General features: G+C 47.5%; 2 protein-coding genes across 3 annotated transcripts; both read right to left on the bottom strand.

Moving 5' to 3' along the window:
• Nucleotides 1–21,950: 21,950 nt before the first annotated feature.
• NSG2 (neuronal vesicle trafficking associated 2) lies at nucleotides 21,951–62,671 on the bottom strand. Of its 2 annotated transcripts, none has more exons than XM_069029152.1 (5): nucleotides 62,579–62,671; nucleotides 53,786–53,936; nucleotides 41,178–41,297; nucleotides 25,778–25,888; nucleotides 21,951–23,793 (listed from the first exon to the last, which is right to left on the bottom strand). In XM_069029152.1, the coding sequence occupies exons 2-5, from the start codon at nucleotides 53,912–53,914 to the stop codon at nucleotides 23,602–23,604; spliced, it is 552 nt and encodes a 183-aa protein (XP_068885253.1). In that variant the 5' UTR covers nucleotides 53,915–53,936; nucleotides 62,579–62,671; the 3' UTR covers nucleotides 21,951–23,601. The 2 variants fall into 2 exon arrangements, with proteins under 2 accessions (XP_068885253.1, XP_068885252.1); XM_069029151.1 differs by lacking the exon at nucleotides 62,579–62,671 and adding an exon at nucleotides 54,519–54,653.
• Nucleotides 62,672–64,631: 1,960 nt separating this feature from the next.
• Nucleotides 64,632–70,361, bottom strand: C13H5orf47 (chromosome 13 C5orf47 homolog). The gene is made up of 5 exons (XM_069029162.1): nucleotides 70,091–70,361; nucleotides 69,384–69,472; nucleotides 67,832–67,934; nucleotides 65,653–65,699; nucleotides 64,632–65,268 (listed from the first exon to the last, which is right to left on the bottom strand). The coding sequence occupies exons 1-5, from the start codon at nucleotides 70,359–70,361 to the stop codon at nucleotides 65,242–65,244; spliced, it is 537 nt and encodes a 178-aa protein (XP_068885263.1). The 3' UTR covers nucleotides 64,632–65,241.
• Nucleotides 70,362–70,656: the final 295 nt, after the last annotated feature.

The following is a 70,656-nucleotide window of genomic DNA, read 5'->3' as shown; positions in this document are numbered from 1 at the left end:
CAGGGTAATCCTTGAATTTACAGGGCTGGAAAGTGCCATCTTTCTGACAGAATGGTTCAATTTCTGTGTGATACTCATCAAACCTCCCTGGCAGTGCCCCCAGGTACCTCCGAGTGGTCTGAGCCTGGATTCAGGTCCCACCTTTCCAAGAGACAGCCTGGGATAGTGAAAGGTGCCTCTGCCCATGGCAGGGGGTGGAACAGGATGATTTTTGGGGTCCCTCCAAACCCAAACTGTTCCATGATTCCATGACCTACAGTCAGCACCCACGTCATCACTTCCTGACCCTAAACCTGAGCAGCTCTGGGCATACAGCACATCAGTTCACCTCATCCTGATATAAAGCCAGGATTTCCTGACTATCTCGACCACTTGTCACAACGGTAAAGTGCCCTGGTTAAAAAAAAAAATTAATAATTTTATTTCTAATTTAGTCCTTGCTAAATTCAACAGGTAACTTAATACCTTTGCCTGTTAAAAGATCCTCTTGTATCAAATGTTCTCCCTGTGTAAGTACTCACAAACTGTGATTAAATTGTCTCTTAATCTTCTCTCAATGAGCTTAATTGAACATTGTAATATCAGTTGAATCTCCCAAAAAAAGGCTACCTCTTGACTACTGATTTGCCAAAGAACCTTAAAGCCACAGGAGCAAGGGAAGTGTCCCAATTCCTCCTTCTTCTTTTTTATCTCTGGCCTCTACTAAATAAAACCAAAACACATGGCAAGGAATCTGTCTCGTTTCCAAGGCAGGTTGATGATCTGAGGAGTCAAAACATTGGAAGTCTCCCATGGTGCCAAGGTTGGCACTGAATTCAGAATGAACCGGAGTAATGAAAGAAATGGAATAAATTCTGGGAATTGTGGATAGGAAATATCCTCCAAGATCTCTGGGAAGAGCCATTAAACACTGACTGGTTCTCTGTTAGCACTTTCACACATTGTAATGGCTTTTCCCTCTTTAGGGCTGGTTTAAGGGGTCTCTGTCTCCCCTTCCCAGTGGCAGGAGAGCTCCTGCCAGGCTCCCTCTCCTCTCTGAGTGGAAGAATCTTTCCTGAGTGCCTCTGGAACCCGAGCAGGAATCCCTCCCCTGGGATTCCCTGGGCCAGGGACGCTGCCCTGGCTGTGTCAGAGCGGGGCTGTGAGCCTGCAGCAAACAGAGCTGGAATTGCAGTTAAATCCTGAGTTTTGTGATGTGGCAGGAGCTCACGCCTGGTATTTTATGTTCCATTTCCTCAAGGACTCACAGGTGCTTTTTCTCTCTTTTATTTTTCTTCTTTTTCCCTCTGAGGTCTTTGCAGAAGTCTCTCTTTTTCTGTTTGCACTTGTGACTACAAGGCATCAAATGCTGGGTGTTGCTGCCTCTGTAATTCCAGGATAAACACACGCTGGGATCGAATGCAAACATCAGGAGAGGTTTTATTCCCCAGAGAGCCACCAAAGCTCAGCAGAACACAGCTCCCTGACAGTTTTGTCAGGTGTTTTATTGACACCTTACAAAGAGGAGCTCCAGCCCAGCAGCCTGCTGACCTCTTCCACTGATAATCAATCCCACATCCCACTGCTCAAAGCACAGAATCCCAGGATTGGTGAGGTTGGAAAAGAGCTCTGAGGTCAGCAAGTCCAATCTGTGACTGACCCCCACCTTGTTCCCAGCCCAGAGCTCTGAGTGCCACCTCCAGCCCTTCCTTGGGCACCTCCAGGGATGGGCACTCCAAACCTGCCTGGGCAGCCCCTTCCAAACCTTTCCATGAAAAAATTCTTCCCGAAGAAGAATCAACACTTCAGGAAAGGCCCCAGCCTGGCTGCAGGGCTGGGAGCTCACTGTGCATGAGCACAGCTGCTGCAGACATCTTCCTGCCCTCTTAAAAGAGTTTTTTTTATTCTAAATTTTAATTTTTTTCAAATTTTCTATTTCAAATTTCACAGCAATGCTGTGGGATGCTACCAGTACCAAATAAATCAGGAACCTGGGAGCAATGCTGAGCTGGAACTTGACTTTCAGCTTTGCTTTGCTGTCTCTTCCTGTTTTTTCACTCACTTTGCTGAGGTGTCAAAAGTGAAAACGTCAGCGCATGTGTGAAATCACACCCGTCCTTACATGGGTGTGTCTGACTGGGAATTGACAGTTCACTGGGAATCTGTTTCCCTGTGAATCCCTGCACTTCCACCCTGCTCCTTCCCTGTGAATCCCTGCATTTCCATCCCACTGCTTCCCTGTGAATCCCTGCACTTCCATCCTGCTCCTTCCCTGTGAATCCCTGCACTTCCATCCTCCTGCTTCCCTGTGAGTCCCTGCACTTCCATCCCACTGTTTCCCTGTGAATCCCTGCACTTCCATCCCACTGTTTCCCTGTGAATCCCTGCATTTCCACCCTGCTCCTTCCCTGTGAATCCCTGCACTTCCATCCCACTGCTTCCCTGTGAATCCCTGTACTTCCACCCTCCTGCTTCCCTGTGAATCCCTGCACTTCCACTCTGCTCCTTCCCTGTGAGTCCCTGCACTTCCATCCCCCTGCTTCCCTGTGAATCCCTGCACTTCCATCCTGCTCCTTCCCTGTGAATCCCTGCACTTCCATCCTGCTCCTTCCCTGTGAATCCCTGCACTTCCATCCTCCTGCTTCCCTGTGAGTCCCTGCACTTCCATCCCACTGTTTCCCTGTGAATCCCTGCACTTCCATCCCACTGTTTCCCTGTGAATCCCTGCATTTCCACCCTGCTCCTTCCCTGTGAATCCCTGCATTTCCACCCTCCTGCTTCCCTGTGAATCCCTGCACTTCCACTCTGCTCCTTCCCTGTGAGTCCCTGCACTTCCATCCCCCTGCTTCCCTGTGAATCCCTGCACTTCCATCCCACTGCTTCCCTGTGAATCCCTGCACTTCCACCCTCCTGCTTCCCTGTGAATCCCTGCACTTCCATCCCGCTGCTTCCCTGTGAATCCCTGCACTTCCATCCCACTGCTTCAGCCACGGGAAGGATTGGAAATAGGATCATAAACAGTGTCTGTGTGACAGCAGACAGAAAACACTCCTGTCCCTGTCACTGAGCCTCTGTGTGTTCCCAGGGATTGCTGCCATGAGGATGTTTTCCTAATCCTCCAGGTGTGCTGGGTTTGGAGTTCTCAGTTCCACAGAGCATTACCTGGAGTAGCCAACCCATGGAATTATCGGTGTTTTCCCACCTTCACTCCTCCCTAAACCTCTCACACAAATCCATCCCCAAAAACAGCCTCTTGCTCTTCCACTCAGCTTCCCTGTACTACCAGGGGCCTTGCTGTGGGCCAGCAGCAAAATAAAGATTCCATTCCGTTTCATTGGGAAGTTCTGAATGGAAAAGCCTTGATGGAAAGAGGGCAGCAGCCCGTGGAATTGCAGGTCTCTAGGTCCTACACCTGTGCAGCCCCAGGTGGCTTCGAGGGCAGCCTGGGCCTTACAGCTGGAAAAAAAACCAGCTGTAGACGTTGAAAAGGCAGAGATGTGCTGGTCTGAAAAGCTCAAGAATATTTAGGATAAATTCAGGAACCTGTCACTGCACACTGGTGTCTTTTTTTTCTTGCTGACACATTTCTCATTGCCTGTTTATCTTCTAATGAGCAAACTGGGTGGAATGAGCCATTGTTTCCAGCAGCCTGGTGTACAGTTCTTGGGACAATGGCCTGGAAACTCGGTACAATGCTGTTTATCTGCTATTTCCCATTCTCTGGCAGACAAAGAAAGATTCCTGGAAAGGATTGCCGGTGTAGTTCAGTAAATTTTTGCCCATTTTGGGGGGTATTTTAAACTCTGAATCAGCCCTGCTGTACCTTGCTAGGCTGTTGAGGCTCCACTACTCACCCTTACCTCTGGAAATATTAATTATTTATATCCCAGCCGCCTTAACATTACAGCAGTTGAGAAAGTGAGGGGGGGAAAGCAGGATTCCCAAGGGAAGGGCTGAGGAGGTTCCTTTACACTGCGAGTGTCCTTCAGGAAATGAGGATTTGATTCTGTTGCTCTTGAGGGAAACACTTCATCACGAGCTTAAATGGTTTCCTGGATTTTCTGACTGAGGGGGAGAAACAGGTGGGAGGAAAGAAAACAGCGCCGAGGAGTCCAAAATAACAAAGGAAAAAGAAAAAGAAAAAGAAAAAGAAAAAGAAAAAGAAAAAGAAAAAGAAAAAGAAAAAGAAAAAGAAAAAGAAAAAGAAAAAGAAAAATAAAAAGAAAAAGAAAAAGAAAAAGAAAAAGAAAAAAGAAAAAAGAAAAAAAAAACCAACCAAAAAAGGATGACACACAGAAGAAATACCGAGCTGCAAGGAGAAATAAAACATTAGGGATTAAGTTGGGAGGGGGAAAGGGAGAATGCAGATGTAGTTGAAGGAAAATAAGAGCAGCACAGGCCAAAAACCACTAGGAATCAAAGACAATATATCCCTGTCTTAAACATGAATTAATATTCTGGTGAGTGAGGAGAAGTTATTTGTACTCCACGGCCCATTTCATGTTTTCCTGATGCGCACCCGGAATGCTTCTGATTGTTATTGTTATTATTTTTGTTGTTACGAGGAGTCGCTGCTTTCTGGGGGAGGACTGACACAGCAGAGCTGTCCTGTCCCTTTCTCCTCCGTGCTGTGCCTCTGCAGGATGAAGGGGAATGAAACCAGAGCCTGGATTTCAGCCCCAGGGCTCTCACCCCAGCCCTGGGAGGTGCGGGGTCACCCAGGTGTGCTCCGAGAGGTGCCAGGGCTCTGGTGCCTTTGCCATGCTGCTCCTGCCAGTGCCACTGTTGTCACCTGACCCGAGGTGGATGTCACAGCCCTGTCTGAGAGCTGCAGGATGTGCTGCAGTTTGCTGCTCTGTTCTGCAGGGCAGCAGCACTGAACGTCACCTGTGCAAGCCCCACGAGCAGGAGCAGCAAACGCAGGAGCAGAGCTCTGGTGCCTTCTGTTCCCACACATTCCCAGTGATGCCATGAAGATTTTTGCCTTTTCTTTTATACCCCTGTTATACCTTTTTACAACTTCTGTGTTCCTAGAGCTTTTTGCCTCCATTCTTAGACTTGTTTGTCAAGCTGAGAGACTCAACATTTCAGAAGCTTCGTAGCCAGGGATCAGTGTGGCCCAGAGCCCAAGGTCCTCTCCAGAACACATTCTGTAAACCAAGATAGAGCCATCCAGGGGGAGGTTCCTTGGGGAGGGGGGCTCACTTGAGCCTCTCATTGGGGAATCTTTGATAGATCTGCTAATTAGTAACACCTAGAATGTTATACCCGATGTTGGGGAGGGGGAGGCAGACAGGGAGAGACAGAGACAGACTTGGCGGGGTGCATCTCGATGCATCTGACCTGGACGTGTACACCTAGGGATCCTTAAAATAAATACCAAGGTAAAATCCCTTTTCCCCTTCTAACCGTGTTTGACTCTTGATTTTAAGACCAGGAAAAGGCATCACCACGGCAGCACATGCTGTGGGGTGGTGGGAGTGGCACAGATGGGGTGTCCAGGGCTGTAGCAAGGGAGGAGGAGAGAAAACACCTGGTGAGGGAGTCATTATACGAGTGCAGAGTGGTTTGGGCTGGAAGGGACCTTAAAGGTCTTCTCATTCCACCTCCTGCCATGGGCAGGGACACCTTCCACCATCCCAGGTGGCTCAGAGCTCCATCCAGCCTGGCCTTGGACACTGCCAGGGATGGGGCAGCCAGAGCTTCTCTGGGCATCCTGTGCCAGGGCCTGCCCACCCTCACAGGGAAGGATTTCTTCCCGAAATCCCATCTAACCCTGCCCTCTGGCAGTGTGAATCCGTTCCCCCTTGTCCTGTTGCTCCAGGCCCTTGTAAAGTCTCTCTCCATGTTTCCTGTAGCTCCCTCAGGCCCTGCAAGGCCACAATGAGGTCACCCCAAAGCTTCTCCTCTCCAGGCTGAACAATCCCAGCTCTCCCAGCCTTTCCTCCCAGCAGAGCTGCTCCATCCCTCGGATCATCCTGCTGCCTCCTCTGGCCTCTCTCCAGCAGCTCCAGCTCCTTCCTGTGCTGGGGACAGCAGGTCCCTGCTCCCAGAGCAAGGACAAGGGGCTGTGCGAGCTGCTGAGGAGCAGAGGGGATGTGCAAGCTCCAGATGGGAGAGCAGAGCTCATTTTGGGAGCTGAGAAGCGGAGCAGGGCCCGGGGCAGCGGCACAGGGGGGTGAGTGGGGGCAGTGCCCTGTGGAAGGAGGCGTTTTGTGATTGTCCCATTCCCAAGCTGGAAGCTGGGGGATCCAGGTGGTGGAACAGTGAGGGAGCCCAGCCCATCCAGCCCCTCCTCCAGCACTCCTGCAGCTCCCAGGCTGCAGAGCCACGGGCAAAGGCAGGGAAGGGCACAGGGACACGGGGCAGTGCAGGGCCAGGGACCTGCATTCCAGCATCAGCCTGGACCTCCTGAACATCAAAACCCAGCTGGGAGAGCAGCAAATCCAAAGGATAAGGAGCAGATCCAAAAGTCTGAAGCAGCTCTCCCATCTCAGAACACCATTCAGGGCACACAAACTCGCACAGGGCTCTTTGCCCCGGGGAAGGAGCAGAGAAGGACGAAGGAAAATGTTCCTCTCAGCCTTGCACACGGCCAAGAATTTAATTACTTGCCATCTTTTGAGTCTGTCCCATGCACTGCACCCTCAGGGGCTTGCTGATTTCTTTCCTTATTGAAACGAGTCCCAATCACTTTGTTTGGATGGTTTAACTCCTTGGCTGGCCCAGATGCCTCACTGCTCCTGCCAAGAGGCTGCTGCATCCTAAAATTCATGTTCATGACAGAAGATTCCTGGTGATACAGATGATTTGACTCAAAGAACCAGAGCAGCTGGGAAATAAGGAGGACCCAGCAACAGAAAAGAGCAGTGCTGGATGGATTGCAGAGCTGGAGGGCGGCCTGTCCATGGATGTCTCTCCTGCTGTAAAACAGAAAGTCACGTCCAGGGCTGTTTCCCTTCCATTCCTGAAGATTTGTGCTCATCCTTGCACAGCTGAGCACTGCCAGCAGTGACTACCTGCCCCTGGCAGCACGAGGGGTGGCTCTGGAATGCCAGGGACGTGGGTAAAGGGGCCCAGATAATCTTTGGTACGAGAGCAGATCCGGGAGATATTTGGTGGTGCAGAATCTGGGGCTGTGCCCAAAGGAAGGACGTGGAATTCCAGCTCCTTTGCTGCTGCCTGTTGGAATTCAGGTGATCCCGTGTGGCTCAGAGACCCTCAGTCCTCACAGGGACATTGCTTGGCTCCAGGCATTGAGCAGTTCATGGCCAGCAGTCCCCACTGCAAACTCTGCACGACTGCAGAGTTGTCCTGGCTTTGGGTTAAAAAGCAGAAGCTTCAGCTCTGCCCAAAGAAAGGAACCACCTGGCGAATTTTTCTTTGGGACTCATTAGTGAGCTCTTTCCAAGTGATGTTTTGGGTGGATTAGTTCCCAGCTAATGTCCTAATTAGTGTGAAATTGTCTTTCTCTGGCCCTCCCAGCTTGGTCCTGGCTGTCCTTACATTCATCCTCAGCTCACTCAGTGCAGAGTTTTCATTACAGTTCTGGCTTGGGCTCCAGGTTTTGCTGGAATATGAGAAGGGAGACAACAAAACTGATATCCATGGGCCAGGGAACATATGTGACCCCTGCATTTGTCACAGCTGCTTGGAGAAGAGGCTGCTCTTTGCTTTGTAACAGTGGCAATCTCCTGCACACGTGGCCAAAGCATTCCACCAGCACAGGGAAGAATAATTGGATAGCCCCTTTTTTAAACTGTATGTAACCAACCATGTCAAATTTATCACTAAATGTCACATTTTATCATAATCTAATCACCAGAGAGCAAGAAAAACGAGCAGACTTGTCTCCATCAATAAACAAGTGATTACTCAGACAATAACCAGGCTTATTTTCTTTATTTCTGTAAATGTTTGAAGTCTTATGAAGACGTTCTGGAGAAAGGATTATTATTTATTTTGGCATCCAGACAGTTCAGCAATGGGAGGTTTAGAAAAGCTGAGGATGTTGATTTAGAAAGGATCCTGAAAGTCTTACTCATTTCCATTCTGCAGGAGGAATCTGGGACATCAGATTATTTATCAGATTAAAAATGCTCTGCCTGTTCCATCTTGTAGCACGCAAGTCCTGTGCAGAATGGCATCCCTGGAAAGCCAGGGACGAGGAAAGAGCCAAAATCTCCACTTCAGCTTTTAGTTTAAGATCACACAGCTGCCAACTGGCCCTTCTTCCACAAACCATTTTTGGAAGTTACGTGGCACCAAATGCTGACGCTGCCAAAGGCAACCCCTCCACTGACAAGGGGAAAAATTGATTTGATCAGCATCAGAAAGAAAAATTAAATTTAAAACTATAGCCCCAACTCTCCAGGATGTTTAAACACGAGGAAAGTCCTGGCTTGTCCCCAGGGGGGTGACAAAGTGCAGCTCTGGTGGCTGAGCAAATCTAAGGCCACGTGGCACCTCCGCTCTGGTGTTTCACACCAACACCTGTCCCCAGCCAAGGCACTGAGCTGTCTGAGCCTCTTATGGGAAAACAGAGATGTCAGGGAAGGAAAAGCATGTTCCCCATGATCTGTGTGCCCTCAGAGCTGTTCCTCACACCCCCAGCCTCCAGGGAACCTCTGGCGGGCATCAGGCGGCTCCAGGGGCGGGAGGAGGAAGCGTTTGAGGAAGGGTTTTTGTGGCAATAAGAGTAATCCATCAGCTGGGGTGAGTGGTGGGAGAGAAGGACTCCTTTTTCTGGCTCCAGTGGGAATACCAATGGCAGCAGTCCAGGGAAAATTGGCCAAATTTGGCTAGCAGAGTGCTGGCAGGGCACTCCTGGGTTAATCAGAGAAGCGGGGAATAGCTGGGGTTGGAAGGGATCTTAAAGATTATTTCTCTCTTCAGCCACAGAGAGTTACCAGTCTGAGAGCATTTCCCCTCCATTTCCTTGGAAACATACAGGGGAATCCCAGGAGACAGGAATTCCTCCAGTGTGTGTTCAGGGTGCCAGACTGAAATCCCTGAGCAGGAACGGCTTCAGTGCTTCCTCCTCTCTTCACAAGTTCTCTCTTTCCTGCCCTGAATTTTGAAGCCTCTCTAGACACAAGGTCCCAGCCTTTGTGATGGGGAAGAGCCCAAACGACTCCTCCCTGTCCCTGCTCTGTTTTTTCCTGTTTCAAATCTAAGAAGTCCTCAGCAACAAAAAATTTTGCTCTTTTCAGTGCTGCTCTGACATAACAAGAAAACTGCTCCGTGTATCTCCTCCCAAGGTTTTCTGTCCTTTTCTGTGACTCTGGTTTTCCTGGAAGCACTTGAGCTGGAAAATAGAGCCATTAGTCCTTAAAAAAAAGGTTAAATAAGAATGGAGGGAAATTGGAATCTGGGTCTAGAACAGGGTCTAGATCCATGGCTTGGCTCTGTAGCTGCTGGAGGTCCTTGAAAATGACCTTTAACCCATTTAAAACATTCATTTTAAGGCTTCTGGTACCTGACATTTCTGTGATAGCATCGCTGCAGAATATCTTCTAAACAGCTGCTGGCAGCTCAAGGGGTCTTGGTGATCTAAATGCTTCTTTTGTGCAACAGATCTGCAAACAGCAAATGCTCTGGATAATTTTGCACCTCCTAAAACCCAGCTGGTGGGAAGAGGGGAGGGGGAAGTGATGACAGAAGAGGGGACAGGAGAGAAGAACCTCTCTGTGCCTGTCCCAAGAAGCAGAGCCTGCACCTCACCTGGGCCAGCAGAACCAAGACCAAGAGGGTTTCTGCTCTCTTTTTAATTCCTTCATGCAAAATGAGCTGAATGTGCATTTGATCTTGCCAGGGAACAATGCTTTCTTAAAAGGCAGACAGTGCTTTCTTCTTGCCTTTTTCAATTAAGTTTACAACTATTTTCTGCTGCATTTACAAACTACTTCAAAAGCTCTCTCAGAATTCATTCACCCCAGAGTCGTTTGGCTGTAGTACAAACCAAGAAATCAAGAAAAAACAGTGCAGTGAAAAAATAATTTAAAAAAACCCCAACAACTTGCAGGTTAATAAGATTTCAGATGGCAGAAAAAAGCAATAGCTCAGAGCTGCTGTGTGAGAGACTTTGGGCCTATTTATTTCTGTTCTCTCCCTTCTTTTTTTAATGCATCAGAGCTGAATTAGCCCTGGCAGAATTTAGAGCCCTTTTGGTTTGCTGAGTCTTTAATGCCCCGAGTGGTCCTGTGATCTGTTAATTACCTCATGGCATGCACAGCTCTCTAGGGCTGCTTCCCTACAAGAATTCTTTGTCAGGATCAGATTGGATCTGGTGTCCCCTTCTCTGTGTGGTTTGAAGAGTCCTCAGCTCCACGCAGGGAGTGCAAAATCCTCCACCCCTGCCAGGATTCACTCAGCCCTTTGCAGGGTGGGGCACTGGGTGAAGGAAATGATCAAACGGGAACTCCACACTCCCATCCTCAACCACCCTGAGAGGTGCAGGAGGATGGTTCCCACTTGGCATCCCGCTTTTGACATTCCCTCTCTTTGTGAGGGCAGTTCTGGTGCTGGGCTCTGCAGGGCTGAGCAGCCTGGAACAGCTGAGCTGAGGCAGGAAAACATCTCAGCCTGTTCCTGCCTGACTCAGAGGGACTGTCAGGAGCAAAGGGAGGTTTGGGATGAGGGGTTTTTCCATAATGGACAGAGGCAGACAGTGAAAATGTGAGGGGCTGGAGCGTGTCCAGGGCAGGGAACGGAGCTGGGAAGGGGCTGGAGCCCCAGGAGGGGCTGAGGGAGCTGGGAAAGGGGCTCAGCCTGGAGCAAAGGAGGCTCAGGGGGGACCTTGTGGCTCTGCACAAGTCCCTGACAGGAGGGGGCAGCCGGGGGGGTCGGGCTCTGCTGCCAGGGAACAGGGACAGGAGGAGAGGGAACGGCCTCAGGCTGGGCCAGGGGAGGCTCAGGGTGGACAGCAGCAGGAATTTCCCCATGGAAAGGGTGCTCAGGCCTTGGCAGGGGCTGCCCAGGGAGGTTTGGAGTGCCCATCCCTGGAGGTGTCCAAGGAAGGGCTGGAGGTGGCACTCTCTCACCCCAGCCCAAGCCCAGGCTGTGTCCTGCCCATCCCTCTCCATCAGTGGGATTACCTGGGATAGACAGAGGATATTTGGGGCATCTCCCACTTAAGTGAAGCACAAATCCTTTTAAATATCCTGGTTCTCATCCTGATAATTATCAGGGCTCACCCAAACTCTGCAAGGCAGAACAGGCTGGAACAAAAGGCCCATATTAAAATTTAACCACATTAAAAAACCCTCTCTCTTTTTCCTAACCCCCTTCCCCCCCCGCTGGGAGTGGGTGGAAGCGCGAAACTTTCCGGCACTTGGAAGAAAGGGAGAACGGTGATGTGAAAAGGAGAGTGTCAAAGAAACATCCTCCATCCCCAGCTCCTCCCCCGACTTTGTACCCCCTTCCACCGCCTCCTTCCCGCAGTGGAATCGCTGACAACTTTCAGACTTAAAAAAAAAAAAAAGAAAAAGAAAAGAAAAAAGAAAAGAAAAGAAAAGGAAAAAAAAGGTAGTAGGAGGTTTTCCTGCAGAATTTCCCACAAATGCTGGGGCTGCACATCCTGGTTTGCCTTGGTAAAGAGGAGGAAGAGGAGGCTCCATAAACTGGGAATTGTCACAACTCAGCTTGAGAGTCCCTGCAGCAAACAGAGCAAGGTCAGAGGAATTGTGTCATTTCAGGCCTCATCAACGATCCTTTAAGTGCATTTCCCCTCTGGAGTGCCAGAGGTTTAACCTTGAACAGCAATGCAATTAATATGGGATCCAAGCGTTTGTTCTGCTACCTTGTGTTGGTATTTTCACAAAATGCAGGTGCTGAGAGCAGAGAATAAAAGACTTTAATGAACGGGAGGAATGATTGCTCTTTATTCTAAACCTCTCTAAGTTAAATCATTTCCTTTCAGTTTTCTTAGCTCCCGAGAAGGAAAATTGCTGAAAATGGACAAAAGTATTAAAGAGAGTTATAGCTGGCACAAAGGGACCTTGGAGGGCAGGAGTGATGGGGCTGTGTTAGGAAAACAGATCTGAGTGCAGCCTGCTTTGGGTTTACATGATGATTTGCAAAAGCTGCAGGTGACTGTGGGAATGCAGACAGGGGAAAAAATCAATGGTGTGAATTATTAAAAACCAGAGGGCCAGTTCCTCCATTAATATGCATTCACTTGGTCCTCAGCATTGCTGGGATACACAGAGAGCTACAAGGGGCTTTAGCAAGACAGTTCTGAAGGGAGAGACAAAGAATGAGAGCAAAAAAAAACCTCATTATAATTTGGGATGAGCAAGGAATTCGTTAGCTGGGAGTAAATCATCCTTACTCTTACAACAAGCTGAAAATTTCCTTCAGCCACTCTGCTTCATCACATACTTTGTGTGTGGCACCAAAACCAATCTGAAAAATGTTTTAGGAAACTAAAAATAAATCCTTTGTGCTATTTGCCACTAAACCCTGCAGCAAGTCAAAGAAAAGCATCTGAAACACCTGAAATTACTTAAAAACTGTTGTTCTATAGGTGAAAATCAGCCAGGAAGAAATCTGGGGGGTTTCAGTCAATGGAGGATTTTCTGCTGATCTCAACACATCCAAGAGGTGGAATGTCCCCGGGTGGGGACCTGGCAGGGTGGCAGGGGAAGGGGAGCTCCTCAGGAAGCTGAGACTGTCCCCTTCCCACCGGTGTGGAGACACTGGGATGCTCTGTGCAAAGAGTTCAGCTCCCCCTTGGCATCAGCGCTGATTGTGGCTGCTCAGGACCTGAAAACTGTGTCCTTCCAGGACCTGAAGGGAGCCCACAGGAAAGATGGAGAGAGACTTTACAAGGGCCTGGAGTGCCAGGAGAAGGGGGAATGGCTTCAGACTGGCAGAAGGTAGGATTAGATTGGATATTAGGAGGAAGTTTTTTGGTGTGAGGGAGATGAGACCCTGGCACAGGGTGCCCAGAGAAGCTGTGCCTGCCCCTGGATTCCTGGAAGTGCCCAAGGCCAGGTTGGATGGGGTTTGGAGCAGCCTGGGACAGTGGAAGGTGTCCCTGGACGGTGGCACTGGATGGGCTTTAAGGTCCCTTCCAGCCCAAACCATCCCGGGAGTCTCTGAAATGACGGCATTTGCAGAAAGGGGCACTCCTGCCCCACAGGCACCCAAAGGGGAGGGACTGGTCCCTGTTTGCCATAAAACTCTTGATGGGCTTCACCTCCAAACACAGGGAACTCCCCAGGAGCTGCCAGGTTGGGCTCAGATCAGAAAACAGCACTGAGCACTGCTGGAGGGTGCAAGGACTGTCCCCAAAAACCCCTGGGCAGCAGCACTGCCCTGCCCTCCCCGTGCCTCAGCCACCCCCACCCTTGGGCTGCAGAGGGGTTTGGAGCTGGGATTAGTTTGGGATGAGCTGGGATTAGTTTGGGACGCGTTTGGCACCCTCTGCATGCAGGGGGATCAGACAGGAACATCCTCCTTTTCCTCCTCAGAGCCATTTGTCACCAGGTGCCCCCAGCCAGGCCAGGAGCTGCTCCTGTTTATAGGACAGGCTCATTACATTGGTAATTAATTCGACAGTGCCTCCGTGTCTGCTCTTATCTGCGAGGAGCACACAGGCCGAGCAGGGAGCCATTAACACATCTCTGTCTTAGGGCAGCAACAAAAGCTCCCCTTTGAGGTGAGGTTCCCTCACCTCCTGCCAGCCAGACTTCACAGGCAGTGTGAAATTATGGGGGTTAAATGGGATTTTTTTTTCAATTCTGGAGCCAAGCCTTGTTCTTGTAGCTGGTGCTGGCGTTCCCAGTGCAAGTGGGTGAGATCCTGGGATGAAAGATAAGTGAGGAATCCCTCTCCTTCAGCTTCTTGCTGTGAGCAGCCCTCAGAACTAAAGGGATGCACCTGGCAGCCTGGGGTTAAATGGGGATGGAAATGGTCATTTCATGTCTCACAAATATTAAAAAAATAAGTGAAAACTAAGAAAATCCAGCCTCAGGTGAGAGCATTCAGCAGGATACCCCTGGTCTTCTCCAGGGAAAGGACAGCAAGGCTGGGCCTGGTTTTAGGAAAACCCCTGGTGGGACACCCAACCTCCCTCCAGGGCAGTTAACCCTGAGGGCAGGAGGGTTTGGATTAGGCACAGACGCTGAGTTTGTGTTTTCTCATTCCCACAGGTCTGAAGTGGCCAGAAGGGACTGAGACTGAAATTCCTTCTATTCCTTCTATTCCTTGGGCTGTTTTAAACTCCTGATCCCGGGAGAGGAGAAGGAACAGACTTACAAAACAAGGGGAAGGCAGAAGTGATTTCTGTCGGAGCAAATGGAACCGTGCAGCAGCAGGGGAGGAAAATAAACTGGAAAGGAAAAAAAAAAGGAAGAAAATAAGCCAAAACAGACGGAACATTTATTCTCAATTCCAGCGTTCTTCTTTCCAGCAGAAGCTGAATTGAGTGGTCTTCCAACAGCCCAAAGAAATAGAATTCAAAATGAAATTTTCTATCCCCTGCTGGCACCCTGTGGAGGCGACTGCTGTGGCTGGAGGGGCTGTGCCAGCCACCCTCTCCTGCTCCTGCTCCCACCAGCCCTTCCAAAGGCTCTTTCAGCCCCTGGGAGCCACAATCCCTCTGGAATCACGAGCCTCGACCTTTCCCTTTAACCTCGAGGTGTGTTTCTTTATCAGGAACGACGGTGGCATCAGGCTGCTTTCCTAAAACCGGGTTTATTTCTCTCAGCAGGCAATTCCCCAGCGAAATCTGCATCCCAGGCACTCAGGGATGCCAGACCAGCAGCCTTCCCACGCCACATCCCTCCCTCCCATCCCTGTGCCCAATTACAGGCCCTGACAGTAATTAGGTTGTCTCTTGTAGTCCCTGCTCAAGTGATTACAGCAAGATCCTCCCTCCTGTGAGCGGTGGAATGACCCTCGGCAGATGCAGATGGAAGCACCCTCTGCGTGCTTTGAGGGTTTATTGGCACTGTCCAGTTTTAAATGGGCACCAAAGCTCAAGCCCGTGTCACTCACTGTCCCCACGGCGGGACCCTCCTGGCCCTGCTCGGAGCAGCAGAGGGAAAGTGCCACTGAGGGGGAAAAAAAAAAAGAAGAAAAGGGGGAAAAAACCCACCAAAAATGAGCACATCATCATTTAAATGTCTGTAATCCCAGCGGAGCCAGCAAATCTGACTCAGAGCAAAAGCTGTGGGGTCACCAGCGTTCCGGGTGCCTCGCTCACAGATCGACACCTTTGGGTCCCATTTCAGGATTTGTGAACTCGTGCCGGGTTAAGGACAGGGAGAACCTCTTCCTAAAGGCAGAATCACAGCAGAGACGGCGCTGAATCCAAAGCTGGGGTTAAATGCCCACACAGGAGACCCAAATGTGTGACTGGGTCCGTGCCCTGATCCCTGTGCTGAGGTGACTCCGGGCTGTGCCAGCCTCGCTGCTGGGTGGAATTCCAGAGGCATTCATTCCATGGGCTGTGCTCCCGGGAGCCTCACACATCTCACCTGGAATTCCCGAACCCACCCATCCAGGTTGCCCAGTTTAACTTCTCAGCCTCAAGGGCACAGAAAGCAGAGCCCAGACAGCTCCCAAATAAAGGGAAGGGGGTGGGTGGGACAGAATTTCTTGCATTATGTCTTTAATAATCGTTAGATTTCTTCTTGACTGGGGATTTTCTGATCCTTCTCCTCCATGGGTAGCTCTGGGCACAGTGGCTGCTCCCAAATTCCACATCCAGGCAGGGCTGCCCTTCTCTGTAATCCCTGCTCAGGCTGTGCTGACCATTGCCCTGCGATGTGAAGCTGTGAACACCACCCTGGTTGTTCTCCAGTCCCATTCCTTCTTCTTCCATCCAATAAACCTCCCCCCTACCTCCACTCTCCTGCATTTTTCTGTCTCATATCAATTTCAAAGGGTTCCCCCAGGTACAATTTCATTACCTGTGGCAGAACTGAGGCAGATTTAACCACAGATTCCCAGGACAGCCTTTCCTCCCCCATGGAGCTGTGGGGTTTGTTCATGGATCTCCCTGAGGGGCTGGTTGTGGTGGGGTTGGAGATGGAGTTAGGAAATCCACGAGTCTGAGCATTCCAGAGCCTTTTCTCAAAGATGTGCACACTTCAAAGGGAGGGAGAAAGGGAAGGAGGGGAAATTATTGAATCAGGCTGTTAAACGCAGTGCTGCAGCTCAGCCCTGGTTGGTGATGCAGGAGGGACTGTCCAGCCCCACACGTTTCCACACAAGTCCCAGGATGGAATTTCAGCAATTCCAGACCCTTTCTGTACTGCAGAGACTGGCAATGAGGATTTCCCAATGCTCTGAGCAACCCATGGCTCATTCACTTGCCTTGGACAGAAAGGATTAAATAACCCAGGGAACAACTGGGAAGGGAACAGGGACTGGAAATGCAGAGGATGTGCTGAGTTGGGAGGTGAAAAGCTGCCATTCCCCTCAAATAATTGTGTTCTGTGCATTTTAATCAGGTGCAGTATTGGCTGTGCTGGCAGGGTGATGACCAAGGGAAATAGTCCTGGATATTCTGGCAGGTGGGTTAGGGCTGTTTGTCCCTTGAAGTGATAATAACGGGATAGAAAGAGATATATGAATATATTTATACAAAATATATGAATTTTCCCTTCTCAATCCCCTGCCCCATCCCTGGAAGTGTCCAAGGTCAGGGGCTTGGAGCACCCTGGGCTAGTGGAAGGTGTCCCTGCCCATGGCAGGGGGGTGGAATGAGATGATCTTTGGGGTCCCTCCCAACCCAAACCATGCTGGGATTTTGGGATTCTGTTCTTAATATGTGCCCACACAGAAATCAACAGCTTCTCCACCATGTACCTGCCAAAATATCACTGGAAATAAAAGGGCTGAAGAGCCAGGCATCCCTTTTCCACAGGCAGTCATGGCTGTGCTGTGCAGATTGGATGCAGCAGGGAAAAGCAATAAACCTGGAGCTGAGCAAGGCATGGAGTCGATTTTTCTCCCCTTCTTTGTTTATTTAGGTTGAGGAGGTTACAGCGGCATGTCTTAGTTGGGTTTTATTTTAAGGAAAAGCTTCATTGGTATTTTTTTAAGCATGGCCAAGGCACAGAAGGGAGCAGATCGTGGGGTGGGCTGCAGGGAAGGGTGAGAACGTGCCCAGATTAATGCAATTTGTGTGAGCCAGAGACTTTAACATCTTAATTACTCATCTGAAGGTCTCAGTGATTATGCCAATTGATCAAATCCACCAGAAAAATGCCTTCTCAAGGGATGACATGGAGCAAGGAGGGAATGCTGCATCTTTAAACATGAAGTGACTGCAGCCCCTCGGTGAACTGAGCCTGAGTCAGCTCAGCTGAGCTGGAGCCCCGCGGGACCCCTCTGCTGCTGACAGAGCCTTTTCCTCTGCAGAAATCCTAAACCCACTTCTCTCCCTCCGCTGGGCTCCGCCAGACCTTCAGCCCGAGGATGAGATGGGGGAAAATGGGTCCTCTGGAATTACTCAAGGCACCTAAAAATCTGCTCAAACGAGTTTGTGCCGCCTGAAGCCAGCTCGGAGCCTTCGGCACCAGACAGCCGAGGCTGCGTTTGAATCCTTGTCCCCAAATCACTGCTCAGATTCCCTACGGATCCACTCCCATGGCAGGGATAAGGAACAGCCCTGGCACCCCCAGGGCCGGGTCACCATCATCAGCTGGGGGGATGTGGCTCATTTACACCCCTGTGTGGGTGAGGCAGCTGGAATTTGCTCAAGGTCAAAGGGAAAAGTGTTGGAAATGTTGGTGCTTCAAATGTTCCTGGGAAAATAAAAGTTCAGCTTCCGCTTTGTGTATGAATTTATGAAAACATATCTGAAAGAGATGGTGGGGTTTTTTTCTCACTGTTTAGGTACTTTCATTCCTACTGCCATCATTTCAAAATCCCCTTCACCTTTATTCTCTTTCTTCCCTCAGCGTTTATTCTTGTAAATTCCCAAAGATTCTTCAGCTCTACCACAAAAATCCTATTTTTAGCTGGATAAATCTTATTCCTCCCCCCTGCAACAATTCCTTTTTTTTTTTTTTATTGATGGTAGGCAGAAGTTGTTTTTCCAGCGAGCCAAAACTCCATAATTCACCCAGTAATTCTGCTGGCTGCTGTAAAAGTAGCCCCACCTTCCCAGTGGATTGAGCTGTCTTGCACACCAGCCCAGCCACTCCGGACTGCTGCCAAATGCTATATTTACATTTCCAAACTAAAATCTGTTTCTAATACATTTTTATGGGGAGTTTTGACCCTTTATATTTATTGTTAATGAGCTTTCATCTCTATAATAGCCTTTCATCCCAAAGGATCCTGAAGAGTAATTGTAATAACCTGGCATACAAAATATACACAGAAATCAATTTACCCACCACTGAAATGTGGCCACGGCTGGAGGGGCTGGCAGGGAGGCATCAGCAGAGCCCCGAGCTGCTGCTGCCCCCCAAGTGACAGGGACAGCTCCTGGCCTGGGCTGGCTCTGCTCCAGGTGAGCTGGAGGCACCCCCAGCCCTGCAGAGCAGAGGGTGGAGAAGGAATCTGGTGACTGCAAGGCTTGGGAGCTTGGATTTTGGGGCTCCAAGGCCATGGGGAGGCACACAGTGGCCCAGCAGGGACATGGCACTGGTGGAACCCCAGCTCCAGCCCCAGCAGGGACTGGGATCTGCTGGAATTGCTGCTGGCATCGCCCCATTTGCCTCAGCAAATCCTCCCTCTGCACTGCGCTGCCCCTGGAGCAGCCCTGTGCCATGGGGCTGCGGGCTCCAGGGCTCGCTGTGACCTCACAGCCCCAGCAGGGTGGCTCTTGGTAGCCCCTGGCAGTGTGAGGGGCTGATTCTGGCCACTTGTGCTGGAGGATGCTGTCCTTCCAGAGTGTGAGGATGGAGGGACGGGGCAGTGAGGGATAATGCCACCATCTCTCACTGAGTGCACGGCAGCCCCCACGGGCGCTTTGTCCAAACCTGCTCGTGTGGGCTCAGTATTTTCTTAGGGGCTGTTGTTTGCAGGTTCCCACTCCTGCTCCCCCCAGGGGGGCCCACACTCTGTGTCAGAGCAGGGGAAGCCCCAGGGCTGCTGGGTCTGACCTGTGCAGAGCCCCGGGTGGAGGCAGATCCAGCACGTGGATCCTGCCTGGCAGTGGGATCAGGATCAGGAGAGCCCATCGGGGCAGGGCAGGGCACTGGCTGGTGGAACCTGCTGCTAAGAGGCTTTTCCATGTCCTCTCGCTCTGCTTTTCCCCATCACCATCTGCCCGCTGCAGCACAAATCCTGCACTAATCCTGCCCAGCCTCCCCCAGCGACAGCGGCTCAGCCAGAGCGGAGCTGCACTTCCCACCTTCCTGAGCTTCCCATGGATTATTTTCCATGAGGAAGCAACCCACAGCCTCTCAAATGGCTTGTCACCCACCCTCCCCAGTGAAGGAACATTTTAAATCAAAAGGATTTTAACCTCTTTTGCCCCTCAAAGGGCACCAGTGCAGGCGAGAAGGGGAACTGAGTGCCAGAGACCCCAACCCTGCTGGGCACTCCCCCAGTGGGATCCCTGCAGTGCCCCTGCCACTGCTGGCATTTTAAAAAACAAAGGCCAAAAGGGATGGAAGGAAGGAGCCTTTCCTTCCCCCATCTCCTCCCGTAAGTCATTTTCCCTGGCCTATTTTACAGGAACTGAAAATCTATTAGAGGAATGGCTTAATCCGGTTTGACTGTAATAATTAGGGTGCTTTAAAAACCCCTGACTAATCGTATAAAATGTGATTGTGGACAGCTCAGTGCACGACCCTTACACTTATCACTGGAGGTATTATTACAAACCAGAAACAGCTGGCAAGCACGGGGGAAGATGAAGGGAATAAAATATCACATGCAAAGGGACAGGGACTGTTCCTTCTCTGATCTCAGGGCAGCGCCTTGAGGTGTCTTTGGGATCCAAAGCACAAAGTCACCTCCCAGACCCCAGACAGACACAGCTGTTTTTGCCACTGTGCCCTGCCAGCCCTGTGGGCACCTCTTTTCCTTGCCCTGGTTTTGCAGGCAGTCCAAGAGGATTGGAGTCAGTGCTGGAGCGAGTCTCCTCAGGGCACTGCAGATGCTGGGAGAGGTTTTTCCAAAACAAGGCAGTGTGGATCAGGCAAGGAGGATGCAGCGGTTCAGGGTCATTGGGTTACAGCAGAAAAGCAACTCTGGTTCCACGCCTTGGCTGGTGCCAATCTCCTTTTCTCTCGCTCTCTGTATTTCTCAAGCTCCAGCAGCCAGAGTTTCTTCCTTCTCTTCCTGGGGCTGAGCACAGCTGAGTTCCTACCACGGCATCACCACACCTTTGGTGAATTTTTTTTCCCCACCTGTTCTGCCCAGGGTTGCTGCCTGTTCAGGATGCCCTGGTCCCTGCCAGCTGAGCTCGTTCCTGTGCTGGCACTTCTCCTTCCACCCTTCCCACCACCCCAGCAGGGCAGACAAACAGCCCAGGCACCCATCCCTGCAGGACTGACAACTCTGCCAGGCCCAGGGACCCACAAGGGAATTTTGGTGGGGAGTTCAAACTCTGCTATAAGGGAGAAGATCGCCCAAAGAGATTCCTGCTGCAGTAGGGTCAGGCACAGAGGAGGTTGGAGCTGATGGACTTGGCCACCACAGAAATGCTGGGAGTGGCACAGGGAAGGCTCTTGTTCCTCAGACCACCCAGGGCTGAGCCCTCACCCTCACCCAGACACAGCTCACAAAAACACCACTCTCCAGAGCCCCTTGAGAGCTTCAGGCTGCAGAGAGCTGACAGCCCTGATGAGCCTGGGCTATCACCACCACGCTCCTTAATCAGAGCTGAAAACTCATGATCAACCTTGAAGGAGGCTTCTGAAGACTGAAATAATAAGATGATGCACTACAATTCCAATTTTCTCCCTGTTCCTGTGATTAAAATACGTGGCTGAATCTTGGAAGCTCAACGGCAGAAGCTGTAATAACAATATTCACATGGAACTTGCAGCAAGAGTTGAGTTGTTTGATTTCTTTTGCTTTCCCCCTGAGTCTTTCTTGGGGTTGTTTTTCATTCTGCTCTATACAGATTTTGATCTTTTCCTTATTAAATAGGAATGGTTATCCCCACTGGTTCACTTATCTAGTAATAGCTAGAACCCTTTTAATTCAAGTGATTTGATTCCTGGGTTTTTCTGATTCAAATAAACATGCAGGCAGAGTATTACTGGGAAACTGGCAATAGAATTCCACGGTTAAATTATCCTGTGACTCAATCCTGCACAGCACCGGATCCTTTTTAATACATTTCACAAGTACTCAGTGCTGACCTCCGACACCAGAGTGGTTTCTCTCCTGTGGTAGCTCAATTTCACAACTCTGAATACACTTTTTAATTTTTTTTTTTTTTTTTCGGAAGGAAAGCTATCCAAAGGTTCTATAAAATGTTCTTTAGCCTTTGGGAATGAGTCAATTTAATGCTAGGCTATCATTCCATTTCAAAGAGCCGAAGGATTTGAGGCAACACAATCTGCTTTCTGAAGCATGTGAGATGCATACAGTTGTGGGTTTGTTACAATCCAAGGGGCAGAGTTTGGGTACAGAGCTCAACTTTCCCAAAGTTCATCTGTGGCCCTTGGTTTGTCAGCTGGATTTCCCTGCAGAGCTCCTTTGTTTAACCCCCCATTCCAAGGAATGCTTGCACCAGGGAAGGGAGACATTGCTGCCAGGAAAAGTTCCTGAAACCCATTGGTTTTAAAGTGGGAAGAAAGTGAGGTCCATTGTAAAGCCAATAAAAAATGAGCTTGGGTTTAATTACTATTTTCCTACTGGAAATGGGTGAGAACATTGGGAATAAAAGCTGGGCATTAAAAAGGGGGAAAAAAGAAGCTCTGAAAGTGCCTCTTGAAATCCAGAGTCACCTTGGGGCTGGTGCAGGGGTGCAGCACCACACACATCCATCCCTCCACCCCCCAGCCCAGGGCACGAGGCACAAGAAAATCCACAGGAGCCATGGAGACGCTCAGTCACATCGAACTTTATTTTAATCCCGTCAGAAAAGTTCAAGAATTACACCAAAAAATACTTCAGTCTCTGCTACCTACTGACAAAAAATACACCACAAAATTATAAACTGTTCAGTGGTTTTGCTGGAGTTCGGGTTGGTGGAGGGGGTGGTTTGTACATTTTGAGTGAGAAATGAATTTACAGGTGGAGAGGGAAGGGAGGAGAGGGAGTCAGACGATGGCATTTGGCACTACAGTTTTAGCTACACTATACAGTTATTTCTCATGATGCCTGCAGGACTGAGGAGTTCTGCCCTCACACACTGCCCACTGTCTCTGACATGGAGGACAAAACTGCCCAGTGCGAGGGAAGAAGGGGCCAGTTCCTAATTTCCATTCCAGTCTAGCCAAAAATCTGAAAAAGCAGCTCAGTCCAAGGTGAACCTTGCCCTGCCTGTGCACTCTGCTCCTGCTGCTCGGCTCTCCCTGCTCTTGCAGCTCTGAAAAAAGAGAATCCTTGGGGTTTTTCTAAATCCCACCAGCCTGCACTAATCTCAGGTGCCATTTGTGGGGAGAGGATGTGTTACACTGGGCAGGACTGGATTAAGCTTGGGGTCTGCTCTGGGTTTGCAAGCAGAGATTTGATTTGTACATCTCTCTAGAGACCTGGGATGACTGGAAATGCTGAAGGAGCTGAAGCTGAAGGAGGGAAGCAGGAGCATCCCATTTCATGGGAAAATTAGGGGCTGAAAAGTTAGAGGCTCAATACTGTCAGCACTTTGGAGAGGCTCCTCAGATCATAATGGCATTTCTTTGTGTTTTGGTGACCCTCAGGAGAGAGTTTTAAAGGATGAAGCCTCATGGAAACTGCCAAAGCTCATGCAGGGAGTCTGCCAGAAGCAGAAGTAGAGCCCTGAACTCCTGACTCTGAGTCCTGTGCTCAAAAGTTTATTCAAGATTTCACTACAGCAGCCTCTGTCTGCTCCCATCCTGCTCCATCCCCAAACAGGAGCCTGGATTTCAGCCTCAGAGCCTGACCCAGGATCAGCAACACTCTGGTGGCTCCTTAGGAATGCCAGGAACTTTCTGGATTTCCCTGGGGCACCGAGCAGGGTTTGCATTTGGCTGTGAGCATGTTTGGGGCAGGAGGGGATGCTTGTATTTCTCTGTCAGTGAATGGATGACACTGGATTCAATCTGACAGCAAAATATCCCCCCTCTGGCAAACCAAACACCACCACAATGTCTTTGTACTGGGTTCTCTCTACCCCCTCTTGAAAGGATTCCAGCTCTTCCTTCGCTGCGTGTGGAGCCTCTGACACAGCTTTCCAGCACTGACAAAACTTGGTGAGATTCTCTTTGCTGCTTATATCCTCTCTGGCTGTTTACCTAATTTGCTTTTTTTGTTTTTTAATTTATTTTTCTAACAAATAGTTAAGCAATGATTTAAAAATATTTTTACATCGTAAAGGTACAGTCAACATCAAACATGCCTTTGTACAAGAGCTCGACTCGGTTACAAATCAACGAGAACAACGCACGAAAAGAAATATCCATGAAGCTGATCCTGCACTCGGGTTGGATTTCCTCCTGCCCCGCTGGCAGCAGGGCACGCTCAGCAACGCCGTGTTGTCCCCCCGCCCTCCCGCTCCGCCCGTTCCCTTTAATGACCTTCTGTCTTGGCAGCCTTGTTGTCGTGGCTGGCCGAGCCCGAGGGCAGCCAGGGGGACACGGCCCGGGAGCTGGTCTGCTTGGCCATGCTGTAGTGGCTGATGACGGTGTAGAACCTGCCCCGGGAGTTGGAATCCTGTGCCGAGTAGTAGGCGTCCAGCGAGGCGGGGATGCAGCGCTTGTGCTGGGAGGGGAAAGCAAGAGAAGCAGAGTGATGCCATCGGGTTTCACAGGCTCCTGCTCGCCCTCAGATCGCCCCTCGGTGCCCTGGGAATGCACCAAGCCAGGCTTGGCCGTCCAAACCTGTTGCTATTGGCAACCCCGGTGGCAGCGGGTCTGGGGTGGGATGGGAGCAGGGTTGAGGAGCGAGGGTGGGACTGGTTCACTGAGGGTGGGACTGGTTCACTGAGGATGGGACTGGTTCACTGAGGGTGGGACTGGTTCACTGAGGATGGGACTGGTTCACTGAGCAGTGAGGATGGGACTGGTTCACTGAGGGTGGGACTGGTTCACTGAGAAGCGAGGGTGGGACTGGTTCACTGAGGGTGGGACTGGTTCACTGAGGACGGGACTGGTTCACTGAGGGTGGGACTGGTTCACTGAGGGTGGGACTGGTTCACCGAGGAGCGAGGGTGGGACTGGTTCACTGAGAGTGGGACTGGTTCACTGAGGAGTGAGGATGGGACTGGTTCACTGAGAGTGGGACTGGTTCACTGAGAGTGGGACTGGTTCACTGAGGAGTGAGGATGGGAGTGGTTCACTGAGAGTGGGACTGGTTCACTGAGGGTGGGACTGGTTCACTGAGAGTGGGACTGGTTCACTGAGGGTGGGACTGGTTCACTGTGGCACTGACACACGCAGGGAACGGGGCAGGGCTGGGGCCAGGGGCAGGGCTGGCTGAGCAGCTCTGCTCATGTGCTGGGCCAAGGCCAGAATTCATCCCCAGACAGGCAGAGGCAGAAGAAGCTGCTTTGTGCTGCTCTGTTCAGAGTGTTACCCTGACCTGTGGGATGAGCACCCGGCTGGGTATGGCAGCAGGCACAGCCCAATGGGTCAGCTCTTTTCACAAGATCATGTTTGGATTTGATTCTGAAATCCGTGATTCTATGAAGGGACCTCAAAGCCCATCTCATTCCAAGCCCCTGCCATGGGCAGGGACACCTTCCACTAGCCCAGGCTGCTCCAAGCCCCGTCCAACCTGGTGTTGGACAATTCCAGGCATGGGGCAGCCAAAACTTCTCCAGGAAACCTGTGCCAGGGCCTCACTCCCCTCACAGGGAAGAATTTCTTCCCAATATCCCATCTAAACCTGTTCTCTGTCACTTTGAAGCCATTTCCCCTTGTCCTGTCACTCCAGGCCCTTGTAAAGTCTCTCTGCATCTTTCTTGTAGCTCCTTCAGGCACTGGAAGGCCACATTTAAGTCATCCTAAAGCCTTTTCTTTTCCAGTCTGAGCAATCCCAATTCTCCCTCTTTATATAACCTAAGAGAATAATTCACAATGATTAATACACCAACATCTTACTCTATTTTCCAACTCACAGATTATCCCCAGTGAGGACAAGACTCCTGTGAGTTTATGACTTTATTCACAGTCAGAAGTCAGTGAATTATTTTGCAAATTTTTTTTTTTAATCTCAGCAGACCAGGCAAACAGCTCTGTGAATATTCAATATAAAATCACTGGGCAGTGGGGTTTTAGCAATTGTTACACGGTTTTGTTCTTGACAGAGGCTCAAGAGCACCTAGAAGTGAACTACTTGGGCAAATTTGGATTTCTTTCACAAAGGACACGAGTGCCAGCACTGCAGCAGTTTGCTTTGCATTACAATTACAATGTTTGCCAGTAAACCTCAGTTACTTGGGAGTGTGGGAAGCAAATGCGGGATCCCAGCTGCAATAAATCCATTCACAAATATGAGGGATTATTGCTGAACATCTGTCTGTAGTGTTCACCAAATGCTAATCCCAACAATTACACTGTAACAGTAGCTGATGGAGGCAGATGCACGTCCACATTTCCCATAACACTTTTTCTATTTCAACACATTCCTGCCAACTGTTCTGTTTGGCCTGGTCAAAAAAAAAAAAAGCAGCCTGGGCTGTAACCATGCAGGCAATTAGAGCCTGTCATTAGCTCAGGCAATTCATCCTTCTCAAGTTCCTTACCTTATAAACAAATCCATCTGGGCAACTGTGGTCATAAGTGAAGGCTTTGTACACCACAAGGAACACTATGCAGGCAAGGAATGCAAGAGCCAGGCTTATGAGGATAGTGACCTAGGGAAGAGGGATAATGTTACTGTACGTATGTTAAAATGGCATTATGAGCAACCTCATAATTAAATGACTTATAGGAACAGACATTCTAACAGACTGCAGCCTTCACTCCACCATGCAGTACTTAACTAAGCATGGTAATTGACTGAATGCTGGATCCAATATCCCACATCGTTCCCATCCCCCCAGGACTTTCAGCAGGGCACATTCCTCTGTTTAACCCCTTGCAAATGTATGGATTTTGCTGTAGTATTTGGTGTCCTCGGAGCATTTGTGTTCCCATGCTCTCAGCTCTGGCCCAGCAGCGGCCAGAACGCACATTTGGGGTCTGGTGTGTGTGGATAAAGGGCTCTGTGAGCACGGCAGATCCCACTTTTCTGGGAGCAGAGGCAGGTGAGCAGGGGAGGGAGTGAGGCCTTTGTAGCACACATCCCTTTGTGAGCAATTCCACCAGGATAAACTGGGTCTTGCCAGAGAAAGGGAATCCTTCTCTATTTCTCCAAGCTGTAAAAGGACAATATCCTGACTACTGACAAAATCCCACAGCACATCCAAGAGCAGATGCTGGTGTTGGAGGTACCAGACATATATTCTCCCTCTCCTCATTCCCCAGCAGGTCACCTTGCTGCACATTTGTGTTTCTTTGCTGTAGCTTCCTTCTCTCCAGCTTTTCCAGGTCCCTCCTAAATAGTTCATCCAACTGCAAGTTTTCTGTCCCTACTCCACGTCTGGACTGAGGCTCTGACCACTGATTTTTGCTGAGCTGTGTATTTCTGAGCAAGGATCTGTAAAACACTCCCACCCTCCCCTTTCCCAAAGCTTTCTTGGTCCCATAATTCCACAAATGCAGCATAAATGGCTCTGGATTCCAACTGCCTAAATGAGAGCGGGCTGCACCAGGATTTTGCAGGATCTCTGCATCCTGTCTATAAAAGATGTAACTTGCAGGAGAGGTGATGGCAGAAAGTGGGAAAACACTGGTAATTCCTACAGCAGAGGAGACAGGCTTGTCAGGAACAGCAGTTAATGAACAGCAAGCTGGTTATATCTCAGAATTCATCAATATCATCTTATTTTTACAACAGTAATATTATGTAACATTTTATCAGCAAATATATACTAATTGCTTAATATTGGTTCACATGGAAATCTGCTCTCATTCTCCCCTTCAATCATTCCAGCAGCTGCAGTTCTGGGAGGAGTGGGATTTGCAATCCTACACAGACTCCAGGGGCCACTGGAATTGCTGGCAGGGCAGGAAAAGCCTTCCCAGCAATCCCACAGGAAGATGAACTGCCTGGTGAGGGTGTTCCTACACAGCACCTTGGGATTATTCCTGGAAGACTCAGAGCTACAATTCTGGTGGTTAAAACAAAGGAGTGAAGGCAAATCTGTATCCTTGGTGTCAAATCTTACCCATCACATCCAAAACTCAGGGAAGACAGTGCTGTGGATACTCTAGCAGGAGAGATTCCTAATTAATTGTTAAATTCGAGTATTTTAGAATAAAATGTAAAAAGGTATGACTGGGGCTAAGAGGCTCTGCCAAGGACAGAGTTCACTGAAGCCCAGACCTGCCTTTTAACATTCCTGCTTGAATTAGCCTCTCCTTGGGCCCTAATCTGCTGCAAAATGGGTCAATTAAGGCAAAGGCAGCAGCAGAGGGGGAGCAGCATTTACTGCTGGATCTGAGAGAACACTGTAAGGGACTCCTGGAGTGCTGGAGAGGGATCTGGCACAAAAGGAGTGCAGTTGTACGAATCGCAGCAGTCAGACCAAGAAAATTTGGGATCCACCTCCTCTCAGTGCCCACAGGGGTGAACAGAAGTATTTCGGAGCAGCTTTATGGCAGCCCTTTGGTTCCCAACTTGGGGAAGTGTGTCCCTTTTCATGGTGATGAAGAGGAAGAAGGCTCAGCTGGATTCAAGGGAGATGCAAATGGAATTTGACACGATTTCTGTCACCAAAAGGAGTTGTATTACACATGAAAAAGATTTTTTTAAGTCACTTTGAAATAGTAAAAAGGAGAGACTTCCAGGATTAAATATGCTCTACTTTTTCCAACAGGAGACCTGGGAAAAACAAATCCCTCCCCATAAAGAGCCATCACAATCTTGGTGACAGGTCAGTGTGGAGGAGCATTTTCCCCTGTAGAACATGTCCATCAACTCTTCCTCATTTAAAAGGGGAGCCTGCTAAGCCTGGTACTTTCTGTAATTCCAGTGTAGGTACTAAAACCACGATGACAATGACAAAAGTGTCCTTTGAGGTTAATTTGAAGGCACTAGAGCAAAATGTACATCTTGTTCTACCAAAGCCAATGCTGAGGGGGCAGTCCTGGCTAGAAAGTCAGAAGTAAGAAATGTTCAGCTCTCCAGTCTGGCAACTCTGCCCCAAATTTAATGTACAATGAAAAAAGAGACTCAGCCTTCAGAAGAAGAAAGAACTGAGCTGTGGAGTGAGAATGAATGGCTCTTCATGGCTACTCTGCTAAATCCCAAGTGCATGCACAGCCTATGGAAATGACCATTAGAATTGCAATTTGAAGGGTTCCTTTCCTCTTGTCTGCCCACTGAGTCCCTAAAAAGAATAAATTCCCCTCTGTTCTGTCACTCTGCTCGGGCAAAGTGCTGACATCCAATTCATTATGGCCCAGGAGCAGGTCCCTGTGCTGAGCTCTCCCCTCCCTCCAGGGTGTAACTGAGCCCATTTTCACCCTCCTGCCTCTCCTGCACTTGCAGAATTACAGCGTGACAATATTACACCTGCTGATAAATGGTGTAAAATTGCTCTGGATAAAATGTCATGTAAGATGTTAAAACCCAGAGGAAAGGGAAGAAAAATCCACCCCCAGATATTCTGTCATGCCAGAGCTAAGATCCACCTCTCCAACTATTCCAGAGCATACAAAACTTCATTAACATTCAAACACCAAAGAATCACAGAGCTGCAATACCTAATAAACCTCCACTTTTTTTTTTATGATTAACACGAACCTTGGCAGTCTCTAAGCAATATAAACACTCACAGAGGGGAAATAAAATTTAGTGAGCAGATAAAACCTAGAAGTGCTGCAGGCATCAATCTGTCACATGTGACTGCTCGAGTGGGTGAAAGAAGGGGGGGGTTTGCCTGCCCTCTCCTCAAAATCTCACATGATTCCCAAAGGCTCCCTTAAGAAGAAACAGAGAAGAGAGAACATCATTACCACACCAAAACACTCCCCATCCCCCAAAAAATGTGGGAACAGGCCCTTAACATCCGTGAAGGATGATGTCAAGCTCCCATCAACAGCAGCACACTTGGGGTGGTTCCTCCCTTTGCCCACAGATGAAGAGCACTTTTTGCATTTTCACACAGCACAGACGAATAAAAGGATCCATCCTCATCAGGCAATGGGACATCAGGTGCCAGCAGGTTTTGTGCCAGGGAGAGGATGTCTAATTGCAGTGGTGTTCCAGCTAACCTGGCTTTCATGCAGCCCACAGAAGCATCCTCCCTGCTCTGTTTGGTTTCATCAGCTGCCCAGGATTTCCTTTTTCATCAAAAATTCTCTTTTTCCCTCTCTTGCTCCAGTACAAAGCCTTATTTAAAAGGCAACCAGAGAACAATGGCACATCCAAACAGCAGGGCATTTATTTTACAGCTTTTTCCATTGCAAGGTTTTTACAGTTTTAGTCTTTATTTATATAATATATAACCATAGAATGGTTTGGGTTGGAAGGGACCTCAAAAATCATCTCATTCCATGGGTAGGGACACCCTCCACTAGCCCAGACTGCCCCAAGTGTCCAACCTGGCCTTGGGCACTGCCAGGGATGGGGCAGCCACAGCTTCTCTGGGCAACCTGTGCCAGGGCCTGCCCACCCTCACAGGGAAGAATTTCTTACCAACATCCAACTGCAATTTCCCCTCTTTCAGCGTGGGTGGCACTTCTTTGATATCAGGCACGATTTTATTTCTAGACCTGGTAAATCAGTGTTTGACTCTGGACACTTTTCTCCCTGCTTATATATGCTTAAAACAGGAGCAGAGCCAAGAAGATGCCAACCAGGAAAAGCCTTGCTGCCTACAGGAAAAGCATCCAGGCTCCGAGAAGAGATAAAGATCATTTACCATGGAAAAATCCCTGCAAAATTTGGCACCATTTTCTTACTCTCTGCAGCTGTAATGTGAATTAGGGACCTCAGAAGCCTCTGTCTGTCCCTGCACTGCAGTCCAAGCCTCTTCACAAAATCCCAGTTTAGCAGGAAAAGTTCCCACTGTTGCTGCCATGTCTGGTTCTACAAGATACCTTCAGTGTTGCTGGGCATTGGGAAATTTTGTGACCTTTAATAGGCAATTCAGCTAAAGTTGTTCCCTTGGTTTTAATCTTCTCTTTGTAGAGAAAGAAAGGCAAAGAACAAGGCAAAGTCTGTTACGAACAAAATTGGCAGGAATTCTGTCAAGGTTATTTCAGAGAAGAGCTTAAGAGCTGTGCTTGGAGAGGCAGCAAAGCTTTTCCTATAGTTTATGGCAATTCCATTACAGCTGGAAACCAACCAATCCCCTGACAACCCAGTTAACTTGCAGAAAAAAAATCACAAAATCATCTAAGGGCATCCAAATACATCCATGCACTCATGAATCCATTATAAAGATTTCTGCTTGACAATGAAAAATTCAGGAGGGCAATTTTTTTCCCCTTCATCCCATAACTTCTTCCAGCTGATAATGAGATGGAAGATTGACACCATCAGATCTCCACATGAACAGTGCAATTAAAGTGAAAGACTCAGGAGCACTTCGCAGCTCCTGGATCCAGATATCCTGGCTGCCTCCCTGTATTCCAGGATGGAATCCAAGTGCAAACCACCCAAATCCAGGTTTTTATTGCAAGAAAACTCAGCTGTGTTGGCAGTGAGGGAGCCACAGGCTGACAGGACACTCAGATGGATGAAGCAGGGGATGAGGTACCCCCCAAATACACACCAGGAGGAGCTGCCCCACTGTTCAAACTCTGTCAAAGAACTGTTGTGGTGCCTTGCCCAGCACCCAGACACCCTGATCTACCCTGACAGTGAAAATGATCTGACTGCACTTCTTCAAAAATGACATTTCAGTCCCCACTGTTAAAAATAGTTTTGTAATAAGTTGCTGATTTTGCTGATCTTCTCTCAACAGCTTCGCCTCCGAAATTTTGAAAGGCTAACTGCAAAAAAAGTGACACAATTGGGTCTTCAGATTTGTTTAGTACTGCTCAAGAAGATGTAGGATTTGTTCTTCATTATTACAGCACAGCTTTGTTCCAGATGGCGTCCAGATTCTTAAGAAGCATTGTTTAGGAGATGCTTTGTAAGAGGGAAATGTCCTTAGTCATGTATCTACACTTTCAGGGCTATGGGAAAATATTCCTTAGTGCTGCAAGGTTTCTTAATGAAGTTTTAGGGTGGCATTTTTTGGTCCTTTATCTTAGAATGCAAAACCATAATGCATAACCAACTTGGCCCCAATTCTCCTAAGAACAGTGAACACCATCCATGCAGATGGGATCATCATGGGGTCCAGAAACTTCTCACATCTGCTCCTGGGCTGATCCCCGGCATGGGCAGCAGGGCAGGGGGGGATTGCAGCCCTCTGCCCCTCTCAGGTGAGACCCCACCTGCAGAGCTGCCCCAGCCCTGGGGCCCTGCACAGGAAGGAGCTGGAGCTGCTGGAGAGAGGCCAGAGGAGGCACCAGGATGATCCGAGGGATGGAGCAGCTCTGCTGGGAGGAAAGGCTGGGAGAGCTGGGATTGTTCAGCCTGGAGAGGAGGAGCTTTGGGGTGACCCCACTGTGGTCTTCCAGTGCCTAAATGAGCTAAAAGATGGAGAGAGACTTTGGGCAAGGGCCTGGAGCGACAGGACAAGGGGGAATGGATTCAAACTGAAAGAATTCTTCCATGTGAGGGTGGGCAGGCCCTGGCACAGGGTGCCCAGGGAATCTGTGGCTGCCACATCCCTGGAAGTGTCCAAGGCCAGGTTGGATGGGGCTTGGAGCTACCTGGGCTAGTGGAAGGTGTCCCTGCCCATGTGAGGAGGAGGAATTGAATGATCTTTAAGGTCCCTTCCAGCCCAAGCCATTCTAGGATTCTCTCTCCACTATTCCAGGGGTTCCTTTCAGCCCATGCAGCCCAGCAATCAAAGTCCAAAACACTCAGAGAGTCCAGAGAGGCTCATTTATCCAAGTACCCCAAAGCCTCAGAGGAATCCACTTGAAACAGCAGTGGCTGTCTCTGAGCCAATTTCCCCTCCCAGCCATGTCCCCATGGGCTCTACCCATCTCTGCACACCCCAGCCCGTGACAACACCAGAGAACCTTTCCAAGTTTGCAAATCTTAAAAAGAATCATCTCTTTTCCAGGATAGCCACCAGCAATTCCTCTGCTCTGCGCCTCCTAAAGCTGTGAGAGCAGCACGAGTGTGGAAGGAGCACACCGTGTTTCTAAGCAATTTGTCAAATAATTAAATTATGCACACAATAACTAGCTGGCTCAATTATATTAGCCAGTCTCCATCATGTAATATAATTTCTAGTGGCTGTTTAGGCCCTAATAGCCTCAGATCTTTTTAACAGTGTCTGGTGCCAGCTGCAGGCTGCGTGACATCTCCCTGTGCCAAGTCTAACCCCTTGGATGGAAAATTCATGGCTCCGTTTCCAAGCCCCCGTTCCTTATGGAAGTTCTAAATGCCATTTTAAATAAGGCTGCTTCACCAATGAGCATCAGTGAATTTCCATTTAGGTAAATAAAAAGCTCTGTTGGATTTGCTTTCTCTTTTCTGCCATTTAATGCCATAAAAAAATTCCTTCATCAAGCAGGATGGGTGTAGTGAGATGGGGTGATGTTGTTTCTAGCACCACCACAGAAATCCACGGACATTCTGGCACACCAGGCAGGTGTTTAAAGGTGTGTTCCCCCACTCCTACAAGAATATTTTCTTCCTCTTCCAACTGTCAGAAGCCTTCCCACTGGGACTAGGTGATCTTTCAGGTCCCTCCCAGCCCAGGCCATTCAATGGTTCTGTGTCTGTTACCTCCAAAAGAAAAGAAGCAAACCCCCCAAATTAAACAAGTGGAGTGACTCAAGAACGACTCAGAAGGGAGCTTTCCTTCCCAACCCCACACCCTGAGAACACCTGACAGCCCATTTCAGGAGCTGAGCAATGCTGGAAGAGGCTTCCTAGCAGATGCCTAATTTGAGGTGTTTTTTCAATTAGTGGGACTGCAGCAGACAGAAACATCCTCTCCAAGCCTTCCTGACGTGCAGCCATTCCCCACCGCCCTGGCAGAGCCTTGGCTGTGACATTTCCTCTGGTCACTCCACGTGGGACATGGCACTGGATGCCTCAGCTCATCACAGGCCCTTTTTAAATGCATTAACAGGGATACAAGATAAATCAAGCCATCAATAAACTGTCTCCTTGCCTGCCCTTTGCCTGCCAAGACCCAACCGTTGCACAGTCTCATGAATGCAAAATCTTCCCCTCTCACTCTTCTCCGATGTTGGATTTGGTGCAGGGAAGGCTCTGGGAGCCCTGACTAAGAATGGATTCAGGGATTAGCTCATGGCAACACACCTGGGAATTGCAGGTTGTGTTCCCTGCTCTGCTAGTGCCTTTTCCTGACACCTGACATCCCCCCAAGCCCAGCTCCAGAGCTCACTCCCCACTCACAGACACCCCAGCGAGAGCCACCCAAAGCTGCAAGCATCTGAATTCCCCAAATCTTGGCTTTTCCTGGGAAAAAAACACCCAAAGGCCACCACCATCCCACAGCCAAGGATCAGGCTGGCTCTAGGGAAAAGCTGAGGTGCATTTCCAATGTGAAATTATCTTCTTCCAAAGGTCAGGCTTGCAAAACACCTCTGGTTCAGTGCACCCTTGTGCCTGCAAAAAAGTCACTTGGAAGTTTTTTCCTCCAAGAATGCCAACAAATTCACCTGTATTTCAGCATTTATGTCTCCCATCAAGAGTAGGAAATAATATTTCTGCATTCACGGTCCAGTACACCCATTTCTCCTTAAAAACTTATTATGTGGGTGCTTCATAGGAGAACAAAGTGAGGACTTGGTGAGCAGAGTGTCCCCTGGGTAACTTAAGAATTAAAAGCCTTTCCATTTTGAATTAGAAAGATGAAACTTTATTGCTGCAAATGACTTACAAGAGCTACTCTTTTAACAGCAAACAACAGAAATGAATAATCGAGGTGATTATGCTGCCTTCAAAGGCATGAGGCCAGTTCCATTAGCTGTGGATCTGACCCAACAGGCTTTAATACATCTGCAAGTACCAACAAGAGGCAGCTCAGCTCTGTTTAACATTCAATCACAGCCTGTGCTGCTTTAGAGAGTGAAACATTGCATGGAAAAATATGTGTGAGTGAAGCATTGAGCTTCCTTGATTATTATTTTTCTTTAGCATTCAGTGGTCTGGCTACAAGACTCCAAATGCACTTCTCGACAGGCAACAAACTTTGCTTTGGTTTCATTCAGCTGAAAATTCTTTCCTGCTCCTCCATCCTGCTTGGTCTCTTTTGCTACAGTGGCCACACCAGCATTAAATCTTTCATTTCACCTTAAATGCTGACAGGAAAATTGCCCAACACACAGATTTCCTGTGGGGTGGCACAGGTAAGTGCACAGTGATGTTGGAGACAGAGGTGCAGTGTAAGAAATCCTCCAGACCCAATGGGAACTACAATTACATCCTGCAATTAGCACCAGGGGTATCTCCATGTGGTCACTCACAGTAATATTTTCAAGCATTTTGCTCCAAAGCCAAGGGTCAGTTGAGGTTTCTGCTCTGTAAATCCTTTCTTCCTTCAATATACCCTGGTTTGGAGAATAAAGTTTCAGCAGGTGTACCCCACAAATACTTAGACGTGAATATTCTCTGTGACTTCCACTTTTGGAGATTTTCTGCATAACAATTCACTTTCTTCTTCTCTCCAAAAATCAATTAAATGAAAAAAAAAACCAAACCAAAACTGAACAAATCTCTTCAGCTGATTACTCTGTTAGTGCTCACAGATGGCAAAAATAAAATAGAGTTGAGAGGCTTTTCCTGACTTTGCAAAAGAGTGTGTGTGTGTGTGTGTAAAACTAACATAAAACAAGAATGCACTGTAAGGAATGGTCCGTTTCCTATTAAAAAAACGTATTTGGGTTTTTTTTCCTTGCTTTATTAGGTGATCCCTAAGCCAGTTGTATAGAGCACTCAGTTAAATCAAAATAGATTTTTCTTGTGTGTTTTAGACATGGACATGACATTCTTGGTCCCGTGCCTGTACAAAAAAAATTAAGGAATTGGCTGGGAGTTCTTACAAAACCCCCAGACTCCTACCCAGCCAGGGGAAACCTTGCAGGGTTTATAGCTCCATACCTGGGGATGTGATCAGACAGATCTGTTCCCTGGCAGCTGAGCCACAAATCCGCACTCAGTTCATCCTCACAGCTCCTGATTGTCACTGATGATCACAAACGGCTCCATCAATCAGCCTCGTGCAGCCTGGGAGAGCCACTGGGACAGATGTGACCTGTCCTCTTCCCATTACAGCCAGAGCAGGAGAAGGATTTCTGAGCTCAGGCAGAAAGATGAGGAGCAACATTTCTCACTTGCTTGCATCCACACCACGAGTGAGAGCCTGAAGCCACACAGGCTGAGTCTGCAGCAAGGCCAGGCAGGGCTGGGCAGTGGTTTTTGGGAAAAGAGAACTGGTGACTTCCTGCATTGCACTGGAAAATATTCAGCCTCCAAAGAGAAGGCTTTAGCTCCAGACTCAATCTGTCCACCACAGCCTGGAGAACACTTAGGTGCAGTGAGAGCTGCCTGACACCCCTGCAGGAACTTGCCCACTGCCCCCACAGGGAAAGGAGATTGCTTGGTGACAGCTGAGAACTCCCCATGGGAGGGAATATTCCCCCAAATCACTCCCTGGGGACTGAAATCAACCCCTTCATCCTGACACCTCTCCAAGCCCCTCGCTGAGTGCAAGGTTCAAAAGAACACCACGGTACCAGCCCCAGTGCTGGGGCCAGTGCCTGCTCCCCTGTGCCTGCCACACTTCTGCTTTTCCTCTGTCCTTTTGTCTCTTTCCTTTTGTCCCTTGTTCTCCTGATCCCGAAAACAACGTCTCAGCCCCAGCAGCAATTCCCAACAGAGCGAGAGAAATCCCTGTGTACAGCCCGTGTTCCTGCCCCGAGCACCACTCCCATTAGTCAGGGTAATGGGATCCTCCAGCGGCCACCCCGCAGCTCCCGATAAGCGATGGGATGTGGCAGTTGCCATGGTAACGCTGGGACTGTTAGGATTAAAAAGGAGTAAGGAAACCGGTCCTGCTCACACTCAGAGGAGTCCTTTCTCCAAGAGTTACTCCTGCCCCACGGGAACTGAACAATTAAAGGAGACTTTGAATTTATTTACCTGTGAATGGGCACAATGAAAAGCCCCAGTTGCTTTTCTGGGGTTTCTTTGCAGGTTAGAGGAAGAACTGTCAGCATAAAGCAACAGCCTACAGGTGAAAGCAGAAGATCCCACGGGGGAGTTTGCAGGCTCCATGGCATGGGCAGGGAGTTTGGGAAGCAGAAGCAGGAATGGCACATTTGGGGCTCTATGTGTGCAGCAAAGTGTGAATTCCCTGGGGATTTGATGGCTCACCTTCCAGTAGGGGAAGCAGGGGAGCATCTTCCATTTAGCAAAGCTGCCACCAACAGGAAATGAATCCCTGGCCCTGGCCCAGCAAAATCTTTCTTAATTATGAGCCAAGCATTTCAGATATTGGCTTGGGTTTGATCATGAACAATTCTTGCATCAAGCTCTGTTTTGCAGGGTGTGGCTGGAGACAAAGCAATTTTGTTCTAAATCTTTCACATTAGGTCAGAGGAAAATCATTTTTCCAGTGTGAGCATTTCAACAACAGAAGCATTTGAATGGGTTCCACTACATTTTGAGGACCTGATGGAAAAGTGTGGGCAATAATTACATCCACTGGTCCCTGGATCTGTGTTTCAGGGCAGTTTCAGGGTGGAGGGAGGAGAGGGGTGATCTAACGATAAGAAATAATTATCACTGCACACTCAACAGGGAGAGATGACACAGCCTGTGGCTCTGAAAATGCCTCTTGCCAAACTGCAGCAGAAGAATGAAGCTCCCAGTCTTCTTCAGTGAAGCAGTGATCAATACTTGCAGATGATTTCTCCAGGTAGATAAACTGCTTGCAAAAAACATCTTAAATATCTCAACTTCTCCCCCATACACCCACTCCCAACTTGTTCTGTTAAAGACAAGTACAGAGTTTAATTATTCCAAGGCTGAAAACACCAGCTTTTTAAAGAAAAGTCAGATAACGATGGGAGATAACGATCACCCAGCTAACGGTCAATAAATCATTTTCTCCCTGAAAATAATGAAGAGTTCTGTGGCAGTGGTGAGAAAGGGCTCAAACCAGTGTAACAAAGAGACCAGTTTGTGTAAAACCAGTAAGGGACCAGCAGTTACAGGTGTCCACCCAATGCTCTGTAAACCTACACAGAAAGGTCACCCCAGCACCTCTTCTGATGCTATTTAATAAATTAATGCTTCTGGATCATTTCTGTGCTATCTGGACCGGTTGGAAGAGAAAAGGAGTCACTGGAAACCCTGTTCTCTGGAAGTAACAAGACTTCATTTGATGGGGAATCTGCTTAAAAAGCAAAAAGGACTCAACCTCTTTTCAGTACTGATAGAAATAAGGGCAGGATGATTACTCACATATGAGAGATTGTTCTTAAAAGCTGGAAGATGGGGTATCACTGGTGAGAAGGAGCAGGAAGCCCCAGGTGCAAAGGGTGAGAGCTGTTACCCCACAGAGGAATCAGAGACATTTACAGACCCTCTCTAATGCACCTCAGTGTAGTCACAGGATGGCAAAGGCCAGGAACAGGAGCTCCCTTCAAAGCACTGCAAATGAAAGGCAAACAGCAGCCACCCCTCCCCTCCAGCCTGGGAAACCTCAGCTCACAGAGTTACTGCAAAACAAGATCTCTGCAGATCAAAAACTTCCTAGAGGAACACACTCCAAAGGTATAAGCAGTCTGGAGAAGGCAAGGTCTATAAATCATCGCCTGTCAGCTTAGAAAAATGTTCTCTTTGCTTCTCTGTGCAGGAGTAAAACGAGAAGAGGAATTTCTTTTCTGTATGGATGGCTCAACCATAGGGCTATTTGAACATCATTTTCTTGTAAGCCATCTACACAGAACAATTTAAACAGTTGTTATAAAGGATGTATGGGCTGACTCATCCAGCTGAAGAATCAGCCTAATTGGTCAAACTTCCAGGACACCGTGTGCTGAGCTGGAGAGAATCATAATCTCATCTATTAGGGGATGTGACAAGTTGCAGGAGCTAGCTCAGATTCCTGGAAGAGCTGGTGTGAAAGAAGAACCGTTGCCTAGGGACAGTCTCTTCTTTATGATAATTAAAGAGCTCAGATCTGGGCTATTCTGGATGGATGAAAAATATGCAAGCATAAGCTTAAATTCTGGCTTGGGCTTGTTCATGTGAGAAAGTTGTCTAATAATTCATTAGTTTCTTCAATAAAAGATACCCAAAAGGCAGGGAAAAGGGCAGCTGTGGACTTGGCTGCAGGTTCACATGGTCTCAAAATTTCCTCCAGGCATCCTGCTCTTCTGCATCACAGGATCACAGAATCTCCTGAGTTGAAGGGATGATCCAAGTGCAGCTCCTGGCCCTGCCCAGACCCCCCAACAACCCCACCCTGGGCATCCCTGGCAGCGCTGTCCAAATGCTCCTGGAGCTCTGGCAGCCTCGGGGCCGTGCCCATTCCCTGGGGAGCCTGGGCAGTGCCCAGCACCCTCTGGGGGAAGAACCTTTCCTGATATCCAACTTTTCCCTACTATCTACTTTGGACCCAACAGGAGGGGGCAGCCAGGGGGGCTCAGCCTCTTCTCCCAGGGAACAGGGACAGGATGGAAGGAAATGGCCTCAAGCTGTGCCAGGGGAGGCTCAGGGTGGACAGCAGCAGGAATTTCCCCATGGAAAGGGTGCTCAGGCCTTGGCAGGGGCTGCCCAGGGAGGTTTGGAGTGCCCATCCCTGGAGGTGCCCAAGGAAGGGCTGGAGGTGGCACTCAGAGCTCTGGGCTGGGGACAAGGTGGGGATGGGGCACAGCTTGGACTCCATGGGCTGGGAGGACTTTTCCACCCTCAAAAGTACAAAAGAAAACATGATGAACACAATTGTATCACATTTTTAAAGCTTTTAAAAATGCAGCCAAGCTGAGATCATGAAAGTTAAGTATTTACTGTGATTTGCTCTTACAAAAAACAAATGTAAAATGATTTCATCAGTACCAGATAACAGGCCAGCATATAACCAGAGGGCAGGGTTTTTAATAACTTCACTAAAAATATGCACTGGGACAAAAATGTGGTGCAATAAAAAGAAAAAGTACAAAAGGTAATAAATATTACCTATTAGCTCATTTTTGTCAGGAAATAATACTACAAATTTAATGGGATACATGGAAGTCTTATGAAAAGCAAGCAGGGAGAGGCTTAAGAGTCCTATCCAGTATTTGACCAGAGGCTGCCTGATGAATAAGTTGACATTGAAGTGCAGAGAATGAAAATCATCTGGACTTTAGGGAAAGGAAATAGCTCAAAAATGAAACTGTGATGTTGCCAGGCTCTATAGGAAGAGGCCCAGCTCCCACCTCTGCCAGGGCTCCCAGCTGGAGCTGGTGAGAGCAATGGGAAAACTGCACCAAAAACAGGACTGGGAGAGGAAAAAATGCATGAAAGGAAAGGTTTGAATGCAACAGCAACTTGGGTGCTTGAAGAATGGGAAAAACAAGATACTCTGTAGGAGTAAATGAAATAGGATTTATCCATGAGCTATACATTAACTCAGTGTGTAAGGATGAGATGCTCTTGACTGCTTTTTTAAAATAACAAAGCCAGATCTTTCAGTGGTTTTACACTGCCTTTCACATCCTTCCGGGCTGCAGGATCCAGTGTTAAACACCCAGTGAGGCACCACCATTTACAACATCAGCAAGGCCATTTACTGCAGGTTACAGCCAACACATGAGTCCAGGAGACTGAATTTATTGCTGGTTCTCAGGCACATCGTGTCTGGTTCTGATTTGTGTGCTGCTCCCACTGGAACATGTCTGCTGTGGCTTCCAAGACTGGGTTTAATCGTGGTTAATTCACTGTTCCCTTTAGTAGTGGGACAATGGAGAGTTACCACTGGTGGTAAATAGATACTACACACAATAAGCTCAGTAAAAAATTCAACATCAAACATCAACAGCAGGCAAATAATTTTAGATCAAACTGTGATGTCCACTGAAAAAAAAAACAACCCAAGAACCATAAACATTTATTTATACAACTCTTTAAGAATAAATTATGCTTTGGAAGGAGCAGGACTGTAACCAAGCACTGCCCACTTTTTCTGTTTTCTACTCAAATCGTTGATATTTCCTCTGACTTTGAAAATGAGCAGCCAGATCTCACATTTCTATCACCGCCATGCTCTGTGGTGTAGAAAAAGCACCAGGTCTTCCCAGTGAAAAGGGAGGAAAAACTGGCAGCTACACACTTGGGAGTCTAATTTTAGGAGGAACTGAGCCATTCTAAGGTGCTGCAGTCAACAGGAACCAAGAGCACTCGATAAATCATGAGTTTCTTTCCATGTTTGAGTAGAGCCTGTTGAAAATTTCCCAAGAAAACATTTTCCATCACAAAATTCCAATCCCTGTGAAGCAAAACTGCTTACAGGACATGATATGCTTGGATACATCTCTAAAATCTCTTTTTCTATGCATTTTGAAGTGGATTTTAATCTGTAGTAATATAACAATAATTTATTTTTAGTATTAAAAGGGTTGTCTGGCTATGAGACAAAAGGAGTTTTAAATGGCTAAACAAAATGTTTCAATCCATCTTCCCTGGGATTTTTAAAATTCTTTTTAAACACCAATGCTTGAGAAGAAAAAGGATTCAAACTTGGTTTATTTTCAGTTTGGGTTGGAATATATTTTCATCATTTTCCTGGGAAAGAAAAGCATTTCCTACTTTAGATGTAAGCCAAAGAAGGTATTTTCATGCCTGTCCTAAAATAAATCTTTACACTCATGCAGATAAACCTCCCTTTGACCCTGGTGAGGAGTGGAGTGGTATATTTGTTATGTCTTTCCTGTCACTTTGATTCAGTTATTTTAAAATGAATGGCATTTGCATCAGAAGGCAGCAAAATAACCATTTCTTACCTTTAGTCTTTCTGTTACCCCATCAGTGAAACTGACTGTGAATTCAGCAATTTTGGGCACTCTGAGTTTTCCTTTGTTCTTCTGGTCAGGCTGATACTCTGTTCTTGTTTTCACAATTACCTGGAAAATAACAACACTTTTAAGAGTTCTGCCCACAGCACAGATTTTGGGGTTGTTATCAAAGCTTTTCTATATAAACCATCCCCTGGACATACACAAGCACCGTAAACATAAAAGTGTTCATAAAAATGAACACAAAGCCATCATCCCATCCCCTCAGGAATAAGAGAGGCAGATAAATAGGCAGACACACAGAACTAGGACAGCGAGCCTTAGAATAGCTGACAGCAAAATGTTTGACATCCACTTTTGTTTAGGACTAGGCATTTAATTTTTGTATCATGCTCAACAGGCAGAAGAACAGCCCATCCTAAAGAAGAGTGTCACTAATTAAAAGCTCTGTCCAAACAAGTTCTGCTGAAGCCAATTTAAATTGAGGCCATTTGGTGTCTCATTTATTCAGGCTCCAAATTATCAATATTTATCTTGTATTATCACCTTGGCTTTCCCTCTTAGATCTGTGTCTGACTAACCCAGGTCCTACTAATCTTATAAAATGAGGTGTTTTACACCAGTGCAGAAGACCCTTCCACTTTTTGGGTCCACGTTCTGAGCTGCAGCCTGGTGGAAATGAAAAACTCCAGGAGTGGAGGCTGCTGCAGATGAGAGTGACAAGAGTGATCCTAAAGCTCTTAGTTAGAAACAAAACCGTGGTGAAGGATTGGAACAGATTAAGTGATGCACAAGGTTGAGTTCCCAGCTAATCACGGACTTATTTCCAAATGAAGACAGCAAAGTCTGCTTTGGACCAAAGAGAACCCCAGGTATTTAATCCTCCTGCACTTAATGCATGTGATGATCAGAGGGAGAGAAAAGCAGTGAGGAGTCATAAGCCAATTTTCTGGATTCAAATGCAAATCATTAAATACTGATGAATATTTACATCCTTCAGTGAATCCCTCTCAATAGTATTTATTACAGGAGCATTTGCAATATTAATACTTGGGGAGAAGAAGGGACAAAAAGCCACTCGAGTACATTTCTGTGAGCATTTGGGAGCTCAGGATTTCTGATGACACAACGCAGAGGATGGGAAATGACCCACGGGGACAAGCTTGACTGGGCAGGTTTGGGGTGAATCCTGACCCTGCTCTGAACCCACTGTTGAATCAAACCCCATTTTGCCCATTCCGTCCAGCACACTGTGGGCAAAATAAAGCAAAGCTCCCTCTGCAGCCAAGACAAAGTGGCCCAGGTCAGCTGTGAGTTTCAAACAAGCAAAAACCTAATTTTCTCCCTCAAAAGGAGGTAAGTGCACCCAGCCTCGTGCAGCTGGCCAGCCTTCAGTCTTCTCCCTGGCCTTTTGTAAACCCAGTACAGTAAATTATAGAGGATCAGCCAGCAGCACCTGCCAGCCAGTGTTTAGAAATTGCTCTCTTTCTGTTTTCAGACAATATCCAATTCTCCCAAATTCATGTTTCCTGCTTGATATACATCTTAGCTGCAGACAATTTTTTTAAATTTACATGAGGGCTTTTCCACAAACTCCAACGCTTGGTCTTAATGAAAGACCATGAAGCCAGAATATAAGAAAAAAATCAAATTAAAACCCTTCCTTGTTTCTAGCTATAATTTAATTTTCTTCATCATCAACACCAATTTTGTTATGGTCATTTTTTAACTTACATTTCACCAATAAGCAGGAAAGTTTGAATCATGCTGCCCACAGGGATACAGAGTGAGCCTGAAAATGAACCCTTCCTTCACCAGGCATCAGGTTCAGGTCCAGTAGCAATTCTATCACATCTGGGAATAAATAAGCAGGCTCAGGCCCCAGCCAGATCAGGAGGTACTTGAAACACAATCTGCTGATTGTGCCAGCAGCGTAGTGAGTGTGCACAGAGCCAGAGTCACCCTGGGCAGTGTTTTGCAGAGAAATTTGCAGAGGTATCAAAAAGCTTTGGTAGAAGTACCTTTGCTAAAGGCCTTTTAGCATGGCAAAAGTTAAAAACCTGCTCTCCAGAAGTGTCTTTGTCAGACACCCGGTGGAATTACTCGGCAGAAGAAAGACAGGGCAGGCAGTGAAGTCTCCTTTTGAAAGGAGAGCACAGAAATCAAATGACAAAGGTCAAACAGAAAACTGAAAACCTGTGGTGGGGGAGCACCATGGCAGCAACGATCAAAATGCAATTTTGCTGAGGGCATGGGGTGTAGTTGAGAAGAACAGAGCTCCCTCTTGCTCAGTCCCCCACAGGCTAAATAAATCAGTCTGAGCATGGATCCCACTCTTGCAGAGTTAAAAGTGCAAATTTAGGAAAGAAGTAATCAATCTTCTAAAGAAACCTTAACTGCAGTTTTAGCTTTTGTCTTCTTTATTTTTTCTTTTTCTGTTTTCATTTTCCAGCTTTCTGATTTGAGTTGAGTGGGAAAGATTTGCCTTCCCCCACTCCCTGCCATCACTCCTTTTTCACCTTCTTTTTCCATTTTGTCAGTGAGAAAAAAAATCCTGGCAGTGAAGTCTTCCAGAAATTCTACCCAAATTGCTGTTGAACGTCAAGTAATAAAAGCCTCCTGACTTCGAAGTCGGGGCAATGATCAGCGCTCATTTATCAGCGCCTGCCCTCGAGCAGTTCCATCCGAGCCCAGATCCCACTGTTTCCATGCAAACAAGGAACATCCATCTCACACCACGACAGCTTTCCTGGGAGAGCTGCTGCCGTTTATTACAACCCACAGCAACAGAATGATCCCCATCCCCTCTCCTTGTCTGTTCTGCAGCGGTGCTGGCTTGGGAATTGTCGTTCTTGAATGAAATCAGGGACAGGGAGGGGGAAACTGGGGTCCTGGGGAAGCTGCAAATCAAAGCAAACTGAAGTGAAGGAAATGCCATCTCCTCGTTCCCTCCTCTGGGATGCTGGCACGTTGGAAAAGAGCCGCTCTAAGGGGGAACTTCTTCCAGATGGATTTAGCTCAGCGAATCTCCCTGCAGATTATCTTGCTCCTGTGATCTGTTCTTAAAGTTTTCACACCATTTCCCAGAGATACGACACCTTAAAGTTGCAGGAACTGAGCTGTTCATTGCATATGCAGTAAAGGGAACACCAATACATGACCTGGGACTTTCTTCATTTTACTTCCAAAATAAAGCTGGTCTTTGGAAGTTGCTTCCGAGATGTGGTTTGCAGAGTGATTGTGAGAATATCAGAGGAGAGAAAAGGACCAGCAAAAAGACACATCTAATTATGGGAACCCACACCGCAGTCCTTGCCGCTTCCTCCTTAACCAGGTTTGTTTAGAATTTGAGCCAATTAACCACCAATTCAGCAAAGCACTTAAACATGCAAGTAGTCCTATTAACATCAGCAGGATGAGCCGGATATTTCAAGTTAAGTGTGCATTTAAGTGCTTTGGCCCATCGGAGCTGGCTTCAGGCTCCTTCCCACAGCCAGCTCCACCTCCGGTGCTTGGGGATCCTGGGGAATTCTCCAGCAAGTGTTCAGGGCACTCTGCACACAGCATGACCCCAGGATCCCATATTACTCATGGAGGAGTAGGGGAAAAAGACAAAAAAAGAATCTCAGTAATGTGCTGAGTCCCACTTGGTGGCTGAGTCAGGAGTTCAGACCACGGTTGGTTCACTTCTTACAATGCACGGCGTTTTCTCAGACTTTCATTAAGGAGAGAGAATTGGAGCTCCAGCAGATTCTCCATAAAAGTATTTGGGGTTAGGGACTAGCAGAGGATGACTGGGGTGGGAAGGCAGTCAGACAACCTATGGAAAATGTCAGCTATCTGCAGAATTGTGCCCCTCAGCCATCCCAGGTCAGTAGATGTAGTAACTTTTCAAGTCTGGAAAGGTTTTGACATTCTGTTCTCTTCCTTGGAGCTTCTGGTTCCTCATTCCAGTCCCTCAAACGCTTCTGAAGAGCTCAGAGAAGGCTGCAGGGAACGGCCTGTGGAAATTGTGAAACCCCACCACAACAGGACCACAAGCCACATCCATCATCCTGCTCCACACAAGGTGTTTCTAACGATGCTGTTTGCGAATACATTTATTGAGTCCTAAACCTAAATGCTCTTATTATTCCAGGCTTAATGCTAGTGCCACGACTGGGATCAATAAGAAATCTTTCCTCAGCTTTAATGAATGCAGGACCATGCACCCTCTCTGTAGTGATGCTTTGGAAAATTGTAGGTGTGCTGAGGTGAGAAACAACAGATGAGAGTCTGCCTACACCAGCAGGAAATCCATCATCGACAACCTTGAGAAGGTAAACAGTAGGAGAGTGCTGGGAAATCCAGGGATTTGGGCTGCTGAAAGGGAAAAGAAAGCAAGCTTCTAACCAAGTGGGCTATATTAAAAGCATTTGCTGTGAGGAGGAAGGAGCAGAGTAGATGTGAAATGTGACAAATTGAAAAATATCCCATTAAGCATGGAACCTTGAAAAGGATTTTCCAGCAAAGGGATGAAGTAAGTGTTTCAGAAAATGAACTGATATGAATTCTGAGCCTTGTCTCCAACTGGCTAAATGTAACATCATTTATTGCCACTTTATATTTGCGTTTGAGCTCTATGGTTTTCCCTGAAGAAATGAGTAATAATATTTAACATAACTGGCATTGTGAAAACTTTAAATTATTCATTTGGAAAAGGACATGCAGCCCTGCTGTAATTCCCACTCCACTGCCACGGTGCATGTAATATATTGTGGTTCAGGTGCTGCAAAGCGCAAACCATAAAAATTTAAAATACTACTTCCTGGGATTATTAATAATGAAGAGTCTCTCAGTCGGAGTGGCTGTCAGATTGACAGAAGAGATAAACAAAATGTGTTGCTGCTACCAAGGAGAAAGGTTCCTTCCAAGTTCAAAGCTGGACTTTGTAGTCCCACAGAATGGTTGTAACACCCCCACCAGCTTCCAGGAGGATTAGTCATGCTCACTTTTAAATGAAAATGAGACTCGGCTTCCTTCCTTTCCACATCTTTCTCCATTCCTTGCAGAGACAGAAGGGAAAATATCAACTTCTCACTGGCACCAGTGTCATGGTTTCCTTTGCCTTTGTTACCCAGCAAAGCATCGGCAGCTGAGCAGGACCTCAGGGTGCAGCAGGGACCAGGTGACAGCACCTAAAGCTGGGACTAAACCTGCTGAGACTGGGGCAGGTTCTCCTCTCGTGTGCTCCAAGCCAAGCAATGGCCAGAATCCATCACCTGCCTGCATACACAATTCTCCAGCCTAATCCTCGCACAGAGCCAGCTCCAAAGAGCAAATGAGATGTGCACATTGCCAACAGCAGCTGAAGTTAAAATACTCAGCACTAAAAGAATATAGTAAGAGATAGGAAAATCATGTTTCAGGGCTTAAAACAGTCTCTCGCCTTGCAGGCTTAGGATGAAACATTGATAGGCACGAGCAGCTCCATGCAGCATCTCCTGTACCTCCCCCTGACTGCTGCCCTGGCCACTGCCAGAAACTGGGTAAGGTGGACATATCTCAGACTACCTGGCAATGCCCATGCTGCAAATTCCCGGATTTTTAGAGAATTAGGTCTTTCAAGCTTCCCCAAATGATTATGGCTATGTCCCACCCTACAGGCATGGCAGCTGTGCTTCCAAATCTACAGGATGGACCCATCTCAGCAGGCAGACTTCCCAAAGGTTAGTACTAAAATTGGCATTTGCGATGTAGGTAACAGCATTCTAGTCATTACTTGAATACATAAAATGCCTGAAATATCAAGCAGCAAAAATAAAATTTAAAAAATGAAAATGTTAAGAAAAAGATGCCCTGGATCAAATCCATAGTCCCTGGAAAAAGCCAGGGTCAGTACTCTGCTATTTTTTTTACCCCGTATCAGCTCATCTAACGGGTGTTGTGCTGGAAATGAGTTTCACAGAGGGTGGTAGGAAAAAGTGGTCTCCTGAATCAGTGCCAGGAAGATATTCCAGGCATAAGGAACATCGCAAAAGGACAAAGACAGCAAATGTAATCAGCCCTGGCATCACCACTGAAAGGCAGCACAGAATGCAAAGGCTGCACTGGGAGCTGAAAGCAGCTGAGAAGGGCAAGGCACAGCCCCAAGAACAAAAGTAGCCTGGAATTTATTCAGCCAAGTCTCCCTACAAATCCCGAGGTGCCCATAACCCACAGGAGGTGGGGTGAGAAAAACTGATTTCAGTAGGTTCATCCAGGAGAGGGCTTAGCAAAGCAGACAAAAGAATCAATCACTCAGCTGTAGTGAGGGCAAATTGGCCAGGGTGAATTAGCAGAGCTCCACTGATTTCCCTGCAGCCAAGATTCCTGCCCGGTTCTCCTTTCTAGACCAGTAAGAAACTGATATGAGGGGTTCACTTGACCCTCTTGCTGAAATCACTTCCCCCCTTAGCACTGGGCTTCTATGGTAGAAAAAAGAACAGGCTCAGCCAAGCCTCCATACCCTAACACACTTCCCTGTGTCCATTCCTGCTGCTTCTGCAGGATGCAGCTCCGAGGAATTGCAGTGCAGACATAGCTGGGCTTAAGAGAGGTAATGGAGCTCACAAAACCAGGCAGCTTTAAAGCCCCTAATTCAGGCACTGATGGCAGAGCAGTTAAGGAGGGAGATTTCTGCCCAAGCCACACAAATCCTGGGATGCTGACAGTGAAGCTCTGCAGCAGCAGCACATTCTCTGGATGATGGGAGGCTGCTGGAAGCTGCTCCAGGTCCCTGTGGGCACCCTGGGAACAGCCCTAGAGGAGGGGCTGGTGTGCGAGAGGGAGGCCAGCACAGAGTGACATCCCAACAGGAGCAGGAACTGCCAAGGACACGAGCAGGGCTGTCCAAAACATGCAAACAGAATCAAGGAGGTTTCCCCAAACGCTGCTCTGCCCGAGAGTGATGCTGCAAGGATTGATTACAGCCCAATGAGCAGGGGTGGTGTTCAGTTCTAACACGGATCCAGAGGACAAAGCGATTGCCCAGGGTAGGAGGGGGGTGAGAAGAAGGCTCAGACTGGTGTTGGTGGGGACAAGGGAGAGTATCCCAAGGGGAGAAAGGGAAGGATGGGGAAAGGCAAGACAGCCTGCCTGTTCCTTTTTATTTGTTATTCGCTTCCTTTATTTTATCCATCATTTCTTTCCCTTTCCATCCTTCTCCTCCCTCTTCCTCTTCCTTCCTCCTCCTGCCTCATCACTATCCCTGCCCCATCCCTCCTTCTGCCATTTGCTCCATCCCGCCAGCCTCACCAGCAGATGAGCAGGAGCTGCCTGTCCCCGGCTGCATGTGGAGCTCCCACAGCTTCCCAGGCTGGGAATGCCGAGCTGCCTCCGGCCCCAGCACGTGCAGCAGCTCCCCAAAAGCAGCTCCACGCTGCCCTGACAGCTCGTGCCTTCAGGCTGTACAGAGGGCAGGCTGACACTGGTATCCAGGACAGAGCTCCAAGCACTCCCCGAGGTACAGGAGCACTCATCCAGCTACTCTTTAATTATTCCTGCTCAACAGGCCAGGACCAAACGTTATTTTCTGTTAAACCAACAGGGACAGGCTGTGCACACCAGGGACCCCCCTGATTTCCAGGAACTCTGTATAAATGCATGGCCTCAGCCACTCAGAGAGGGATGTGGCCAGGGGCACAGGGTGGGAAAAGCATTTGAAAAGAGCTGTTAGATCTAATTTTTTTGCTTTCTTGGGTTGGTGGCAGGAATTTGCCACTAGAGAAATTAATTCTCGAGCCTCCTGATGCATTCAAAATAAAGAACAATGGACCACATGATAAGCCTTCTGCAGCCTTCACCACAAAAGAGATGCCGGATGTTTTTTTCAGCCTGACAAGAGCTTTCACGCACTTTTGTGTTATGTAAAATTAGGATTTTACTGCCAGAACAGAGGTATTTCCTGCTGGATTATACTGAAGCGAGCCAAGAGACCAAGGGGTCCCCAGTTGTTGGTCTCATTTAAAATTTCAGTGAACAGAATGGTCCACGAAAAGCTGCACATCTTCCAGCATTATCATTGCAGAGACACAATCACAGTTGAAGCTGTTTGTCTATGCCTTGGAAAACAAGGCAACAGAGCTCCTCTTTCCCCCTTTGGTTCTAAAAGATAAAAGACTTCTGCTGGGTTTGTTATTTTTTTTTCTTTTTGAATCAGAAGAAATGAAATTCAGAGACATAAAAAGCCAGGTCAAGGGCTTGTCATTGTTGATGGGGCTATTATTGCTGTTACATGGATGGATTTCACCAAAAAGGCCATGTAAAAATGATTTAAGAGCACCTGTCTCTGCCTTCTGCTCCAGCAAGGGAATAGGGGACAAGGGAAATGCTTGAAGGTTGTCAATAAATATAAATGCACAGCAGGCTTAGCACTTCAGGGGGACAATTCCTGCCTCGGGTACATCTGTCCCCCTGCAGACACACAAGTGCTGACAGAAGGACGAGAATGCTGATGCTGCAGGAGGAGCAGCGTGAGGAGGGGACATCCTCCTTTGGTAGGAGAAGGAAAAAGACATTCCAGTGGTCTGCAATTTTAGAAAAGAAAGTTGCCAAATGGAAGCCTCCTGAAATCCTGCCTGCATTTTCCCAGCAGCAGCAAGGTGGAAGTCAGAGGGAGCTGCTAAGCTCTCAGTGCTTTGGAAAACAAGGCTGTTAGGAAAGCACCCCCAAAAGGACAGACAGTCAATTTGAGCACATCTTTAAGTGTTTTCCTTTCTCACCCCCCACCCCCCACATGATTTCTTCAAAGAACTATCTGAAAAGAGCTGGACTTCAGAGATTACTTCACATCAGCAAAAGCCTCATTTCTATATTGTTTCCGTATCCTTTCTCCAAAAGAGGAGCCAGACACAGAAAACACTTGGGAAGAGAGAACAGAAGCTCTGGTGAAATACCTACATAGGTTAATGCTGAGACTCACTTTGAATGATTCTCAAGTGATTCAGCTACAGAAATGTCCTTAAAATGAAGAAAAAAACCAGGTATTTAAAGTCCTTAAACCACAATTTTCAGTCTGTAGATTCCACAGGCTTTGTGGGCTGCTTTTAAGGATCCAACAAAAACAGGTTTGATGTTCTTCAACTTGCATGCAGGTATCTAAGACTCAACTGAAAAAAAAGCAACCCTATAAATGAACAGAACCTGCAAATACACACCAGGTGACGGCATTATTGTAGTGGCAGCAGGTGGGCTGCCCTACACAAACCTTGTACACTCTTGGATCACTACCCAAAACTGTTACTACTCCTTCTTTACCAGATAGAGCAAGGACAGAGCCCTGAGCTGCACCCAAACCTACCTGCCCTGGTTTTGACGCACCCTGGATTGCCTTGACCCCAAGGTCAGATCCAGGTCAAAAGTTCACAGTTTCCTAAATGCAGATCCTCTCTGACAGCAAAGAGAAGCCCAGAAAGGGGAATACTTAGCAGGGTGGGTTTTTTTTTTAGGTTTCACTTACAGGAGGCTGCCAGGACAATGCGCGGCTGTCCGTGGAATGCCGAGGGTGCGATGCAGGAGCTGGCCCGCAGCATTGCCTCCCAGTGGCTGCTGGCAGCGGGATCGGGGGGCAGGGCAGGAAAGCCCCGAGGCTGGAGAGCCCCGCGGAGCTGAACCCCAGAGCTGAACCCCAGAGCTGACCCCCAGAGCTGAACCCCAGAGCTCACCCCCAGAGCTGATCCCCAGAGCCGATCCCCAGAGCTGACCCCCAGAGCTGACCCCCAGAGCTGATCCCCAGAGCTGAACCCCAGAGCTGACCCCCAGAGCTGAACCCCAGAGCTGATCCCCAGAGCTGATCCCCAGAACTGATCCCCAGAGCTGAACCCCAGAGCTGATCCCCAGAGCTGATCCCCAGAACTGAACCCCAGAGCTCACCCCCAGAGCTGACCCCCAGAGCTGACCCCCAGAGCTGATCCCCAGAGCTGAACCCCAGAGCTGACCCCCAGAGCTGATCCCCAGAGCTGACCCCCAGAGCTGACCCCCAGAGCTGATCCCCAGAGCTGACCCCCAGAGCTGAACCCCAGAGCTCACCCCCAGAGCTGACCCCCAGAGCTGACCCCCAGAGCTGATCCCCAGAGCTGAACCCCAGAGCTGACCCCCAGAGCTGATCCCCAGAGCTGACCCCCAGAGCTGATCCCCAGAGCTGACCCCCAGAGCTGATCCCCAGAGCCGATCCCCAGAGCTGAACCCCAGAGCTGACCCCCAGAGCTGATCCCCAGAGCTGACCCCCAGAGCTGACCCCCAGAGCTGACCCCCAGAGCTGATCCCCAGAGCTGATCCCCAGAGCTGAACCCCAGAGCTGACCCCCAGAGCTGATCCCCAGAGCTGATCCCCAGAACTGAACCCCAGAACTGACCCCCAGAGCTGAACCCCAGAACTGACCCCCAGAGCTGACCCCCAGAGCCGACACCGCGGCTCGCTGGGCTCTGCTCGCTCCTGCAGCACCCCATGCACGAGGCACAGGAAGCTCCCTGCCTTGTGATCTCATTCTCCCTGGCTAAAAAATCAACTGCTCGCAGGTTTTAGGAATAAACAGGGGGGAAAAGTCAGTTTTAGGCGTTTTCTTAACCAAATCTCCTGAGAGCAAAGCAAGTCCAAACAAGAATACACCCTGAAACACTTGAAATCCATGTCCACTCCTCCTCAGGGGCACAGCCTGCCTGAATTCAGCAGCAGCTTTGCTTTCTCAAGTACAAAGCCGCAATTTGCCCCTCTCACTTAACCTCTGCCCAAGCTTTTCACCCGAGGCTCAGCTCCTTATTAGCAGCTCTTCAAACAGCCCCTCCACCCCGGGGTGAACTCACCCCAACAGAACCCCTTCTACAGAAGGCAAAGGAAACAGGTCATGAATTATTTTGCTTTTATCATAAATAACCTCTCCTCCTGGTGAAGGGATTTCCAGCCCGTTAACTCCGGGCCTGCTGCATGGAGGAGATGAACCACAGCCTGCAGAAATCAATTGCTCTGACTAATGAGTTCTGAATCACGCTCAGAGATACATCCTACACTTCCAGCAAAGAAAAATATGGATGTCAGGAGATGCACTGGCAGTAATATATGCTGATGAAGGTAATGCAACCTAACAACACGTGAATTATTGATGTGGGCACGTTTAAACAGAAAATATCGGCAACGAATCACACCACACCGATCCGCGCCAGTGTTTGTTCACCAACAGGCAGCTGGAACTGTGGTGGTCCTGAGAGCGCTCATTAGCCCTCGATTAGCTTGAAAAGATCTTTGTTGGGTAATCCATGTCTCACCTGATCCACAAGTCATTTAAATTCCACATTGTCATGTGACACTGGGTGATCTCAAGGAGCCCTTTGTACTGCATCAGAGCGACTTTTACACACCTACAGTTTCCCCCGAGGTTTTCGGACATTTATGACAAATCATATTGCTTTGCCGAAATTATTTTGCTTAATCTTATTTATCAGAGTCACAGATAAGGGCTGGCTTAGCCTCTGATCCACAACAATCCATAGAAGCCTAACTCTCCTGAATGCAGCAAAGTTGCTCCTGATTGCCATGAGGCACATGGAGAACAGAACCAGCTCCTTTGTCTGGCACAGCTCTGGTTCCCAGGATGTCAAGGCAGTTGACTCGGCTCTATCCTAAAATAAACACAGTTTGTCTACCTAGACAGGTTTATCACATCCATCACCATGTTCTCCTAATGCATTTAGGGAAAATTCATTTTGTACCACGGTGAAAGCAGGATATATGTTCAATAATCACCAGTGTTAATTTTTGCTGTTATTCCATTATCTTCTGAGATCTAATCATTCTGTCTGTACTTTGGGGTGGGCTGGCTCCACCTCTGTGGTATCTGGGAACTACATTGCAGACAGGCTTTGTTTTGGTGAGGGCTGTAGGGGAATACGGATTTTTACAGTCTCATCATGTCCTCACCAGGTTATACTGATATGCATCATCCCCACAGGGATGTAGACAAAAGATTTCCTAGTTCACACTGCAGCCAAAAAATCCCAACACACCCCGCAGCCAATCGCACATTCCTGGGCGTTTTAGTGCTGCATTCAGGTGTGAGAGAGTTGAGAGGGCAGGGGAGAACAATGTCCCCTGCCCGGGGCCAAACGCGACTGGAAGGCTGTCCCCCAGGAACTCAGCCACTCTCCCCAGAGAAATCAGCATCCTCGGTGCCCAAATCCAAAGCCACGGAGAAGAAAACGGATCTTAACTGAGATAATTAAAACAGCTGCTAATTTCGGCAGTTATCACATTACCTCCTCTCAAAGCAGGCCATTAATCTTACTGATAATAACACATTGCACACTGCTCCTCAGTTTCCCCAGCGCTTGCAAGAGAAACACACCAAGCTTTTTTTTTCCAGTTATATTTATGAATATTTGGAGCTCTTTTTTGAGGAGGGAAGGCACTGGGGTACTGCTGCGTGCTTATTTGCCATGTTAAAACAGATAAAGGCGCTTTGAAAGATAACCCCTTTTTATTTATTGAATAAATATGCCACAATTCCCATCACCAGAGCCCAGTGACAACCAAGGGGCACGTACGTGTGCGCAACCATGCAGGAGCACATTCTGATTTTGTTTTACCTTTTCCGGAGCCGGGAACTGCAGGTGATTTACTTCCAAAGGTGTGATCAAAGGAACTGTCTGAAAACCATCTTCGTTGGATGGTTGTTTGTTGTTCTTGTCGTTCAAATTACTCCCCAGCTTCACCATCCTTGCACCCGGCTTTCCACACCTAAAACCGGGGGAGATGAGCAATGTCACGGGGGCAGTGGGAAAGGAACGATTCCTACCTTGCCCTGCTCGGTTTGGGTCCAGCTGTCGGTCCCCTAGATTTTAGGGAATATCACTTCGCTTCACCAAAGCATTTGCCTCATGCAGACACCCCACAAACAGCCTTCAAACCCCACAAACAGCCTCGCTGTCAGCCCAAACACGACGGATCCCAAGGCGCCGGGAGAGCCACCAGCACTGGTGGGAATGCCACCGATACGCCTGGGAATGCCACCAGCAACACCGGGAATGCCACCAGTACCACCGGGAGAGACAGCGGCACCACCGGGAACGCCACCAGCAGCACCGGGAGTGCCACCAGCACCGCCACCACCGCGGACACGCTCTGGGACACGGCGCGTCTCCCACGCACCCCAGGAGGGGTTCTGATACCCCTCTCTCACTTTTGCAGCCCCCTCCCCTTGAGGGTTCACACCCCCCCTCCCCGGCACATCCCGGAGCACACGGCCGTCCCCCAGCTCCCCGGGAGCGGCGGCGCTGGGGTGCGGGGCGCGGGTTCGGCGGGCACGGCTCCGTTACTTACTGCAGAGCAGGCGGCGAGAAGCGGCGGCGGGGCCGGTGTGGGTGCGCGGAGCCCGCGGTGTCCGCGGGGGGAGCGGTTCTGAAGGGACAGCGCTGCGCTCGCTGCGGCTCCGCCGGCGACTGAGGCGGGCGGGGCGGCGGCTCCTTCCCCCCCCCCCCTCCCCGCCGCTCCTTCCCGCCCCGCGCTCAGCGCCGCCGCGGCCCCGCGCGCCCCCTGGCGGCCGCGCCGCGCGCCCGCGGGCACAGCGCCCCCTGCAGGCCGCGGCGGGCGCTGAGGGAGGGGCCGCGCCGCCATGGCCGGGGCCACACGCGCGGCCCGCGGCAGTTCCGCGGCACTGCCCGGGCACGGACGGCAGCGGGGTGGGGATAATCCAGCGCGGCTGTATGGAGACACGACCCCTGTTGTCACCCTCTGGGCCCTGGGGGCGTTGATCGCTGTGTCCCTCACTGTGGTGTCACACAATGACGTGGGATCGTGGGATGGTTTGGGTTGGGAAGGACCTTAAAGGTCGCCTGGTTCCCCCTCTGCCATGGGCAGGGACAACTTCTGCTGGCCCAGGTTGCTCCAAGCCCCAATGTCCAACCTGGCCTTGGACACTTCCAGGGATCCAGGGACAGCCACAGCTTCTCTGGGCACCCTGTGCCAGGGCCTCCCCACACTCACAGGGAAGAATTCCTTCTGTATATCCCAACCCAAATTTCCCCCTTTTCAGTGTGAACCCACTCCCCCTGGTCCTGTCACTCCAGTTCCTGATGCACAGTCCCTCTCCTTGCAGCTCCTTCAGACACCGGAAGGTGCTGTGATGTCTCCACACAACCTTCTCCAGGCGGGACATGCCTAATTTTCTCATCCTGTTCCCAGGATAGGGAAGGTTCCCCAACCCCTTTATCACCTTCCTGGCCCTCAGCCACCCTCCCTGGTACCCACTCAAATACCCGACAGAAGGCTGGGCCCAGCTGGGGGTCAGTCACTTCTCCCAGCTAACAAGAACAGGAAAAGAGGAAATGGCCTCAAGTTGCACCAAGGCAGGTTTAGATTGGCTGTAAGGAAGAATTTCTTCACTAAGAAGGCGGTCAGGCAGAGGCTGCTCAGGGCAGCAGTGGAATCACCATCCCTGGAAGTGTTCAAAAACCATGTAAATGGGGCATTTACAATTTAACAGCGGACCTGGCGGTGCTGAGTTAATGATTGGGCTCCATGATCTTGGAGGTCTTTTCCAACCTTAGGGATTCTGTGATTCTCAAATGCTGGCATGGCAAGACAACGCCAAACCCTGGCTCTGCTCAGCTTTATACTGGGCTCTGCTCCTATTCCCAGCAGCCAGACTGGTGTCACATCAGCACCACGCACAGTCACACCACCATCATCATCTCAACCACCACCATCGCCTCAACCACCATCATCACCTCAACCACCATCATCATCTCAACCACCACCATCACCTCAACCACCACCATCATCTCAACCACCACCATCGCCTCAACCACTATCATCATCTCAACCACCACCATCACCTCAACCACTATCATCACCTCAACCACCATTATCATCTCAACCACCACCATCACCTCAACCATCATCATCTCAACCACCACCATCACCTCAACCACCGTCATCATCTCAACCACCACCATCATCTCAAGCACCATCATCACCTCAACCACCATCGTCACCTCAACCACCATCATCACAACAACCATCAGCATTACCTCAACCACCACCATCACCTCTGCCTCAACCACCACCATCACCTCAACCATCATCATCTCAACCACCACCATCACCTCAACCACCATCATCACAACAACCAGCAGCATTACCTCAACCACCACCATCACCTCTGCCTCAACCACCACCATCACCTCAACCAGCATCATCACCTCAACCACCACCATCGCCTCAACTATCAGCACCACCACAGCCACGGCACCACCACAGCCACCATCCCCTGCAGCAGGAGGCTGAGCACTTCTCTTGGAGACACAGGATACTTTGGGATGACTTCAGCCTGATTTGTTTATAAATTTAGAATTTGCCTCCAGAGCTTGCAACTTGGCACTTTTCACGAGACCTAAATATACTCCTTGAAGGCGTGAACTGTTTCCATAATAAAGCCTTTTAGAATTGACTTGTGAAAACTCATTTCAAGCTGTATTTTGGCAGAGTGAGGGGAAGTGCTGACTGCAGTGGTAGAGCTTGTTCACAGTACAGAGGGAAGAGCAGAGAGGAAGGGAGTAGAGAAGGGCAGCTAAAACTACCTGCTACTAATATCCTGTTAAAGATCCTGTTTCCAACAGTTTCACCAGTTTTTCATGCTTGGGTTGGAATTTTTTCTATCATATTTCTGGATAAGGCCAAACTTCTACAGTAAATTTCACCCTAGAGGGTTTTTCTGGGTTTAAGAATAAAGTTGTGTCATAGATACAACTTAACATTGAACAACTTTTGCTTGGAGTGTTATGAATGTTTGGCAGGTAGTTTTTTGATATTCTCAGAATATCGGGGGGAAAAAAATCAATCACATCAGAAGGTTTTGAGATTTCATATTGAGGAAATTCAGGAAAGATTTCTTAAGCAGGGATCCCCTTAGATCCAATCCAGCTCAAGACTGAACAAGATTTCCACTGAAACTACAACTCCAGACCAGGAAGAGATGCCTACAAAGAAACTGGCAGGCTGTACCCCACAGGTAAGGGAAAGTGTAGGATTTAGGCTCCATAGGTCTGAGGAAGCAGGTAAAAAAACCCATTCATTAGAGATTATTGATTAAATGACTTATATAATGTTTAAATATTGCAGTAATACCAGAAATCAGCCATCCATGCCCACCTGGGATAGGATCTGTGTAGATACACAGCAAGTTATACACTCTGCAAAGTCCTTTTCTCATGTCCCTGTGCTGGTTTGGCTCAGGATGATCATTAGGACCTTCAAAATGTGGAGGCTGTAAGAAAATCCAAGAGCACACACTTTGCAAGTGATGCCAGAAGCCCAGTCTCATCCCAAATCCTGAGCCAAAGCCCTCTGGCCCTGAAGGCTTCTGTCAGAGCATTTGGTGCCGCTCCTGTCCAGCATCACCAATGCTGGAAGGAGCCCATCCAGTGCCAAAGGCAGGGACAGCAAGAGCAGGATGCTCAGGGCTGTTTCCAGTTGGGTTTTGAATAACTCTTGTGGGTGGAGACACAAATGCTCTGGGAAAGCTGTTCCAGTGTTTAGTCACCCTTACAGTAAAATAGATTTCTCATGTCTAAATGAAATTTCCTGTGTTTCAGTTTGGGCCCTTTGTCCCTTTTCCTGTCGCTGGGCACAGCTGAGAGGAGGCTTCTCCAGCCTGAACAATCCCAGCTCCATCTGCCTCTCCCAGAGGGGCAGATACTCTAAACATAGTGCAATTACAGCAACTCTTTCCCCAAATTCCAGTATATTACATTATATGATCTGAAGTGATTTGACCATCCACAGAGGTTAGCAGATCTATACTTACCTCCCATTGAACATGTGAATTTGAACTACTATAGCTCTTCTGTCAGCAAAATGGCTATTTTCAAAGGAAGGACTAGGAAATGTTATTACATAGAGCAAAGAAAACATTGCATTGCCACTCCATGAAAATGGCATTGTGGTTTTCCACCTTTATCTGGTAATTACCAACTTGAGGGCTCTGTTGAAAAGCAAAGTGATGTCTTTCATAGCTTGCAAATGCATCCTGTGATCTAAAAACTAAATAATTTTCATCCACATCAACACTAGCAATGAATATCCTGCTTAGCCAAAATTACATTAATGACACTTAAGCTGATGCTCTGACTTAAGAGAGGTCTTAAGCAACACTTCACAAAGACAGTGATGTGAAATCTCCAGAGTCACCTGTGCAAACCCATGGAGACTGGGGTTGCATCATGAAAAAATAAGGTTGCAAATAAGGTTACCTGCTTGTTCCTCATCTCTACTCAGTTGAACTCACAGAGTTTAATACATTAACTTTTGTTGGTTATGCCTGAATACACTTCATGCTAACAAACCTAAGGGGCAGTGAGGGAAATCCCCTTCCTTTTTGTACATTTTACCACTGTAGAACACCTTTCCTGGAGCTCCAAGTCTACTGATAACTAATCAGAGCTAAACTCTGCTGGAGAGATTCCATGTGGCCCAGAGAGCCCAGCTCAGCATGGCCAGCACTCCAGCACTGGCGCTTGGAGCCACTTTTCCTCTCAAGCCTTCTAGTTCTGAGTGCCAGCAGCAAGAACCTGCAAAAAATGAGCAGATGCTGCTTTTACCTTTTGACTTTTCAGGGTGGAAGCACATTTTAAGCAATATTTTTCAGTGGCACCATCTGAGAATTTTGGCAGTGTGGTGGAGGGAGATGAGCAGAGAGATATCCAAAGCCTCCCTCAGAATTACATCCAGTAACTTCCATTTCCTCCAGGAGACTGGACCAGCCCTGTGACTACTTAGGGTCAGTATGGCCCATTTCAGTTTGAAAATACCTCTTTGCAAAATCCCTCTCTCACAAACAAACAAACAAACAAACAAACAAAGAGACTACCAGGAATAAACTTATGTAGCACGATGCTTCATGGCAAAAATAGATGTCTGAAGTTGCCAGCAAGATCCCAAAAGTGAACATTCTGTAGGGACAACATTAAAGCAAGCCCAAGTGAGTATGAGAAATCAGAGTAACACACAGATTTTCTTACAGAGCCAATACAGAGCCTGACATTTCCGCCCACACAGCACAGCTCAGTGACAGGCAATAAGACACAGCAGCAATATGAGCAACATGAGACTCCAGAGGAATAAACAATATATTTCTTCTGTCAACAAAAATATATGCCTCTCTTTATTCCTTTCATAAGTCTCCCACGATATATTAATGCATTGGGTTTGTGTGGCAGGGGGGCTGCAGGGGTGGCTTCTGTGAGCAGCTGCTGGAAGCTTCCCCCATGTCCCACAGAGTGGCTCCAAGGGGGTAACACTTCTGGAAAACAGATTTAAGCATGGGGGGGGAAAGCTGCACAGCTGCAGGCAGGAGAGAGGAGTGAGAATGTGTGAGAGGAACAGCTCTGCAGACACCCAGGGTGGGGGAGAAGGAGGGGAAGGAGATGCTCCAGGTGCTGGAGCTGAGATTCCCCTGAAGCCCAAGGTGAAGCCCAAGTGAAGCTGAGCCCAGGAGGAAGGGTGGGTAACAGGGCTTGGGGAGAAAGGTTTCAGTGTATTGCAAATTCTGCATCTTGTAAACAAAACATCAGCCACCGCACAGTTCCACCTCTCCCTGCTTCAAGCCTGAACACATAAATCAATTTCTCTTCAATGTTAATGAATATTATTCTACTCACTTGCTCCTTGATCTATGAAACACTCATTGTCTCACTTCATAAAATATGTTTCCTGTGCACCAAGCATTTTTCCCTATAATGTTCCTGCTCATTAATATAAGGAACAGTATTTTATCTGTTTTCATATATTGAAAATCTGGGACCAGGCTTTCAATGAAAGCTTTGGAAAATGTGTGAACAGGAAGTAGGGGTTACTAAGAAGAGAAACTACAAAACTTATAAGCATTGATTGAGGACAAAGTTTCAGGAAGTCACGATAGTCATGATAGGGCAATCCTAGGAGTAACATCATCCACCTCAGACTGTTCTACCAAAAGATCCTGTTTGTTTCTCAAACATTCACCTGAGTTCATTTTAAAATTAGTCCAATAAAGCAGTAAAAACCAGTACAGTTTCCTTGGGAGATCACAGATGACTTAGCAGCATACTCAAAATTTTTTACCCTTTCTGTAGCTGAAGGAATTTAAAATACCAGGAGGTGTAAAAAGTGACCATGTCCGTTTTAAGCTGGGTCTAACTACTCATAGTCACTGCTGTGAGGAGCTCATCCATTCCACAGAGTTCCATCAGCACCACTGTTTTCCTGTCACACACATTAGGAACCAGAAAACAATCATACAGCAGAACAGGGAAAAAAGCTAAAAGCCAGGTTAGTTTATTATTCATTTCAAAATACAGGAGATTACAAAGATTCTGGAAGAGAGGGAACATTTGTCAGTGCCACCCTGAGCCTTCCAGCACAGCTCTTTCAATCTGCCTCTGTTCCCCCTCAAACAGGACTGCCAGGACTGCAATAAATCTCACACATTCCCAGCACGGAGGGATCTTGTCATGACCTCTGGGAGATGACACAAATCAGATTTCTTCACAGCCCAGCCCAGCAACACCCACAGCTCAGCTGAGCCCCTCGGGTGAGACACAAACGTGGCGTCCAAATTTAGAGAAAGAAGAAGAGATCCTCTCTTAATCTGCTTCTCATATTCAGCACAAGAGACACGATAAAAGAGGTTCCACAGTCACTGGGAGGTCAAAGCACTCAGCATTTTCCAGGAGGTATTCACCCTCCCTGGATCAAGCCATATTCCTTTTTTCCTTAGAGGCCTCCAAACTTTTCTCCCAACAAAATGAAACTGCAGCTACACACATTAATTTTCCCTAGGCGAAAGCTTTCAAATGTGAATTTTTCTGCCTCAGATGAGAGGGTCCTGATGCTGTCACTAACAAGTGAGAAACTTTCTGTGAATATTTATTAAAAATCCACGCTGGCTGTAATATACTTCAATAAAACTTGCTCTTTTCCTCCTAAAGTAAAACTGCACTTAAGCCATGGGTTCTCCTGCTGCTTCAGTTTGCTGGAAAGCCCATGATGTTAAACCCATCCATGGCTGGCTTGGTTTTTATGCAAGTTCCAACCATCACAGTTATACAAGTGCTTATGCAATGAAAATAAACATAATACACAAACCTGCCCATGTATGTCACTGAGAATTTTTTACAAGAGCTATAAATCAAAGTTCCGTTCTGCTTTATATTTAAGGGCCTATTGCACAGGCAAAATGTCATATATGCCCAAAATTTGCTTTCAGTCACTTCCCCCTCCCAAAGAAAAAGAAAACTACAATTCAACTGCCTGCTGAAGGCTATTCCTTAGTCAGAGTCCATGAAAAATTGTATTAGAAGCTTTGAAGTTAAAACATGCACATTGATTACCAGGGAGGGCCCTAAAGACAAAGACATTTCCTGGATGTAAATGTTCAGTGAAGATAAAGGTCACCTTCTACATTCCCAAAATCAAACCATGTTGGAAACTCCACCGCCTGCTCTCAAGTTTTGCTTCAGAGCTGAAATCTTTTCATGGAAGGAATCAGCACTGAAATATTATTAACCTTGGTGATTGATTATGTTGTAATGGCCAAGTTATGATAACCTCGGAGGCCATGGGACTGCAGAGCCTCAGTTGGTGGGACACAGGAATCTAATTCATCCCAGCTCCAGAGCAGATGAGGCATGAGCAGAAGAGCTGCTGGGCAAGCCAAGCCTCCAGCCTGCAGGAAATGAGGTCTTATCTGAATTGGTGGCTTTGGGCCAAATCAAGCAGGAAACAAACCCTTTTGAAAATGCCCACAAACTGGAAATTCCCAGAAAGGTCACTTCAGAAACATCAAAACACTTCCAAAACACAACTCCCGAGTTCTCAAGGCTGCAGCTGATCGGTGACATCGTCTCTGGCAGCAGCAGCAGCAGCATCTGCACACAGCAGCTCCACACAGTAGCTGTGGGAGCTCCCGGGGCTCCCTGGCTCCTGTGCAGCCTGGATGCCGAGGACACCCGGGGAAGGCTGCCCAGAGCCACAGCTCCACAGCAGGGAGTGCAGGAGCTCCGGCAGCCCAGCTGCAGCCAAGCCTCTCAGTGCTTCCAGACATGGAAATCACTGTGGAGTTCAGGCTCCCAGCACTTCCCTCCTTCCAGCTTTACAGCCGCTGGAAGTCGTAGCCCGAGGCCACCAGCTGGAGTTTTGAGCTCCCAAGCCCTGTACAGAGAACTCCAAGGCAGAGTTGCCTGGGTTGAGCTGCTCCAGAAACCAGGCAAGAACTCCCCAAATAGAATAACTTCAACCAAAACATGTCAGGATGTTCTATTTCCAGCTAAACTTTGACCCATCAATCTCCAGCTAGCACGGAATAGTGATACAAACCCCAAAGGCTTTTACTCTCCACTGCTTACCTTCATCCAAAGTCATTTGTATTTATGAGACACAGGGAAAAGAGCTTATCCAGACCAGCTTTTGGATCATGAGACAAGTGTCTGACACCATTATTTACAGATAACAGAAATTCAGCAGTAATGCCTTCAGCTACTCTGCGTGCCCTGGCTGCTCCCTCCCACCTCTGTACCACGAGGAACCTCCTCAGATCTCTTGGCAGCTGTTCAGAGAGTTGAGACAAAGAAATGTCAAACTTCTAGAATAAGCTGGAGTTTGTGTTCTGTGTAGAAAGGTAAATTATGCACTGAGAACAAGGCAAAGCAAAGACAAAGTGTGACCTCTGTATTTGCACATCTGCTTCAGTTCACACTCCAAGGGAGATTTGTTATTAAAAACTTCAAGTAACTGATCTGCATTTTGAAGAATGTGAAGGAACAGCAGTGCTGCCCAGGAGCCACAGCAGGACAGTGTGACACTTGCTCTTGGTTCTGCAGTGGTGATTAAGGACTTCAGAGCAGAATCAGTTCTTTTCTGAATCTCTCCTCTGTGATCCAGTGCCCTGAGGGTCCCTTATTCACTTCTCACTCCTTTTAACAAAGAGGGTTTCAATAAACATTTTCATGTTTATCCAACCCTTTTTCTCCTTGTTGAGCATGTTACTTACTTGGAACATGCAAGACATTTCAATGCAACACTACAACTACTTTTCTTTTGCAGTTGACACTTAAATGATCACATGAATTAAAAAAAGAATGCACAGATGTCTGGGTGGATGGGGATGGTGGTCTGCTTTGCAGAGCTTGAGCTGGGTTCTTCTCCAGGCCCTTTTTTCAGCAGTTTAACTGCTCTGATAACCCTTGTTCCCAACTGTACCTTTGAAATCTGGTCGCTACAGCAGAAAGCTGAAATTTATCACCCAAAAAGTCAAAAATTGAATGTGAATCTGCATTTTTCCCCACTGCAACAGCTGTTCTGGCCCAAAGTGATTTGAAATGTAAGAGCCTTTTCAAAGTACTGCCAAATGGAAGTTCTTGATCAGTAGATCCCAACCAATTAATTATCTCATCATCACCACACAGACCCTTTAGACTGAAGGAGGCACACAGGGATGATTTAGTGCCATACTTATCTTTTATAATTTCTTTTAAAACAGTCATACAGACAGAGGTCTGTATTTATCCAAAGAATCTTAATGTCTTGGCTAAAATTCATTCAGAGATTTAGGTTAATGCACCTCATCTATCCTGTTAAAGCAGCAATTATGCATCTGGAAGAAAAGTGTTTCCAGGGCCCCTGAAGTCTGTGCCAGTAAAGTACCAACTGCAGCTGCAGTTTACAAGAAAAGAAACGTTAGAGCAACAACTCTACAATTTACAAACCAGGGTTATAAACTAAATAACTCCCCATGCAAACATTTCATTGATAGAACTGTGGGGACAGGGAGATAGTCTCATTTAGTCAAAAAAACCCCAAACCCCCCAAAATCCCACGTGTGACTCTAAAACATGTGTTTGGAAAATACCAAAGAACTATGACATTTTTGCTCTGCCAGAAAAATGATCATGTCTTGATTGAATACTTTGCCTTCTCATTTCCTTTTCCAAGCTGAAATGTCAACTATTTTAAGTAAAATCCGAATATTACTCAACCACAAACCAGAAGAGAACCTTGACGCCACGGCTGTCCCTGAAAAGGCACATTCCAGCTCCCCACTTGCAGTTCTACTATGAAGAAAACAGAGATGAAACCTTTCCAAATGCTTTGATGCTTAATGACACAATCACCAGCATGTTATTAAAGCTCAACACTCTGACACTGCAGTCATTATATCTGCAAACACCAAGGCATTATGCCAGGAGAAAACAATCCTTTTATTGAAAGCAAGGACGCCTCACTGTGACAGGTGAATGTTTTACTCCCAAGATGAACTCCATATACATAACTATTTTTATGCAGTTTTCATGTTCCATTTACACAATTTGCTGGCTTAAAAGGCTTTAACAGTCAATCAAGAGTTCAAGTATTAAGCTGCATAACAGAAGAAAATTATATTGTGTTATTGAAGTCAGGTAGATAAACAACGCCTCGTGGTTGTGATGGTACCATTATGAGCCTCAGGATGAACAGGGAGAGAGAAAACATTCACCTGGTTTCATATTCAAAATACTTGCTGAGATTCATGTAGAAATGGATGAAAGAACAGAGGGGGTTATTGTGTAACATTTTAATATCATCAAGTCAAATTTATTCAAATCAGGAAGAAAGGAAAGTGAGGGTTTATTTCTTGTTGAGGAGGTCTGCCTTTCTGAATTTGTGTTTATTATCCTGACAAGCTACAAAAATAAAAGATATAAATACAGAGACAACACTAAATGTGTATCTATTCTTTTGCAAGCAAACTGTCACAATATTATGCTTATTAAAAAGCTTTCTGAAACTAATAGCTCAGTAAAACACCAGCCTTAATGGCTTGAGATAAATATCTTGCAACAGAGCTGTTTAAGCCACTGTGAAAACAAACCTCTTAAACAGCAGAAGCACAAACACCAAGCAAACAACAGAGAACCTGTGTTCCCTGAAGTCACTTTGCAATCTTGCACTGACTCCAGGAAGAACTAATCAAAATAAAAGCTTTCACTACTTTTTTATTTCCATTGGGGCTGAATCTTCCTTTCTTTTCTTGCTACACCCAGCCAAAGATGAACTCGTCCTAGAGAAAAAAAGTGATAAAAGTGAGTTGGTACGTTCCCATCAATATAAAATAAAAATCTGTATCAAGTGGGACAAATAAAGACTGTTCAGATTCTTCACATTGTACTCTCAACCATCATGGAAGGATTTAGATCAAGAAGAAGGCAAAATCCACCTCCCTTAGCCTTGGCAAAGGGCAGAGCCCTCCCTGTGAGGCTGGAGCTGATTCTGGTCCCCAAACATCACTGAAATCTTGAAAATATTTGAGCTCAGTGTCAGTAATACTTCAGAATATAACTGGCACTTATTATAATAACATTAAACAAGATTGGTGCATGTTTTTAATATTATTAATTTGCTTATTTCAGCTTTTTCTTTGGCCTTTAATGGACTGCCTACATACCCTGTCCAGGTATGCCCCATTCTGTGACCTCTGGATCCTGTCAGAGCCTGCAGGAGAACATCAGGTGGAGGAAAATCATCATTTGCAGTCACATGGAATCTAATCTTAATTGCAACATTCCAAGGAGTAAATAGGTAGCATTAAAATTCAAGTAGACTTTTGTTCTCTCAAGAAGACTATTTATAGAGGCAATAAAATGCAGCATTAATTTTCTGGCTTTAGTAATCTAGGAAAAAAAAAGAAGATAAAAATGAACCCAGTTTATTCAGACTTGTTGATCCATATCTAAATATGTGCTAGAATTATTCCATTTGCTTCTTGATTAATGAAAAACTCAGATCAATAGGAGACTTATGCTAGATTTGATGTTGTGCAAAGTCTGTTAATTAGAAAGAAGGTATTAGAATTGATGGTTTTCACTGAAATAGGGCTTAATAGGAGATTCTCAATTAAAGCTCCTGAGAAATGGGGTAAAATTACAATTAAGGATAGAGTAAGAGGCGAGGAGGAGGGACTGGTTGGTAGGTGAGGTTTTTTAAGTCACTGGAAGTTATATATAAAGAAAATGCTCTTTCTCTAAAAGGAAATGAGTGGCTGAAAAGGAGACAGGCCCTGTCCATAGATCCAAGGTTAAACAGCACATTGTGTGCCCATAACAAACAGAAAAGTAGCCATTATGGTAAGATGGCAAATCCACCCAGGAAATCATATATAAGCAGAGTTTTGGGGAGGTTTTTCTTAAAATAACTTGAAATCTAATAATCTATTAAAGATTTCTCCTCCTTTTTTCTTGACACTTGTTCTCCTTTCTCTTGAAATCAAGCAAATATAAGACAGATTTTTTTTTTTTAAATTCACTGTCCTACACATCCATGGATATATGTGTGTCTTAAACATAGATATATATCCAACATATACGTTAATAGCTGTGCACAAACACTTCTGCAATGATCTCAGCTGTGGGAGAAAGCACATGGAACAGTTTCCATGGGAGGAGAGATTTATTAGGTTGGAACTTCTTAGCACAGAAATGTCACAGAGGCCAATGGAACCTCGACTGATATAAAGAATATGAATAGCACATGATGGATAATTAATGTCATGTCATAATTCCAGAATTAATCAGGAATTGGGTTTGAAGCCAACAGAAGAAGTGTTTTTCCACACAAGGCAGAGTATTTGCACAATAATTGCAGAATAAGTTGTTGAAGCACATTGTGGAATTTCTTCTCCTATTCAATAACATCCACTAGGGTAGAGATTTCTGTTCTGTACCAGAACTGCACTTCTTTTGTTCTCATGAAGAAAAATTTTGAGGGAGTGTTTTCTCGTTACACATGTGGAAATCTAACCCAACATTTTACAGAGTAAGACACGAGCAGGAATGGTCCTACACATTGGGATACACCCCAGCATGCCCCCATGTGGAAAACGTCCAGCAGCAGCAAAGCCAGCAAAGAAAAAGTGCTGTGGGTGAACATGGCATTTTTTACTTGCCTGGTAGCTCTTCATGGATTAGTATATTCTTTTTCCTAATAATTCATCCAACTGTGAGGCCAGAAATTCCAATTCCATTTGTAAGCATACACTGTATTATCTTAAATTGTGCAGCAGCTACAATGCCTCTAATTGAAATTGGCTGAATGCAGAGCACCAGTTTTAATTCCCAAGTCATTTTCCAGTAATGAAAGAGCTGCATTCAGGGCACAGAGTGAGAATATGTTTGATGGTTTTGTTAAATTGTGTTACAGCAACCTTTGGGGAGCATCTAATTTATTTATTGTCTGTATGAAATCAACCACTATTTTCCTACGTGAAAAAATGAATTATTATTCATACAAATACTGCCTCGGACCCATCTGTGAATAAGTTTAATTACGTATTTCACATGTTCAGAAAAACTTGCAGATGTTTTATGTGCATGTCTTTAATGTCAGGCTGCAGCAAACACTTCCACTGTCCTTCCTGAAAATTAATACATACAAGAGTCTCCATGAAACAAAAAGGTTTTTTCCAAAAAAGCTGGAAGTGCCTCAAATATGGAATGAATTTCATTTGTGAGTTGTAACACCTACCACACAAAACAAACAGCTGAATGGACCTTAAACCTTGGGATCTTCACTTGTATTAATAATTTGTTTTCTCTAGTAAAATAAAATGTTATCAGTTCATTTCCTACCTGCTTCATCAAACTGGCTGCAGCTCAACAGGCGACTTCTGAACCTTTCATTTTCCTCAAGCATTTTTGAAATCACTCTCCAGACCTTGTGCCAAACTTTGGACTGAAAGATGAAATGTGAAGCATATAAAGAGTTTGCATTAAAACATCCATAGGGCAGAACTTTGAATTCCCCACAATGACTATGAAGTCAGATGGGTTTTTTTGTTGAGGACTGGGAGGGAAGAGAAGAAGGGATATATATATATATGTATATATATATATGGGATATATGGAAGAATCACCTCTATTTAAAAGTCAGAAACAAAACTTCCTCCATGATTTTTCTCATGAGGTCTCCCCTCCTTTCTTGCCTGGATCTCTTGTGCTTATCCAGGACTTGAGAAGTGCCCTTCTAGATAAGCAGAGCTTATGAAAACGTGTGTAGAGCCATGAAGCTCTCTTCAAAGTCATCCAAAATGGGGGGAAAAAATAAGATTGTTTATTTTTCCAGGAGCAAAAACTTACCCATGTGGTCCCTCAGCAGCAGCATAACTCAGGCCCCAAACTCAGATTCCAGAATAGCAACAGTGTTGCCCTTTTCCATATCAAATCCATATTAATCTGTTTTATAGATGTTGAAAACCTTTAGAGGCATAAAGCTCTGTCTGTAGTGGGCATGTTTCAGACTTGTACATTGAAAAGATTAAATTGGAATTGTGGACAAAAGCATTCAGTCAAAGGTGGCCTAACAAACAGAAATGGCTATTGACATGCTGATGTTTGGACTTTTGCTGGACCTCATCTGAGAAACTTGCTTAAATCTAAACATAATTCCTTTCTTGAGGACATTTATTGCTAAAACAAAATATATATTCCTCATTGTTTTTGAAGACTATTCAATGCACCAGGAGAGCCATATTCCAGGATGTTATTAGCTGTTCCTCTGCAGTTGGTAGCATTTTGCTGTTTTTAAATCAAATATCTATGACATAACTCTGTTCTAGTCTAGCTGATTACTTGTACTTCACACATTACAGAATCTCATAATGAGTAACTGCTTAATAAATGTCCCTCTTAAAATTTCAAGCCTTTGTCGAACTGCTGAACAGGAACAGAAACACGTTTGTGAAGCAGAAAGTAATTCTGCATTGCTACAAGGACGGCGTTAATAGCTCAGATTCCTGCCTTCGCTTATTTGCAACCCATGGGATTTCTTTGTTTAAAACATGAGAGGAAGAGGAGCTGCAGAGCTTTTTCCTGCTGGGTTTCACCCAGCAAGGTGTGCTGCACCCTGGCCCCAATCCAGCAAAGCATTTCAGTACAGGCTTTAAGTCAACAGCATACTCTCATTTTTCAAGGTAAGCACACACTTAAGTGCTTTATTGAATAAGAGCCAGAATTTTAAAGCCTCCAGAGAGGGAAGATAATACCTTTTTTTCTTTTCTGTAAGTAAGGTTTTCAGTAACAGGCTACCAATTCCATCTTTTAATCTCCTTCATGCTCTCACACACAGAGAACAAGCAGCCTTCTCAAATGCCAAGGCAGCTAATTGAGCTCCCACACTTTATACCTTTTTCTTCTTTCGTTTAATGACTTTATCAACGTTTCTTGAAGGGATGGGAAAGTCAAAGGTGTCAGTCTTAGCCTCTTGTGGGCCACCTAGAAAGAGTTTAAAAAGCTTTTTTTGAGTATTTGCAATACATTCCTAAGGAAGCTGTAGATCACTGGCGCAGGTTGCCCAGAAAAGCTGTGGCTGCCCTGTCCCTGGAAGTGTCCAAGACAGGTTGGATGGAGTTCTGAGCAGCCCGGTCTAGTGGAAGATGTCCCTAGGAAGGGAGTGGAACTGGATGATCTCTAAGGTCCCTCCCAACCCAAACCATTCCATGATTCCAGAGGGATCCTTATTTCTGGTCCCAGCAGATTATAGGATGTCAATCCTTTCATCCTGCAGGTTGTCCCCTTCTTTACTCCATTATAACCCTGGGGCAAGTGGGTGTCTCTCAAATGCCACAAAGCAGATTTCAAAACTGCACAGCACCCACACATTAAGATAACAGGCTTCTGGGAGCTTTTAATTTCCTCTTTTTCCCAGAACTGGACACTGCACTCGAGGCGTGACCTCACCAGTGCCCAGAACAGGGGAAGAATCACCCCCCTCCCCGCCCCCGGGTCCTGCTGGCCCCGCTATTCCCGGTACATACAATTAAGACAATACTTGAGCCACCTCCAGCCCCTAGAGGGCCCGACACGAGGGGGTTCTCCCGGGGTCCCACGTACCGGGGGTGCGGCTGCCGGGTCTCCCCTCGCCGCTGCTCCCCGCCCGCCGCCCGCTGCCGCCCGGATCACGGCTGGGCCCGGCCCGCGGCTCCGGAACGGCGCTCGGGGCCCCAGCCCGACCCGGGGGACTCTGCCCGGGGCTCTGCCGGCAGCCCCGGCCCAGGCGGATCACGGAGCCGCAGCGGTGCGAGCCGAAGGTGTTCACGTACACCAGCGGCACGGGCGGCAGGGCGCGGCGGCCGCGCTCCATCTGCGGCGGGGCCGCGGGCATAAGGGGAACCGGGGCTGCGGGCTGTGAGGGGAGCCAGGGAAAGAGACTTAGCGAGGGCAGCCGAGGGTCGGTGAGGGGAACGGGGGTGAGGGGAACCGCGGGTTGAGAGGAGCCGGAGCTGAGGGAGCAGCCAGGGGAGCCTGGGACCGAGGGGTCAGCGAGGAGAGCCGGGGCTGAGGGGCGGTGAGGGGAACGGAGGTGAGGGGAACCGCGGGTTGAGAGGAGCCGGAGCTGAGGGAGCAGCGAGGGGAGCCTGGGCTGAGGGGCGGTGAGGGGAACCGGGGGTGAGGCGTAG

The sequence above is a fragment of the Aphelocoma coerulescens genome, chromosome 13, assembly GCF_041296385.1.
Source record: "Aphelocoma coerulescens isolate FSJ_1873_10779 chromosome 13, UR_Acoe_1.0, whole genome shotgun sequence".
NCBI lineage: Eukaryota > Metazoa > Chordata > Aves > Passeriformes > Corvidae > Aphelocoma > Aphelocoma coerulescens.
The sequence above is the reverse complement of the archived record's forward strand: the minus strand, read 5'-3'. Positions and strand labels throughout refer to the sequence as shown.

Bases quoted from the DNA above. Each gene is read 5' to 3' on its own strand.
- NSG2 (XM_069029152.1), bottom strand. From the start codon at position 53,914: ATGGTGAAGCTGGGGAGTAATTTGAACGACAAGAACAACAAACAACCA. The intron at 41,298-53,785 runs GTAAAACAAAAT...GTTATTTTCCAG, and splicing joins AGTTCCCGGCTCCGGAAAAG to GTAATTGTGAAAACAAGAAC. The intron at 23,794-25,777 runs GTAAGGAACTTG...TTCCCCTCCCAG, and splicing joins CAGATGGATTTGTTTATAAG to CACAAGCGCTGCATCCCCGC.
- C13H5orf47 (XM_069029162.1), bottom strand. From the start codon at position 70,361: ATGCCCGCGGCCCCGCCGCAGATGGAGCGCGGCCGCCGCGCCCTGCCG. The intron at 67,935-69,383 runs GTATAAAGTGTG...TTCATCTTTCAG, and splicing joins TTAAACGAAAGAAGAAAAAG to TCCAAAGTTTGGCACAAGGT. The intron at 65,269-65,652 runs GTATGTAGGCAG...TTTTTTCTCTAG, and splicing joins ATGGGGCATACCTGGACAGG to GACGAGTTCATCTTTGGCTG.